The 65,899-nt window shown below is 43.8% G+C and overlaps 1 protein-coding gene across 3 annotated transcripts; it reads left to right on the forward strand.

Annotated features, from left to right (window-relative positions):
- Positions 1-19,906: 19,906 nt before the first annotated feature.
- ACO1 (aconitase 1) lies at positions 19,907-60,658 on the forward strand. Of its 3 annotated transcripts, none has more exons than XM_040417250.1 (21): positions 19,907-20,043; positions 41,508-41,624; positions 42,596-42,764; positions 44,303-44,440; positions 44,671-44,740; positions 44,855-45,038; positions 45,759-45,898; positions 46,571-46,742; positions 47,703-47,803; positions 47,902-48,018; positions 48,672-48,831; positions 49,017-49,152; positions 50,890-50,974; positions 51,532-51,688; positions 52,649-52,773; positions 55,232-55,336; positions 56,666-56,808; positions 58,405-58,552; positions 58,663-58,785; positions 59,298-59,489; positions 60,326-60,658. In XM_040417250.1, exons 2-21 carry the CDS (start codon positions 41,528-41,530, stop codon positions 60,443-60,445), a joined length of 2,682 nt encoding a protein of 893 aa, XP_040273184.1. In that variant the 5' UTR covers positions 19,907-20,043; positions 41,508-41,527; the 3' UTR covers positions 60,446-60,658. The 3 variants fall into 3 exon arrangements, with proteins under 3 accessions (XP_040273184.1, XP_040273186.1, XP_040273185.1); XM_040417252.1 differs by having other exon boundaries at positions 44,680-44,740; XM_040417251.1 differs by lacking the exon at positions 19,907-20,043 and adding an exon at positions 29,778-29,882.
- Positions 60,659-65,899: the final 5,241 nt, after the last annotated feature.

Consider the following 65,899-nt stretch of genomic DNA (forward strand, 5'->3'; position numbering starts at 1 on the left):
CCTCAAGGTATTCAAACCGATTTTACAAACTTTGTTAACCCTTTAGATGTTCCACAAGAATTGAAGGAAAATTTCAGAATTTCACTTTTTTGGCCGATTTTTCCATTTTAGTCCATTATTTTCCGGTAACAAAGCAAGGGTTAACAGCCAAACAAAACTCAATATTTATTGCCCTGATTCTGTAGTTTCCAAAAACACCCCATTTGCGATTGTAAACTGCTGTATGGGCACACAGCAGGGCACAGAAGAAAAGGAACCCCGTATGGTTTTTGGAGGGCAGATTTCAGTGGGATCATTTTAAGTTGCCATGTCACATTAGAAACTCCAAAAAAGCGACCCCCATTTTGGAAATTACGGGATAAGGTGGCAGTTTTGTTGGTACTATTTTAGGGTACATATGATTTTTGGTTTCTCTATATTACACTTTTTGTGAGGCAAGGTAACAAATCTGTTTTGGCACCATTTTTATTTTTTGATTTTTACAATGTTCATCTGACAGTTTTGATCATGTATTTTTAAAGAGCAGGTCGTTACGCACGAGACAATACCAAATATGACTACTTTTTTTGGTTGTTTGTTTTGGTTTTACATAATAAAGCATTTTTGAAAAAAAAGATTTTTTTAGTGTCTTCACAAATGACAGTAAGGCAGGCCCAGCATGCATGTGGAACCTACACTCGCTGAATTATATGGTAGCCGTCATGGCACATAACAGGTAGAATTTAGTGTTAGGAGATCGCCTTGACGTGCGGCAGACGGGCTCAAATAATTTTGTACAAAATGATTTGCCAAGCATCTCTAACTTATTAGTATAGCACTTGCAATTATTATGCAATTTTGTACTTTATTTGGTTTGCAGAGAGCTTGTCACAACCAGACAGTTGAGAAGCTCTGACAGGAGCTTTCCAGATCCTCCTCCTTGAGTTTCTTTGTTTTGGTTAAGTTCCTCATCTCGTTAGTCTATCTCAGCTGTCATGCAGTTGGACTGATTGCTTCCCTTTAAGTTCCTCCCCATGATGCATTAGGTTGCGGCTTATACAACTTCCTGGAGTGTGTGTGCATGCTGTTTCTATTCCTCAGTCCTCTGCAAGATAAGTGCTGTTGCTTTATTTGTGATTTTCTGTCTGCTGGATTTTCAGGTGACCCTGACTCCCTCCGTGTCTTGTGTAGGGAGCCGGTGGTCGTGTCCCCTCACTATTGTAGGGTCTTCCGGTATTAGATAGCCGAGGTACGTGGATATGCGCCCATCCACCTTTGGGGTGTTCGCATAGGCTGAGCAATTAGGGAGAGTGGCAGGTCTCATGTAGGGGTCTCCCTTTTGTTCCTTAGTTGTGGATCCAGTGAGTCATTAATTGTATTGCATTGTCTTGTTTCCTGTACACCATCCGTGACAGAGCTGTTGCATTGCATGTTTTGTTTTACAGAGTTGTTCTCAGCCATAGCAACGTGCCCCTGCGCTTTGGGATGTGCTGACTGACCCCCTTTTTCTTTGCAGTTTCCACATTCTGAAAGCCATATTTTTTTTTTTTTTTTTTTTGGGTGACGGTTTGATTAGTACTATGTTTGGGTGCTAATGACTTTTTGATCGCTTGGTATTACACTTTTTGTGATGTAAGGTTTTTATTTAATTTTTTTACGGTGTTCATCTGAGGGGTTAGGTCATGTGATATTTTAATAGACCTTGTTGTTACGGACGCGGTGATACCTAATATGTCTACTTTTTTATTACATTTTTTTCATTTTAACACAATAAAAGCATTTTTGAAACAAAAAAAATGTTTGTGTCTCCATATTCTGAGACCCATAGTTTTTTTTTTTTTTTGGGCGATTGTTTTATGTAGGGGCTCATTTTTTGCGGGATGAGGTGACTTTTTTTTTTTTTTTTTTTACAATTTTGTGTGTTTTATTTAGGGAAAGGGGCTACTTTTTTGTTTTGGCTACTTTCACACTAGTGTTTTTTGTGGATCTGTCATGGATCTGCAAAAACGCTTTCATTACAATAATACAACCGCCTGCATCCATCATGAATGGATCCAGTTGTATTATGTCTTATATAGCCATGACTGATCCGTCATGAACACCATTGAAAGTCAATGGGGGACGGATCCGTTTTTTGTTGTGTCAGAACGCTGCTTGCAGCGTTATTCTGTATGCGATGGGAGCGCAACAATGAATGGTGACAAAACTGAAGCGTTTTCTTCCACTATTGAGATCCTATGACAGATCTCAATAGCAGAATTGAAAATGCTAGTGTGAAACTTTATATATATTTTTTTATTATGAAAAACACTTCTTTTTACTTTTGTCCCACTCTGGGACTTCAACTTTTGGGGTCTGATCCCCTCGGCAATGCATTACAATACAACCTGTATTGTAATGCATTGGCTGTCAGCTTTTATGCTGACAGCCTGCCTGTGAGACCCAGCCTAAGCGGCTGGATCTCACAGGCTTCCGTAGAAGGCATTGGGCTGCCTTCTCTGCCATCAGGTCCCAGTCACTGTAGCGCGGGGACCCGATAGGCAAGCAGAGGGAACCCGTACCCTCCGCAAACCTTCTGCATGCCACGGTCATGCCAAGGGTACTACAAAATACCCCAGAATCACGCTGAACAGTAAAGCCCCCATCTCCCCCTCCCCTCATACACACACACTTAGCAGTGGAACTAGCACCATAGAGGATTCTTTTTAACAGTGGCAAAAAAAAAAAAATTCTATAGAGCACCTCAAGTGTGAAGGGACATTATGTCTCCCAAACAGGCAAAAAATAAAATTCCTATAAAAACAAAAACAGGAAATTATAAATAAAAAAAAACACGACAATGGCATAAAGATAAGTGAGTTAGTGCAACGGTATGGTTTCTCACAATCAACCATTTCTACAATTGTGAAGAAGAGAGACACACACTTTACCAGAGAAGAAGTTAGTCTTCCTGGACATAAGCCTATGAAAGACCGACTAAGGCTACTTTCCCACTTGCGGCAGAGTGATCCGGCTAGCAGTTCCGTCGCCGGCAATCTGCATGCAAACAGATAGCATTTGTAGACTGATCCGAATGCGGATACGTCTCTCAAATGCATTGCAAGAACGGATCAGTCTCTCCGTTTGTCATACGAAAAAACGGATCCGTTTCTATTTTTTTTTTAATCACATTCAGAATGCATGGGGAGATGCCTGATCAGTTCTTTTCCAGTATTGAGCCCCTAGGACGGAACTCGGTGCCGGAAAAGAAAACCGCTAGTGTGAAAGTACCCTAACCCTCCTGAGGGGTGCTGAATCAGGGGATTTTAAGCTAAAACCAATGTTGGTTTATCATTCTGATAACCCTAGAGTTTTCAAACAGAAGAAAGTCATTAAAGCCAATTTAGTGGTTCTGGTGCTGCAATAGGAAGGCCTGGGTGACTAGACAAGTGTTTAATGAATGGGCAACAGAAGTCTTTTGTCCTTCAGTGAAATTATACCTGGAAAAACAGACTGCCGCTAAAAGCTGCTGCTGTTAGACAACGCTCCTGGTCATGACCCAGCACTGGCAGAATCATTGGAGGCCCAATTTAATTTCATCACAATTAAATTTCTACCTCCAAACACCACTCCTCTTCTTCAACCTATGGATCAACAGGTCATCTCAAACTTCAAGAAACTCTACACCAAGAAGATGTTTGCGAAATGCTTTTGTTCGACTGAGGTAGACAAAAACTTGACATTGAAAGAATTTTGGAAAACAAGGTTTAACCCGTTCGCTACCAGCGCCGTACATGTACGGCGCTGGAGCGATGTGTAAACATGGCACCCACTCGCACGTGCAGCAGGCGCCATGGCCGGCAGGTCTCTGCTGTTTCATACAGCCGAGACCTGCGGCTAATTACCGTGAACAGCAATAATGTCGATCGCGGTAATTAAAGGCTTTAGATGCCGTGATCAAGTGATGCCCCGTGCGGCCAATGTGTGCATCGGTAGTTGCGCTGAACACTGTAAGCCTCGCTGACAAGGCTTTAAGTGTTCATGCTGCAATTCTTATTTTGGCCACCAGATGGCAGGCCAGGATAAGAAATGAGCAACTTCTAGTTTTACATGTCATTTAAAAAAATCCCTGATAGAACAAAATTAAAAAACATTATTTATAGGCTCATATATGAGAACAGAATTCACAGTAATGGTTTGATTAAGGAATGTTGTAGGAATATATATATACTGTTTCACTGGTTAATTATCCTACTAAAACTTAGCTTTTATAATTTTCAATTAAAAATAGGTCCCACATATATAATAATGTTAGACTGCGTATGATGCATCAGGCTGTAATAGACAGATACATATGGAGGGTACTATACACTGGGTGAGGATATAGTTGGGTTATTTCTATCTTTATAACTCACGGTTAGTTGAGTAAGAAATAAACGGTCCTTCTTTCCGGAGGTCCAGGCAAATATAGGGCTGTATACGGTCTCCAGAGGCGGCTTGGTGTGCTGGAAGGTAACATCAGTTGTTGTTAGGTACCATACACTCTGGGTCCCGGAACACTAGGACAGGAGGAATATCCCTATACAGCTAGTGTACCCTGCCTGAAAGCAGAGAGGTCTCCCGCCTAGATGCGAGGGAATCACCCCAGAAGGAGCGACCCCACTTATCGGTGGCTGTCCCTATTTTGCTCACCCTACAGAAAAATCCTCCAAATGTCAGCAGCCAGGTGTTGTTTTATCTTTAGATCCCGACGCGTTTCCTCTGACAGTAGATACCGTCAGATTCATCAGGGGTATATGGTCAGATGAGGTAACGGTTAGATAACCGTCAAGCACAATCACTTTTCTTAAATAGACCCACTGGATAGATGCAGTCCAGAACGAGTGTCTCGGACTGTCCCCTTAAATACCCTTAATATTAGCTTTAATTAGGTAGCGGTGAGTAGCTTACCGCTTGGTGTGGCGTGCGTTCCACCTGATGTATCCGGAAGCGGCAGTCCCTTAGGTGCGCATGCGCGGTGGTCCATGGTATCCGCTGTGGAACGCATGAAACGAGGTCATGCGCTCCAACCCGGCATATTCTCGATGCTGCGTCCGGAGGCGGAAGTGTTTGGTTCGCGCAGGCACATAGACCATAAAGGGCGGCAGGGGGAGGTTCGCAATGGACCGCATGATGGAAGATCTTGCGTTTCAAGCGGCGCATGACCGGAAGTACCACACTATTATCAAATATAGTAAGGAACTTCAGCCCGGTATTTCAAAGTGGCATAATAGGAACATGCGCAAAATATATGATACTTTTTGACCCCAGACGGGTCAGTCCCCCAGGATCAAGGGCTACCCATTAGTACAGGCTAATTGAAACCTATATCGAAAAGTTAGGGTATATTACATTTGGGGGTACAGTGGATTTTACATAGGTAGGACATAGTGAATATACATCATATAGGGAAATTACAGGAATATCTGGATAGACCCTAATGGGATATTGTCATTCACATAATGATATCAAGAAATATGGCCTTTCACGGTCAATATATTATGTTCCTGCCTGGCCCATTTTACTGGTATATGTATTCGTCAGTGATTTAAGAGTATTTTAAACACAACCAAATTTTAGATGAAGCATGCAAAAGACAACACTTCATTGAGGCCCAGTGGACTCAGAGTTTTTAACCTATGAGTCCACTCTGCCTCCTTCTGCAGGATTTTTTTTATTGAGGTCCCCACCTCTGACGGATGGGCGAATCACCTCAATTACACAGAATTTCAGTGACATGCTGTTCCCGTCATGAAAATTCTCTATATGTCTTGCTATAGGGGTGTCACGTTTATGTCGCACGTCACCCAGGTGATCCCCAATCCTCCTTCTGAGTTCCCTTTTGGTCTTACCCACGTACTGTAGGTTACATGAACAAGTGCATAGATATACTACCCCTGGGGTCTTGCAGTTTGCAAAGTCCCTGATGGTGTAAGTTTTCTTGGTGGTATAACTTGTAAATGTTTTTGTTTGGACAATATGTGGGCAGGCTATACAAGAACCACATATAGAACAAGACATATAGAGAATTTTCATGACGGGAACAGCATGTCACTGAAATTCTGTGTAATTGAGGTGATTCGCCCATCCGTCAGAGGTGGGGACCTCAATAAAAAAAATCCTGCAGAAGGAGGCAGAGTGGACTCATAGGTTAAAAACTCTGAGTCCACTGGGCCTCAATGAAGTGTTGTCTTTTGCATGCTTCATCTAAAATTTGGTTGTGTTTAAAATACTCTTAAATCACTGACGAATACATATACCAGTAAAATGGGCCAGGCAGGAACATAATATATTGACCGTGAAAGGCCATATTTCTTGATATCATTATGTGAATGACAATATCCCATTAGGGTCTATCCAGATATTCCTGTAATTTCCCTATATGATGTATATTCACTATGTCCTACCTATGTAAAATCCACTGTACCCCCAAATGTAATATACCCTAACTTTTCGATATAGGTTTCAATTAGCCTGTACTAATGGGTAGCCCTTGATCCTGGGGGACTGACCCGTCTGGGGTCAAAAAGTATCATATATTTTGCGCATGTTCCTATTATGCCACTTTGAAATACCGGGCTGAAGTTCCTTACTATATTTGATAATAGTGTGGTACTTCCGGTCATGCGCCGCTTGAAACGCAAGATCTTCCATCATGCGGTCCATTGCGAACCTCCCCCTGCCGCCCTTTATGGTCTATGTGCCTGCGCGAACCAAACACTTCCGCCTCCGGACGCAGCATCGAGAATATGCCGGGTTGGAGCGCATGACCTCGTTTCATGCGTTCCACAGCGGATACCATGGACCACCGCGCATGCGCACCTAAGGGACTGCCGCTTCCGGATACATCAGGTGGAACGCACGCCACACCAAGCGGTAAGCTACTCACCGCTACCTAATTAAAGCTAATATTAAGGGTATTTAAGGGGACAGTCCGAGACACTCGTTCTGGACTGCATCTATCCAGTGGGTCTATTTAAGAAAAGTGATTGTGCTTGACGGTTATCTAACCGTTACCTCATCTGACCATATACCCCTGATGAATCTGACGGTATCTACTGTCAGAGGAAACGCGTCGGGATCTAAAGATAAAACAACACCTGGCTGCTGACATTTGGAGGATTTTTCTGTAGGGTGAGCAAAATAGGGACAGCCACCGATAAGTGGGGTCGCTCCTTCTGGGGTGATTCTCTCGCATCTAGGCGGGAGACCTCTCTGCTTTCAGGCAGGGTACACTAGTTGTATAGGGATATTCCTCCTGTCCTAGTGTTCCGGGACCCAGAGTGTATGGTACCTAACAACTGATGTTACCTTCCAGCACACCAAGCCGCCTCTGGAGACCGTATACAGCCCTATATTTGCCTGGACCTCCGGAAAGAAGGACCGTTTATTTCTTACTCAACTAACCGTGAGTTATAAAGATAGAAATAACCCAACTATATCCTCACCCAGTGTATAGTACCCTCCATATGTATCTGTCTATTACAGCCTGATGCATCATACGCAGTCTAACATTATTATATATGTGGGACCTATTTTTAATTGAAAATTATAAAAGCTAAGTTTTAGTAGGATAATTAACCAGTGAAACAGCTCATAAATGAGCTTCAAAATCATCACAAAAGATAAAAAAATAAAAAATGTTAAATAAAAAAAATATATAAAAAAGTTTAAATCACCCCCCTTTCTGCATAATTAAAAAATAAATACCTAAATAACAATAAATATAAACATCATGGGTATCATCAAGACTGAAAACGCCCATACTTCTAAAATATAAATAAAAAAATTCAATACAGCGAATGGCGTAATGGAAAAAAGGGTCAAAATGGCCAATTTGCCATTTTTTCGCTGCTTCTCCAAGAAAATGTAATAAAATGTGATCAAAAAGTCACACACATTCCAAAATGGTATCAATAAAAACTACAGATTTTTCCACAAAATATGAGCCCCTAAACAGTTCAGTAGACATAAGTACAAAAAAGTTAAGGGGGTCAGAATATGGTGATATAAAAAATGTTTTTTTTAATCAAAGTTTAAATTTATTTTTACACTATTTAGACATAAAAAAAACTACACATATGGGGTATCTTTATAATCGAACTGACCAAGAGCATGAAGGGCATGGGTCAATTTTGCCGTAAACGAAACGCCGTGGGAATAAAACCCGTAAAACAGTGGAGGAATTGCGTTGTTTTTTTTCAATTCCAACCCATTTGGAATTGTTTTACCGCTACTTACTACATTTTATGCCATAATTTAATAAAGGCATTAGAAAGTACAACCTGTCCCGCAGAAATATAAAAAAAAATTATGGCTCAAGGAAAATTGGGGAAGAAAATGAAAACGCAAAAAAAAGAAAAAACCTCCGATAGCCTAACGGTTAACATCTTGTTAGAGCATAGAATGACGTTTCTATTCGTGTCCTTAATTCTGCTTGGAGACCTCTGTGGCCCTCTGTCGTGCATAAATCCACTGTTTCTGTGGTTCATACAGAAAATGAGATTGAGCAGGGGATTGTCAATTTAGCCTAGTCTATGGGTCTGGAAGCTGATAAAGATGATGTAGAAGTGCTCATTTAAGACCATGAGAGTGAACGGACTACAGAAGAGTTACTGTACTTGAGCTTGACAAGTCAGCAGAGCATGACAGTGGAGAAGAGGAGTGTTGTGAAGATGACCATGTTATCACAGCTCAAGAGATGAAGAATCGGTTTTCTTCCTGGGAAGTTGTGAAGAGTGTTGTCCGAAAACACCCAGACATCGCCCTTGCTGAGCTTAAAACCTGTGATTATGAAGACAAGGTGCTGAGCTACTTCAAGAATCTTCAGAAAAAACGCCAGAAACAAGTTACGTTGGACGTTTTTTTCAGCAATACCAAAAGGCCAAGAAAAGACCTTAAAGATGCTCCCATACATGTAGAGAGTGATCCAGAAGCTTCTTCTGACTGCTAAAAGGTAAGAATCTGCTTTATTTCTATTAATTCTGTGCTTAATGTGCCTCAATCCTCCCTTTTTTTCTTATTCCGGGTTGACATTTTTGAGGTTTGAAACCAATTACCCATTTTCTATTGTATAATATTGTATGTTAAGGAATCACCGTATATAGAGGGTATATAGTGTATAAAGAGGGAGGAGGGTATATATTCTATATAGAGGGAGGACTGGAGGAGGGGATATAGTGTATATAGAGGGAGGAGTGGAGGAGGGTATATAGTGTATATAGAGGGAGGACTGGAGGAGGGTATATAGTGTATATAGAGGGAGGAGTGGAGGAGGGTATATAGTGTATATAGAGGGAGGATGGTATATAGTGTATATAGAGGGAGGAGTGGAGAAGGGTATATAGTGTATATAGAGGGAGGAGTGGAGAAGGGTATATAGTGTATATAGAGGGAGGAGTGGAGGAGGGTATATAGTGTATATAGAGGGAGGAGTGGAGGAGGTATATAGTGTATATAGAGGGAGGAGTGGAGGAGGTATATAATGTATATAGAGGGAGGACTGGAGGAGGGTATATAGTGTATATAGAGGGAGGAGTGGAGGAGGGTATATAGTGTATATAGAGGGAGGAGTGGAGAAGGGAATATAGTGTATATAGAGGGAGGACTGGAGGAGGGTATATAGTGTATATAGAGGGAGGAGTGGAGGAGGGTATATAGTGTATATAGAGGGAGGAGTGGAGAAGGGAATATAGTGTATATAGAGGGAGGACTGGAGGAGGGTATATAGTGTATATAGAGGGAGGAGGGTATATAGTGTATATAGAGGGAGGAGTGGAGAAGGGTATATACTGTATATAGAGGGAGGAGTGGAGGATGGTATATAGTGTATATAGAGGGAGGAGGGTATGTAGTGTATATAGAGGGAGGAGTGGAGGAGGGTATATAGTGTATATAGAGGGAGGAGTGGAGGAGGGTATATAGTGTATATAGAGGGAGGACTGGAGGAGGGTATATAGTGTATATAGAGGGAGGACTGGAGGAGGGTATATAGTGTATATAGAGGGAGGACTGGAGGAGGGGATATAGTGTATATAGAGGGAGGAGTGGAGAAGGGTATATAGTGTATATAGAGGGAGGAGTGGAGGAGGGTATATAGTGTATATAGAGGGAGGAGGGTATATAGTGTATATAGAGGGAGGAGGGTATGTAGTGTATATAGAGGGAGGACTGGAGGAGGGTATATAGTGTATATAGAGGGAGGAGTGGAGGAGGTATATAGTGTACATAGAGGGGGGAGGAGTGGAGAAGGGTATATAGTGTATATAGAGGGAGGACTGGAGGAGGGTATATAGTGCATATATAGAGGGAGGACTGGAGGAGGGTATATAGTGTATATAGAGGGAGGACTGGAGGAGGGTATATAGTGTATATAGAGGGAGGAGTGTATATAATGTATATAGAGGGAGGAGGGTATATAGTGTATATAGAGGGAGGAGGGAATATAATGTATATAGAAGGGAGGACTGGAGGATGGTATATAATGTATATAGAAGGAGGACTAGAAGAGGGAATATAATGTATATAGAGGGAGGAGGGAATATAATGTATATAGAGGAAGGAGGGTATATAATGTATATAGAGGGAGGACTGGAGGATGGTATATAGTGTATATAGAGGGAGGACTGGAGGATGGTATATAGTGCATATATAGAGGGAGGAGTGGAGGAGGGTATATAGTGTATATAGAGGGAGGACTGGAGGAGGGTATATAGTGTATATAGAGGGAGGACTGGAGGAGGGTATATAGTGTATATAGAGGGAGGACTGGAGGATGGTATATAGTGTATATAGAGGGAGGACTGGAGGAGGGTATATAGTGTATATAGAGGGAGGACTGGAGGAGGGTATATAGTGTATATAGAGGGAGGACTGGAGGATGGTATATAATGTATATAGAGGGAGGACTGGAGGAGGGTATATAGTGTATATAGAGGGAGGACTGGAGGAGGGTATATAGTGTATATAGAGGGAGGACTGGAGGATGGTATATAGTGTATATAGAGGGAGGACTGGAGGGTGGTATATAGTGTATATAGAGGGAGGACTGGAGGATGGTATATAGTGTATATAGAGGGAGGATGGTATATAGTGCATATATAGAGGAAGGAGTGGAGGAGGGTATATAGAGGGAGGATGGTATATAGTGCATATATAGAGGAAGGAGTGGAGGAGGGTATATAGAGGGAGGGAGGAAGGTATATAATGTATATAGGAGTAGGGTATATAATGTATATAAAGGGAGGACGGTATATAGTGTACATAGAGGGAGGAGTGGAGGAGGGTATATAGTGTATATAGAGGGAGGAGTGGAGGAGGGTATATAGTGTATATAGAGGGAGGAGTGGAGGAGGGTATATAATGTATATAGAGGGAGGACTGGAGGAGGGTATATAATGTATATAGAGGGAGGAGTGGAGGAGGGTATATAGTGTATATAGAGGGAGGAGGGAATATAATGTATATAGAGGGAGGAGGGTATATATTAGATATAGAGGGAGGAGGGTATATATTAGATATAGAGGGAGGAGGGTATATATTAGATATAGAGGGAGGAGGGTATATAATGTATATAGAGGGAGGACTGGAGGAGGGTATATAGTGTATATAGAGGGAGGAGGGGATATAATGTATATAGAAGGGAGGACTGGAGGAGGGTATATAGTGTATATAGAGGGAGGAGTGGAGGAGGGTATATAGTGTATATAGAAGGGAGGACTGGAGGAGGGTATATAATGTATATAGAAGGGAGGACTGGAGGAGGTATATAGTGTATATAGAAGGGGGAGTGGAGGAGGGTATATAGTGTATATAGAGGGAGGACTGGAGAAGGGTATATAGTGTATATAGAGGGAGGACTGGAGGAGGGTATATAGTGTATATAGAGGGAGGAGTGGAGGAGGGTATATAGTGTATATAGAGGGGGGAGTGGAGGAGGTATATAGTGTATATAGAGGGAGGACTGGAGGAGGGTATATAATGTATATAGAGGGAGGACTGGAGGAGGGTATATAGTGTATATAGAGGGAGGACTGGAGAAGGGTATATAGTGTATATAGAGGGAGGAGTGGAGGAGGGTATATAGTGTATATAGAGGGAGGAGTGGAGGAGGGTATATAGTGTATATAGAGGGAGGAGTGGAGAAGGGTATATAATGTATATAGAGGGAGGAGTGGAGGAGGGTATATAGTGTATATAGAGGGAGGACTGGAGGAGGGTATATAATGTATATAGAGGGAGGACTGGAGGAGTGTATATAGAGGGAGGACTGGAGGAGGGTATATAGTGTATATAGAGGGAGGAGTGGAGGAGGGTATATAGTGTATATAGAGGGAGGACTGGAGGGTGGTATATAGTGCATATATAGAGGAAGGAGTGGAGGAGGGTATATAGAGGGAGGAGTGGAGGAGAGTATAGAGGGAGGAAGGTATATAATGTATATAGGAGTAGGGTATATAATGTATATAAAGGGAGGAGGGTATATAGTGTACATAGAGGGATGAGTGTATATCGTGTATATAGAGGGAGGACGGTATATAGTGTACATAGAGGGAGGAGTGGAGGAGGGTATATAGTGTATATAGAGGGAGGTGTGGAGGAGGGGATATAATGTATATAGAGGGAGGAGGGTATATAATGTATATAGAGGGAGGAGGGTATATAATGTATATAGAGGGAGGAGGGTATATAATGTACATAGAGGGAGGAGTGGAGGAGGGTATATAGTGTATATAGAGGGAGGTGTGGAGGAGGGGATATAATGTATATAGAAGGAGGAGTGGAGGAGGGTATATATAATGTATATAGAGGGAGGAGTGGAGGAGGGTATATAGTGTATATAGAGGGAGGAGGGTATATAGAGGGAGGAGTGGAGGAGGGTATATAGTGTATATAGAGGGAGGAGGGTATATAGAGGAAGGACGGGAGGAGGGTATATAATGTATATAGAGGGAGGACTGGAGGAGGGTATATAGAGGGAGGAGAGTATATAGAGGGAGGAAGGTATATAATGTATATAGAGGGAGGACTGGAGGAGGGTATATAGAGGGAGGAGAGTATATAGAGGGAGGAAGGTATATAATGTATATAGAGGGAGGAAGGTATATAATGTATATAGAGGGAGGACTGGAGGAGGGTATATAGAGGGAGGAGAGTATATAGAGGGAGGAAGGTATATAATGTATATAGAGGGAGGACTGGAGGAGGTTAAATAATGTATACAGAAGGAGTGAAGGAGGATATATAATGTATATAGAGGGAGGACTGGAGGAGGGTATATAATGTATATAGAAGGATGACTGGAGGAGGGTATATAATGTATACAGAGGGAGGACTGGAGAAGGGTATATAATGTATATAGAGGGAGGACGAGAGAAGGGTATATAGTGTATATAGAAGGAGGACTAGAAGAGGGTATATAATGTATATAGAGGGAGGACTGAGGACAGTAAATAGTTTTTATAGAGGGAGGAGAGTATATAGAGGGAGGAGGGTGTATAATTTATATAAAGGGAGGGTATATAATGTACAATCGTGCCCAAAAGTTTTGAGAATTACATAAATATTGGAAAAGTTGCTGCTTAAGTTTTTATAATAGCAATTTGCATATACTCCAGAATGTTATGAAGAGTGATCAGATGAATTGCATAGTCCTTCTTTGCCATGAAAATTAACTTAATCCCAAAAAAAACCTTTCCACTGCATTTCATTGCTGTCATTAAAGGACCTGCTGAGATAATTTCAGTAATCGTCTTGTTAATTCAGGTGAGAATGTTGACGAGAACAAGGCTGGAGATCATTATGTCAGGCTGATTGGGTTAAAATGGCAGACTTGACATGTTAAAAGGAGGGTGATGCTTGAAATCATTATTCTTCCATTGTTAACCATGGTGACCTGCAAAGAAACGCGTGCAGCCATCATTGCGTTGCATAAAAATGGCTTCACAGGCAAGGATATTGTGGCTACTAAGATTGCACCTCAATCAACAATTTATAGGATCATCAAGAACTTCAAGGAAAGAGGTTCAATTCTTGTTAAGAAGGCTTCAGGGCGTCCAAGAAAGTCCAGCAAGCGCCAGGATCGTCTCCTAAAGAGGATTCAGCTGCGGGATCGGAGTGCCACCAGTGCAGAGCTTGCTCAGGAATGGTAGCAGGCAGGTGTGAGCGCATCTGCACGCACAGTGAGGCGAAGACTTTTGGAAGATGTCCTGGTGTCAAGAAGGGCAGCAAAGAAGCCACTTCCCTCCAAAAAAAACATCAGGGACAGATTGATCTTCTGCAGAAAGTATGGTGAATGGACTGCTGAGGACTGGGGCAAAGTCATGTTCTCCGATAAAGCCTCTTTCCGATTGTTTGGGGCATCTGGAAAAAGGCTTGTCCGGAGAAGAAAAGGTGAGCGCTACCATCAGTCCTGTGTCATGCCAACAGTAAAGCATCCTGAGACCATTCATGTGTGGGGTTGCTTCTCATCCAAGGGAGTGGGCTCACTCACAATTTTGCCCAAAAACACAGCCATGAATAAAGAATGGTACCAAAACACCCTCCAACAGCAACTTCTTCCAACAATCCAACAACAGTTTGGTGAAAAACAATGCATTTTCCAGCACGATGGAGCACCGTGCCATAAGGCAAAAGTGATAACTAAGTGGCTCGGGGACCAAAACGTTGACATTTTGGGTCCATGGCCTGGAAACTCCCCAGATCTTAATCCCATTGAGAACTTGTGGTCAATCCTCAAGAGGCGGGTGGACAAACAAAAACCCACTAATTCTGACAAACTCCAAGAAGTGATTATGAAAGAATGGGTTGCTATCAGTCAGGAATTGGCCCAGAAGTTGATTGAGAGCATGCCCAGTCGAATTGCAGAGGTCCTGAAAAAGAAGGGCCAACACTGCAAATACTGACTTTTTGCATAAATGTCATGTAATTGTCGATAAAAGCCTTTGAAACGTATGAAGTGCGTGTAATTATATTTCACTACATCACAGAAACAACTGAAACAAATATCTAAAAGCAGTTTAGCAGCAAACTTTGTGAAAACTAATATTTGTGTCATTCTCAAAACTTTTGGCCACGACTGTACAGTGCATAGAGGAACAATTTGATATGTATCAGGAGGTACGGTATATCATATATACATGATTGCAGACATGATTGGAAACAAAAATTGATTGAAATATAATGCACATGATTTCAGAATGAAGATATGCTGATGGTGGACTTGTGTTTGCTTATTCGGTCTCTAATATGTTGCGTTGTTTCGCCAACATATGCGAGGCCGCATGGACACTTCAATAGATAGACTACAAAGCTAGAGTCACAAGTAAAAAATCCCTTAATCGGAAGGGTCTGTCCCGTACGTGGGTGTGTAGCATATTCTCCCTTGATTACACTTGAACATTGAGCGCAGTGTAGGCGGGGGTATGTACCCTGTCGACGACTGCGTTGGAATGACGGTTTAGACACCTTAGTGAAGCTACCAATGTCAGCCTTGACCAGTTTGTCTCTAATGTTGGATGATGTATAGCAGGTTAATGGCGGCTGGTGGAATTCTTTTACCTCAGGGTATGCTTTGGCCAATAGTGACCAATGTTTCCTAAGCAAACACAAGTCCGCCATCAGACTGGGCCAAACGCTACTGCCAATCCCAGATCACTTCTCTACAATGAAACGCCAGGTCTCCCAATTACGGTGCCAGATTCTGGAACAAGTGGATTTACCGAGAAGAGGAGGCAACCGTATACTCCTTCTAAAACAGAGGGAGGCCTTCTGGATCCACAAATTGGGAACTCTCTCACCGCACGGTCTCAATCGCGAATGTGGTTTTTTTTCATTAATGCTTCATTTATCTTGCATGGTTATACATGATATGTACAAGTACATGATCTAACACTGCCTTATTGTTCTTCCACAGACCCGCTAATTTTCTAGCCAGAACTATTGAGGGTGAGATAAGGCCCCCCCCCCCCCCCCCCCCCCCCGTCTTCCCATCCCTCCTTCCCTACCCCCCCTTTTTTCCCCTCCCACCTTGTTCCCTTTTACCCCCTTCTTCAGTAGCATATCTATATCCTTATTCCTATACCCACATACAGTATATAGGTTTTCCTATAAACAGTCTATTTTCCATATTTATTTGTATATTTGACTAGTGGACAGCATATATTACACTAAGGCCCCTTGCAGACTAGCGTGTCCGGATGCGTCCCGGTGCATTGCGGCAAACCCGCGTGAGTAGGAACGCAATTGCAGTCAGTTTTGACTGCGATTGCGTTCCGATGTTCAGTTTTTATTGCGCGGGTGCAATGTGTTTTGCACGCACGTGATAAAAAACTGACTGTGGTACCCAGACCCGAACTTCTTCACTGAAGTTCAGGTTTGGGTTAGTTGTAGTGTAGATTGTATTATTTTCCCTTATAACATGGTTAGAAGGGAAAATAATAGCATTCTGAATACAGAATGCATAGTACAGTAGGGCTGGAGGGGTTAAAAAAATATAATAATAATTTAACTCACCTTAATCCACTTGTTCGCACAGCCCGGTATCTCTTCTGTCTTGTTCTGTGAGGAATAGGACCTTTGATGACATCACTACTACGCTTATCACATGATCCATCACTATGGTGATAGATCATTTGATGAACATAGTGACGTCATCAAAGGTCCTATTCCTCAAAGAACAAGACAGAAGAGATGCCGGCTGCGCGAACAAGTGGATTAAGGTGAGTTAAATAATTTTTTCGTTTTTTTAACCCCTCCAGCCCTATTGTACTATGCATTCTGTATTCAGAATGCTATTATTTTCCCTTATAACCATGTTATAAGGGAAAATAATAATGATCGGGTCCTCATCCCGATCGTCACCTAGCAACCGTGCGTGGGGCCTGCGTTACGTGAAAAACGCACAAAGAGGAGCATGCTGCCATTTTCACGCAACGCACAAGTGATGCGTAAAAATCGCCGCTCGTGTGCACAGCCCCATAGAAATGAATGGGTCCGGATTCAGTGCAGGTGCAATGCGTTCAACTCACGCATTGCACCCGCGCGGAAATCTCGCCCGTGTGAAAGGGGCCTAAGAGTGATAATTTTCCTTAATATGATTAATCTGATGTAGCCGATATATGTACCCACAATGTCCACATGCGAATATCATCCCTGGTAAACAGGGTTCGCTGGTGGAACGCAAGCCCGGGCCACTTCCGCACACGTGACGTCCTCGTGGAACGCATCTTGGCGTCCCGGATGTCACGTGAGGCGCGATCACATGACCGGAACGATTTCCGGCCTACACACTCTAAAAAGCACCTCCCTGCCGATTACCCCACATGCCACACCGGTACCTAATCGCATGCCTTCTCTTCCAGGAACTTGCCATGCCTTTAAGTTATTGCCTGTATATCACATACTAGAGGAAGAGTCCGATATGATCATGGGAAATATACCTCCCGATACATATCACATTGTTCCTCTATGCACTGTATATAGTTTTTTCTTTTTTGTAAGGTCTATATTATGCATCGATTCTTTTATTTCTTTTTTCATTTTTCTATGCTTTTCATACCGGTTGTCAATGACGATATATCCTATGTACCTGTTGTTCACAGATAAGATAATTTATGACCGCTGAGGAAGGTCCGTTTGAGACCGAAACGTCCGGTCAGCTTTTTCTGTTTTCTGATTTCGGCATGAATTGGGCAACTGGAATATGAAAATAATGCATGAATAAAAAAAAAATCTTAAATGCAACAAAAACCTGAGTGCCTCAAATTTCTACTCCATGAATGTGGCTATTTTAGCCTTTGATTGGCACCGGGACTTTCAGAGTGCGGTTCTCCATTTTCTCTCAATTGAAATCAAATGCAGTCACCGGGAGCAGGCAGTTCCGAGAACAGCCGCCGGGGGCCTTCATCGGGCTGTTCTCGGAACTGCCTGCTCCCGGTTACCGCATTTGATTTCAGACCGGATCGCGGCACAGGTAAAGGCTTACCTGTGCATCGCCGGACGGGTGAGTCTACCTTACTAAAGATGGCAGCCCGCATGTGTTCGCTGGCCATGACTGATAGTGAGAACACACCTGACATGGAACATCTCCAGGCTGATAGCTACATGTGTAAAAGGCCAAATCCGGCAAATCTCCAGACCTGAAAATCCAGAAATATTCCAGAGTTTAGGTGTCGCCTCCTAGGGGCAGCAGCTATATCTAACGTAAAGCCTGTCTCCCCAAATGCAGGAACAGGCAATCAGATTGGTGGCGGTCTGACACCCCGGCGGTCAGCTACCGGTACCTATACAGTGGATGAAGTATCATTGGTGGCGGTCTGACACCCCGGCGGTCAGCTACCGGTACCTATACAGTGGATGAAGTATCATTGGTGGCGGTCTGACACCCCGGCGGTCAGCTACCAGTACCTATACAGTGGATGAAGTATCTGTCCACGGCATTGCAGCACAGATCCCCAACCACTGAACAGAAGCTGAGCTGCAGTACCCCGGAGCGGCCATTATACTGAGGATGGAGCCTTCCGCCTCTGATTGGTGGTGGTCCTGGGTGTCGGACCCCTCCCTGATCTGATGACTACACAGTGGATGAAACAAGAGGCAGAAGGTTCGATTCCCTGTACAGTGTCTGACACCAGTGGGAGAGCAGGGTGATACTGACCACCTACCAATACCTACGTCCTGGAAAACCCCTTTAATAAAATAACCCCTCCACCACATACATGTCCAGATGGGAATACCGCTTTAAAATCCTTTCCGAATACGACCACGTATCTTTCCACGCGGGAGTGAAATCCGTGCCAGGAAGAGACACGCCGCGGCTGATACAAATCCGAGGATCAATGTATCAGCCGCGGCAAATACACCCTGTATCCTGAGCTGTGTGAACACACCCATAGAGTTTCTTGCGACTTTTTTTTCTCCCAAATAGTGAAAGATCAAATGCAATACACACAGTGCGTTTAATTTGTGGCGTTTTTCCTGGGTGATCAAGATCTTAGATGCTCAGGGCTCTCATCATCCCTCTAAGGTGGCAGGTAATGGAGAACTACCAGCTCCGGGTGACTTACCTTCTCCACAGCTCCAGGGGCCACAGGATGCACTGGGCGACCAAGGCTCCGGGTGACTTACCTTCTCCACAGCTCCAGGGGCCACAGGCTGCACTGGGCGGCCAAGGCTCCGGGTGACTTACCTTCTCCACAGCTCCAGGGGCCACAGGCTGCACTGGGCGGCCAAGGCTCCGGGTGACTTACCGTCTCCACAGCTCCAGGGGCCACAGGCTGCACTGGTTGTTATTGTTCTCACTGATGACGTCCTCCAGGTTCCATGTCCCGCTGCAGCGACCGCCGGAACCATCTCCGGCCTGTGATTGGTGGAAGCAGTACTCCCGAGCGGTGGGAGCGATGTGATTGGTGCAAAGAAACAGCCGGATTCTACTCTCTGGAGGGACAGCCCGTTGCTATGGACAACATGGAAGACGCTACGGAAGCCGATGAAGGTAAAAAGTATGGCAGCGTAACTGCGTCCGCTGGAGACTTTCTAAAGCCACGTGATTCCGTGACAGTATAAAGGAATGGGAACAGAACACGGACATCTTATTATTTATTAAACTACATTATACACTACGTGCAACTGATCTGGAAACAGTGGAGCCGTCTATTGCAGTCTCACTGATGACCAGTAGGTGCCGCTCATAGGCCTCTTGTTGTACGTCCTGTAGACATACTACGGTCTGGGTAAAGAGATGAGGCTTGGTCATGCACAGGCTGAAAGGCATTACTACTGCGTGTCACGACTGTCAGGTTTCCACCAATCGGTGCGGAGTGGGCGTGGCGCGAAGTGGAACCCTCCAATAACAGACAAGAGGAGTGAACTTTGAACAAAAAAAACTTTATTAGATGTTTAAAATGTTCTTCCTTTGAAGAGTCTTGACTTGCCCCTCCTCCTCCTGCAGCTTTGATCCGGAGGGTTTCAGGTGAGGTGCGGGGTATTCTGCTGGTTTGTGACCCCCGTCTTCCTTCGTAGGAGGAGCAGTCACCGCTGTCAGGACAGGTGAGGGCATTGCTGGGGGGCACAGCTGTGTCTATGCCACTCACTTTGGGCTTTGAATACTTCATGTTCATTGTCTGCTGTATTCCCTGGGACTTCCTGGATCATTGTACAGTATGGGATGTGTCTTATGTATTGATCCACACATGTCTATTATTATCGCATTTTACTTATTTTGCACTAAAAAACATTTTTTTAATTGGTCTTTATTATCAATATTCAGCCATTTTTGGGATACAGGGATTAAAAATCAGTCAGTTTGCAGAGTATGACTTCTCAATGGCTCATGTGAAGCCTTCTCTCTGATATCCTGACCTTATAAACACGCATCCATATTGTCATCAGTTTGATAAGCGTTTATCTATGATGAGTGTTCAGGAGATCGGGCTTCACGTGAGCCGTCAGCTGGCGGGACTGAGAAGAGATACTCTGCAAACTGATTTTCAACCCCTGTAACTCAAAAATGGCTGAAATATTTTAATATAGCCCAGTCGACAACATTTTTAGCCCAAAATGAGATAAAAAATTTCTTGGCGTAATCTTCCTGGCATTGGTCGCTTTACGAGCCGAAGCCTTCTGATCATTTAGCGTGGTGGACGGAAGTTGAAATATTTTCATAGCCATGCTTTTGTCTTATAAACCTTTCAAGATTGTACATGTTAAAGTATTTCTAAACCAGGGTTCAACGACCTCCAGCACTCCAACTGTTGTGGAACTACAGCTCCCAGCATGCTCCATTTGCTTCTATGGGAGTTCCAAGAAAACCATGTAAGTGTGCATGCTGGGAGTCGTAGTTTGTCCACATTTGGCGTGCTGGTGGCAGCAGATCTCAGATATGTGGGGAAAAGGACATTCTAGCTATAAATATTTATCACTTAGTGTATGGGGGTCTCATTAATATCACTAGAACTCGTACCCTGGTCAGCTGCCCCTCTAGCAGCTAGAGATGCGCATGAAGTTGATGCTTTACACCAGTGGTTCTCAACCTTTTCACACCAAGTACCCGCTGAGTACCCCCCAAGGAAGCGATCAGTGATAAATGTTAGTAAAATAAGAGTATTCTCACACCACTAAAAGTACATCGCCACGTCTCAAACATCTCAAAGAAGTAAAGCATACTAATGATACAGGGACAAACGTAAGCTACGTAATCAGAACCGCGCCAGATACCTTCAATACAATACAGCAAATAAACCCAAGGAAGGTAACCCAAAGTTAATAGTAATATCAGATCCCGTCGAATAGTAACGTTATAAAATGTGTGCCTGCTATGTAAGAATTGTACCGGGGAAAAGAAAGTTCCTTCATTCATACCCTTCAGCATGCTGGATTGGTCAGTGACTCCAGCACAACACCTCGGGGCACGTTTCACCCTCTGGCTTCGGAAGTTAACCCATAATAATAGTAGTCCGGGCTTTTTCATATTGATGATCTATCCTCAGGATAAGTCATCAATATCAGATCAGCGATACCCAGCAACCCCGCCGTTCAGCTGTTTGAGGAGACTGTGCGCACGTGCCATCTCCCTTCCTGCCCGCTGCTGCTGTCCATGGTCTTTGCCATAGACAGCAGGAAGAGAGGAAGGAGACGGCGCGTGTGCACTGTGAGCGCCGTCTCCTCAGGCAGCTGATCGGCGGGGATGCCTAGTGTCGGACCCCCGTCGATCTGATATTGATGACCTGTCCTGAGGATAGGTCATCAGTAGTAAAAGCCTGGATAACCTCTTTAAATAGCAGAAATCTGCATGATCTACACTGCCGTGTGCATACACCCTTAGGCTGCCGGGAATGAAGAGCAGGCTGTGCTCGCTCATTTACTCTATGGAACCTCTGACAGTAGCCTAATATACTTACTTGGCTGTTTTTGGGAGACCCATAGCAGTGAATAGAGATAGCTACCTATGACGGGCGGCACCTTATTCTCATGTTTGGTAGGGACCCCTCAGCAGGAACCAAACTACTGAGACGTTCCAGCCAATCATGAGAACAAGGGTCGGGACATGGGGCCATTTGAGTACAGCAGAGGTAATGCATATCTGCTGCCAGACCATTCGACTTTATGGGGCTGTCAGAGATAGCGGAGGAATTATACCCGACACTCCTATAGAGTTGAGCGGAGCACACATGCGTGAGCTTTGCTCCCTTTAAACAGGGGGACATGGGGCCCATGATTGCCTGGGAGCCCATCAGACAGACGCTTATCCCCTAGGGCAGGGATGCTCAACCTGCGGCCCTCCAGCTATTGTAAAACTACAACTCCCATCATGATCTGCTGTAGGCTGATAACTGTAGACTGTCCAGGCATGCTAGGAGTTGTAGTTTTACAGCAGCTGGATGGCCGCAGGTTGAGCATCCCTGCCCTAGGCGATGGGTGTTTGTTGTGGGTCAACCACTTTTAAGGGGTTGTCTGGGATTTTTCTATTGTGACCACCACAGCCTCTTCATAGATCTGATATCACATCCATCAGTCACATGGCGTTTGTGCAGCTCAGTCTCATTCCAGGGAATGGGATTTAGGTGCAGTACCAAGCACGGCCACTATATATTGTACAGCGCTGTGCTTGGTGTAGTATGAAGAAGGCCGCAGCACTCATTAGAGCGCTGCAGTCCCTTCAAGCAGCTGATTGGGTGCTGGGAGTTGGACCCCCATTGATTAGATATTGAAATCCCAGTTAATCCCTTTTAATACAAACTAGGGGAAGCACATACATATTCATATAAAAGTTGAGAGCACTATTTTAAAGGTGCAGTCGTATAATATCCCAGAGTTGCATGTGTAATTTTACAAGCTTCGGAGCTGAAATCTCCAAGCTGCCATTGCTGATATAATAAATAGAAATAAGCTAGATGATTTCCATTTTGATAACTGCCCTCTTTACACCAGGATATATCTTGCAGTTGGTTGACAATTTTCAATGACAATCAGCAGAACTGTGATTTCAGCTCTGTAATTTCAGGCTGTAACTTGTAGTCAGGAGAATGCAGTTTATTTGCAGAGCTACCTTTTATGTTACTTTTTATATGTATACCTTTATGTTATATCTAAATGTAAACTGTGAACATTCTTTTTAATATTAGTAGACATTTGTTCTATTACTTTTTCAAGTACTTTGTGAAAATCTGAGAACCGATGTATTGACAAGACCCTCATGGTGACAGCGCCATTCATCCTGCACTAGGTGAAAACAATTGAATGTCTAATGGTCAGAGAGCAAAACCCAGTCACCAGAGCTGATCTTGTAGCTCCCCCCCCCCCCCGCCAACTAGTTTTATGTAGAGCCCTGCCATAGGTTTGTATCCATTAACCCTGTGAGCTATAGCGTCCATCCCAGAGATTGATTTCCAACATTCTACAGAAGATACTAAGAAGGGGAGTCGGGTGGAATTCGGCCCCAGTGTTGTCTTCACCCCGTTTTTCTGGCCAGGCTTTATGGTTTAAACATCATATGGCATATGTGTGGTAACCTTTGGTCTCTTTCACCAGCAGTAATCTCGTAGTTGGTCATTTAACAATTCACAGCGTCTAATTTTGTTTGCCCGGGTCTTAAATTGCTGTATAATCAGTTGCCTTTGTTAGCAAACACATTACTGAGAATTGATTAGTCAGCTTGTGACCATATTACTGGATGTTGTTGTTCTTGTTTTAGTGGACATTGGCAATTTAAAGGAATTTTCCATATTGAATAACCCCTTTAATATTTGACAAGGCCTTATTGAAATGAGCCTGTCACCATGAAAATGCAGTGCAATCTACAGGCTGCATGTTATAGAGCAGGAAGAGCGGAGAAGATTGACATACTTGTATGGGAAAAGATTCATCATACCTTGTATTTTATTCATTTAAAGAGGACCTTTCACCGCTCCTGACCTGCCTGCTTTAATAGCCCATATAATAACCATTCCAGAGCATCTATCCTTATGGCTCTATGTTGTGCCATTCCTTTATTATTTGCACTATAAATTATGAATAAATTGCCAGCAGTCTGCAGTAAGGGTACAGAGGGGAGGTACCTGTACAGTCTGACTCTATCCAATCAGTGCTGCCATTTTCAGACTGTGCAGGTACACCCCCAACTGGTTACCACCCTCTGTACCCTTACTGCAGACTGCTAGCAATTATTCATAACTTCTAGTAGAAATAATAGCACACACAGTAGCAGGCTACCCCCCCCCCTACATGTTTTAGGGGTTGCCCCCACTATAGGTGACCTAATACACATCTGGTGGGATTGTCCCAGAGTGAAGAGACCCCAAGGAAGCTTTTATTTAAGGCCTCATGCACACGGCCGTTGCCCAGCCCGCAAACAGTGGGTCCGCAATACACGGGCACCCATTCACTTAAATGAGTCCGCAATCCAGGACATGCGGTGCGGAACGGAGGCACAGATCGGAAGCACTACACGGCCCCGCGGTCAGTGCTTGTGCATTGCGGCCCACCGTTTTCGGCCTGCACGCGTTCGGGTGCATGAGGCCTAAGAAACAGATCCCGAGAATTGCTCCACACCCACAGCGATTGATCCGTTTTTTTTTTTTTCTTCCTGGCCACTAAGCAGACTATAGCGGCAGCCTGGAAAAAAACCTTCCCTGGATTTCTCCGTGGTCGAGTGCAATATGGATTTCTATATGATTAACGAGAAACTAACTTCGATTACTACTGATTGTCATGACCGGTTTTTGGAGATTTGGACTCCTTGGTCAGACTATTCTCATGGATCGTTCCCCATGGCACCTTCTCTCTATAGAAGATCCTATTTCTCAAGGGTTTGTGTGGCTTTCAGTCTGGGCTTTTCTCCACATCACACCCAGTGCCTGCTCTATCGACTCTTCGAGTCATGACCCCATGCCAGAGTATGGACCTTGTGTCTGCTGAACCTGCCGTCCTGCGAGAGCCCCAACCACCTTCCCTCTTCCCCGTTGCATTGCCTTTTTTTTTTGACTCAAATTTGTAACTTTTACGCATTGTTAAAAATTTCCTATAAAGACTGTAAAATGCGCGCAGCACACGAACCACATCCATATTTTTCTGATCCGCCATTTGCGGATATGTTTGTGGGCATGGGGCCTCATACTATGCTGACATTGGGATTTCTTTTCTATTGCACAGTAATGTATTGTTATCAGTTATTTCATACTGATTGTAATAGGATTAGGCTAAAGTCACACATATGGTCCTCATTTCTCAAAACTGTCTTAGTTGCCCATAGCAACCAATCAGAGCTCACCTTATTTTTTCTTAGTGTTCTGAAAAAAAATTAAAAGGCAAGCTCTGATTTGGTTGCTATGAACAACAAAGACATTTTTCCTGTTAGGCAGTTTTGGTAAATGAGGCCCATAGATTTTAGTGAGATTACGTCATTTTCCTATGGTTTGCACATACAGGTTTTGAAGTGGCAAAAAACTTCTAAAATACAACAGGTTACATAAAAAATATTAGAGATATTCAAAGACCGCCTTTTTAAGTCTGTCTTTATTTCCCCTTTGCACTGGCGGAGGATGCATATAACTTATCATGAGGTGTACCCCTGGCAGTCTGTGCACCAGGCCTAAATACTATTCCAGCCCCTGACTGGAGATGGTTTTTCACCAACATTTAAGCCTTATTCACACGTCTGTGTCCGTGCTCAAATCCGTGAGCAGGTGGTCAGTGATGCATCAGTGAAGGATCCGTGTTGGATCTGTGTGTCCTTTTTTGCTGTCCGTGTTGCATCCGTGCAAGGTTGGCGTCAGCACCCAGCATACCCGGGCAAGTACTGGGACCCACAGCTCCTGCGGGGGCCTAGAGAACAGTTGCCAGAGGCCAGAAGCAATGAGCACTTCCATCAATACAGATGGAAGCGCTCCTTGCTGGAGCACTGGGAGCTGCAGTCCTGTCACTCACCGCTCAGCTCCCCGCGCTCCTCCCCTCCTTCAGGCCAGCCACTCTCCGAATGGTGAAGCAGGAAGACTTCTCCCCGCTCCACCATTCAGCCTGCAGGCACAGATCGTACTGACGGCCTGCGTGGGTGGAGCTTGCAGTCCGGTAATTGCATAATCCCTGCCCACACAGTGCTGCAGGGAAGAGAGGACTGTGAGCATCAGGAACGGGACAAGGTGAGTAGTTACTGTGTTTTTTTGTATTTATTACTATGGAGGGGGCACAGAGAGCTTTATTATTGTGGAGGGAGCACAGGGGGCATTATTATTGTGGAGGGAGCACAGGGGGCATTATTATTGTGGAGGGGGGCACAGGGGGCATTATTACTGTGGAGGGGGGCACAGGGGGCATTATTACTGTGGAGGGGGGCACAGGGGGCATTATTACTGTGGAGGGGGGCACAGGGGGCATTATTACTGTGGAGGGGGGCACAGGGGGCATTATTACTGTGGAGGGGGGCACAAGGGGCATTATTACTGTGGAGGGGGGCACAGGGGGCATTATTACTGTGGAGGGGGGCACAGGGGGCATTATTACTGTGGAGGGGGGCATTATTACTGTGGAGGGGGGCACAGGGGGGCATTATTACTGTGGAGGGGGGCATTATTACTGTGGAGGGGGGCATTATTACTGTGGAGGGGGGCATTATTACTGTGAAGGCGCACAGGGGGCATTATTACTGTGGAGGGGGGCACACATCTGTACAAAACTACTGTGAAGGTTGTACAATGAGGGTAATACTACTGTGAGGGGGTACAATTCTTTTTTAAGTATTGGGGGGGGGGGGGGGGGGCCAAGGAAAGGACCCGCCCCGGGTACCAAACACCGTAGGCGCCCACTGAAGCAGGGAACTATTTGCTCTCCGCTCCACCATTGAGCCGCCAGCGCTCCACAGCAGCAGCACGATGTCCTCACACATCGTCCTGCTGATCTGTGTAGGAGAGGAGGAGGAGTGGGGCAGGCTGGGAATCAGCCTCTGCTCTTCCTACACAGCAGCGCGATGTGTCACAGTATCCTGCTGCTGCTGATGGGGAGCGCAGATCATGGGAGGAGCCAGGTGATTGAGGCGAGGAGTATTTATTGTTAGTTTTTTTCACTTCCTGTGAAGGGGGCACATCTGGGCATAACCACTGTGAAGGGGGCACTGGGCACATATCTTGGCATATCTACTGTGAAGGGGCACATATCTTGGCATATCTACTGTGAAGGGGCACATATCTTGGCATATCTACTGTGAAGGGGCACATATTTAGGCATATCTACTGTGAAGGGGGCACATATTTTGGCATATCTACTGTGAAGGGGGCACATATCTTGGCATAGCTTCTGTGAGGGGGCTCATATTTTGGGATATCTACTGTGAAGGGGGCATATCTACTGTGAAGGGGGCATATCTACTGTGAAGGGGGCATATCTACTGTGAAGGGGGCATATCTACTGTGAAGGGGGCATATCTACTGTGAAGGGGGCATATCTACTGTGAAGGGAGCATATCTACTGTGAGGGGCACATATCTGAGTAGACCTGAGGGACTGAAACACTGAGTAGAAAATAAAAGTAAGCACATAAGGACTGATTCACATATATCCGCTCTGTAGCATGCTCTGTGTAAGGTATTTAATCTATAATACATGTAGTTTCATTGCTGTAAGCGCCGTGCAAAATGCCACAAGGGGGCCCACTGAGACTTTATCGCCCAAGGGCCCACATGAACCTGGAGCCAGCCCTGCATCCGTGTTTCACTGACACTGAACAGCTGAAAAATAATTTTCAAAGCATCTGTTCCTAATGATCCATGAAATGCGGATGCAGCACGGATGGCATCTGTGTTGCATCCGTGGTTTTCACGTACCCATAGACTATAATGGATGTGATGGATAAATAGAGCATGCATCCGTGCTAAAAACACGGACCCACAGATCTTGCTAAAACACTGATGTCTGAATACACACATTTAAATGAATGGGAACGTGTGCTGTCCGTGGAGAACATGTACAGCGCACGTCCGTGAAACACTGGCTTTAGGCCTCGTTCCTGTTTCCAGGTGTAAATGTTGGTAAATTTGTTGGGGCTGTGTCGAGCGTGGCACAAAAACACCTGTGCAACACATTATCTTCACACAGGCAAAAAGGGCCATTGCAACTACACCAAAAACGGGCGTAGAGCTGTTCGAAAAATGACCCCCGTTCTGTCTCTACGATAACGATTTAATTGCAGTCTAGAAGATTGTTTATAAGGCCTCTTGCACACGAACGTTTTTATTTTCAGTTTTTTTGCATTCTGTATACGGAACCATTAATTTCAATGGATACGCAAAAAAAACAGAAGGTGCTCCGTATGCCTTCCGTTCTGTATTTCCATTCCGTTCAAAGATAGAACATGTCCTATTATTGTCCGCATAACTGACAAGGATAGTACTGTTCTATCAGGGGCCAGCTGTTCTGTTCTGCAAAAAACGCAATGCACACGGACGTCATCTGTATTTTTTGCGGATCAGTTTTTTTGCAGACCGCAAAATACTGAAAAAGCCATACTGTCGTGTGCAAGAGGCCTAACTATTAGGCTTCTTTCACACGACCGTATGGCTTTTTCAGTATTTTGCGGTCCATTTTTCACGGATCCGTTGTTCCGTTTTTTGTTTCTGTTGTGTTTCCATTTCTGTTCTGTTTTTCCGTTACGTTTTTTTCTGTATGGCATATACAGTAATTACATAGGAAAAAGTGGGCTGGGCATAAAATTTTTCAATAGATGGTTCCGCAAAAACAGAACGGATACGGAAGACATACGGATGCATTTTTGTATGTGTTCCATTTTTTTTTTTTTGCTGACCCATTGACTTGAATGGAGCCACAGAACGTGATTTGCGGGCAATAATAGGACATGTTCTATCTTTCAACGGAGCATAAATACAGAAATGGAATGCATACGGAGTACATTACGTTTTTTTTTTTTTTTTTTTGTGGAACCATTGAAATGAATAGTTACGTATACGGAGCGCAAAAAACGGCCCGTAAACGGGGAAAAAAATACGGTTGTGTGAAAGAGGCCTTATTAGCTGCTTTTATATATACTTGTAGTGGTTTTGTGCTTTCAGTATAGTGTTGCCCTAACTAAGGCTACTTTCACACTTGCGTTAGGAGCGGATCCGTCTGGTGTCTGCACAGACGGATCCGCTCCTATAATGCAAACGCTTGCATCCGTTCAGAACGGATCCGTTTGCATAACCATGAACAAAAAAAAAAAAAATTTTTTTTTTTGTTCATGATAATGCAAACGGATCCGTTTTGACTTTACATTGAAAGTCAATGGGGGACGGATCCGTTTGAAAATTGAGCCATATAGTGTCATCTTCAAACGGATCCGTCCCCATTGACTTCTATTGTAAGTCTGGACGGATCCGCTTGCCTCCGCACGGCCAGGCGGACACCCGAACGCTGCAAGCTGCGTTCAGGTTTCCGCCTGCTGAGCGGAGCGGAGGCTGAACGCTGCCAGACTGATGCATTCTGAGCGGATCCGCATCCACTCAGAATGCATTAGGGCTGGACGGATCCGTTCGGGGCCGCTTGTGAGAGCCTTCAAACGGAACTCACAAGCGGAGCCCCGAACGCTAGTGTGAAAGTAGTAGCCTAAGCTGTCATTTCCCTTTTTTTTCCCGGCACAAGTGAAATGATATTTCTGCTATATACTGCATTTCGTGGTGCCAGGTTCTCCTTAACACTATGGACGTTACACGTGGGAGGACCCTGGCATGCCCAGTGGATAAGCAGCTTCTCCCCTTACTATAGAGCCAGTCATGTTTAACCTAGCTGCATTATGTATGGAGAGGCGTGTGCGTGGGGGGAGTTGACTGTCGTGTGACTTGTCATAGTCTTCACACTGATACAGTAGCCTGTATGTAGCTGCTGACGCTGTCCGGCTAGGTCTGCACCGTGAGTACTTGTGTCTTTCTGCTAGTCTTGAGGGGGGTCTGTGTGAACTGAGGCCCAGATGTGACACTTCGCAGTAGATTTAGGAAGCAAAATATGTTAAAAGTCTGTCACAAATTGTACCGACATGATCTGGGAGATTTCTAAAAAAAAGAATATGTCTTTGTTGCCTATAGCAACCCATCACAGTGCAGCTTTCATGTTCTATTCTGTGCTGCGATTGGGCAACAAAGAGTTTTTTTGTTTTTATTTTCCCCCCAGTGTGATTTACCATACAAATACTAGGAAACGGTTAAATGTGCACTTTGCTTTCGGTACAGGACATGTCTGTAAGGCCTCATGCACACGGCCGTTGTTTTGGCGGCTCATATGCGGACCCATTCACTTCAGTAGGGCCGCAAAAGATGCGAACAGCCCTCCGTGTGCTGTCCACATCCGTTGCTCTGTTCCGTGGGCAGTTATATTAAAGGCAGTTATATAGGCAGTTATATTAAAGGCTGTCCGTGCCATTCCGCAAATTGCGGAACTCACACGGACACCATCCATGTTTTGCGGATCCGCGATTTGCGTACCGCAAAACGGACAACGGTCATGTGCATGGAGCCTAAGGCTCCATTCACACGTCCGTGGTGTGTTGTGGACCCGCAACACACCCGCCCGGCACCCCTATAGAAATGCCTATTCTTGTCCGCAAGCTGCGGACAAGAACAGGACATGTTCTATCTTTTGCGGAGCTGCGGACCCAAAGATCGGGGCTGTTCTCCGCAAATGCGGCTGCAGACAGCACACTGTGTGCTGTCCGCATCCATTCCGTCCCCATAGAGAATGAATGGGTCCGCACCCGTTCCGCAAAAATGCAGACCCATTTGCGGACCTGTGAATGTAGCCTAAATCTAGCAAAAGGCCCAGAGATCTTTCAAAAAACTGGTGACTAGTTTAGTGAGATAGCGGTTTTTTATCTTCTGATATGAGGCGTCTATACAGGAATGGAGGTTTCTGCATGGAGATATTTTACAGTGTGCAGTAGGCAGTATTCAGATGTGAATGTGCTTCTGGGGTACATTAATTTACCAAAGCGGTATATTACTTTGTAGGACGTGCTGCATTTATTTATTTTTTACGCTATATTACCTATTCCACTATATGCTATATTACCTATTGTGGTTTTCTCGTGGCTTTGTTGCTGTTTTCCTCCCTCACTTCATTACAAAGAAAAAACTAAATATTAGGGGTCAGTTACAAACATTTTTACACCAGATTTTGTAGTAGAAATAGTCGCAAGACCCCTTTTTTGCGACTTTTGAAACTTTGTCACATTGGCGTTTTTACGTCATCCTCGCCACTTGGGAGTAGCAAAGGCCGGTACATCAGACCCAGCAAATTTACTTAAGATCTACACCTGCAAACAGGCATAAAAGTAGTTTTTATTTCAGGTCACAACCACTGTTTTATGGGTTTCGTTTTAACGGCGTTCCCTATGCTGTAAAGATGACCTGTTATAACTTTATTCTCTGGGTCAGTAAGATTACAGCGATGCCACATTTTCTTGTCGTTTTTCTTGTGTTTTAGCACTTAAATAAAAACTTTAGAAAAATTTTTATTATTTTTCTTTGCAGCTCCACATTTTGACCCCCATAACTTTTTTTATATTAAGTTATCCGGAGCTCTGTAAGTACTTGTTTTTTTGCAGGGCAAACTAAACTATACTTTTTATTGATCCGATTTTAGACTGTGTATGACCTTTGGTCACTTTTTTCCTTTTTTTTTTTTTTTTTTGTGAAGAGGTGAAGCAATGAAAAAAACTGTGAATCAGCCATTTTTGATTTCTTTGTGACTTATTTTTATATTTTCATAGTACGGTGGTTCTGGTGCTTAGCAATGCTAATGATCTTCTTTTTTTTTATTTTTTTATATAATATATATATATATATATATATATATATATATATATATATATATATTTTTTTTACATTTCTTTTTTCTTTCTACTTTCAAGGGGTATTCCAGGTATAGAAAGTTATCCTATATTCCTAGATCCACAGGATAGGAGATGACTATCAGATCGGTGGGATTCCTACCGCTGGGACCCCCACAGTCACTATAGAGCAGATGCCCCACCAATTAGAAAAAAAAAAACATTAGGCAAAACCGCTTGTGCCCCCTTTATTTAATATATATCCCATGGACTTTTAGCTGCTGGTTTCTCCTGCCAAAAATGCTATGGTTTTTGTCTGGCCTAAAAACGGCACTTATGCCCAAAAGTGGCTGGATACCTGCCGGATCCCATTAGTCAATGAGGTCCGGCGGTGAGCGGCAATATCCGGGTAGGCCGGATCAGTCAAATGGAGGTGTGAACCTAACCTTACAGTGGCAGTCAACGGCTGATGAATTAACCCCTTCATTTCTGTGGGGCCATGCACACATTTAAGATCTGTGTGGACATTTCCTGTTCTGGTCCTCATAGCAGATGAAAATAGCCATTTCTGTTGATGCGAGTGAGAAAAATATGGACATGGCTGTGTGCATGAGGCCTTCATCTCCATTACAATCATTTATATAGAATTTGAATCCAATTAAAGGGGTTAGTATACCCTGCGGCACCGCTGTTTAGGATTGATTTTACTGAGACCTTAAAGGGGTTGTCCCCTCTCAACATTTACGGCCTAGGATATGCCACCAATGTCAGATAGCTGCTTGTCCCACCTCTGGCACCTGCTCCTATTTCCATAACGCGGCCTCCAAAGTGAAGGGACAGTAGGTGCGCATGTGTGGCCACCCTCCATTCATTGCAATGGAAGTTCTCGGCTATTTCCGACATTTCTATCAATACTCTGGCTGTGTGCGTTGCGCAAAATGCGGTAGCCATGTTTGCGGACCGCAAAACAATTACTGTCGTGTGAATGGACCCTTATGCAGATTTTCAACCTGGATTTTCATGCAGTCTTCACTACTTTTGCACACCAAATTCTTCACGTGTTACTTGTGGATTTTGCCACGGATTTGCCCCAGATCTCCGCTTTTTAATTGAAATCTCCTCTGAAAATGTCTGCACGTGTACAGGTTTTTAAAATCACATCTACTTAGCTGGTACTGGCTGTGGATTTTCCACATCGTGTGTGTATATACCCTGAAGGGTACGGTCAGATGAATCGGGTATGTTGCAGATTTTCTGAATTGCAAACGCGTACGAACCTATCCATTAATGATCAGTAACCCAAATCTGTGCATTAGGTCTTATTCACACGGCCGTAGTGCTCCTGTTGCCGTATTGCGACCCGCATACAGCGGGTCTGCAATGCACGGGGCACCGGCAGTGTGCAAATCCGGAGATACAGAACAGAAGTGCGGAACGGAACCCCACGGAGGCACTACGGGGTTCCGTGCTTCCGTTGCGCAAAAACATAGAACTTGTTCTATCTTTTTGCGGAATGGATGGATCACAGACCCCATTCAAGTGAATGGGTCCACGATCTGCATGTGGCTGCCCCACGGTCGGTGCCCGTGCATTGCGGGCCACAATTTGCGGTCCCGTGCACGGGCAGCACGCGGTCATGTGAACAAGCCCTTAGGAAGGTGACTCTTTACTTTTGCCATCAAGGTACTGTAGCTCAGTGGTTTCAGTGAATTATTCCGCTGGTCGTTAGAAGGTGTCCAGTAAACGACGTTGATGGAGCTTAAAGGTTGTCTTGCTTCTGTAAATTACATTTATCATGTAGAGAAAGTTAATACAAGGCACTTACTAATGTATTGTTATTATCCATAATGCTTCCTTCACTGGCTGGAATAATTTTCACATTATACGCTTATCGTTTCCATGTTACGACCACCCTACAATCCATCAGTGGTGGTCGTGCTTGCACACTATAGCAAAAAGCATCGGCCTCTCTGGCGAGTGGGACCGCACATAGGCTAGCGCTTTTTCATATAGTGTGTAAGCACGACCACCACTGATGGATTGCAGGGTGGTCTGTAACTATGGAAACGAGCAGTGTATAATGTGATGGAAAATTGAATCCAGCCAGCAAAGGAAGCAATATGGATAATAACAGTATATTAGTAAGTGCCTTGTATTAACTTTCTCTACATAATAAATGCAATTTACTAAAGTGACAAAACAGCTTAACACGGCTGGTCCATAGAAAATCCTATATGGACATGCATTTGCTGGTTAGGCCATGTTTACACAGTCAGGATTTCAATACGGATTCAGCACCTACTGTAAATCCTGACAGTCTTAGTGTTTTGTAGTTAATGCAAGTGACTGGTATTTTATGCCCAGTTCTCATGTAGTGTCAGGGCCTGGCAAGATGACTATGCAGGAGGGAGGAGCTGGCAGGGGAAGTGGGAGGAGCAAGAGTGCACAGAGTGACTTGGGCCCACCCTCTGTGCACTTATATCATTGTATCATTACATTATCCCTACAAGACATTGTGAATTTCCTAGTGACAGACTCCAGGAAAAGATATTTATGTCATCAGTATCAGATCTGCAGAGGTATGACATCCGGGACCCCCGCCAATCAGCTTCAAGTCAATGGGACTGAGCTGCAGTACCAGGTACTGCCACTATATGATGTATGGTGCTGTCCTTGGAAAGCTGCCGGGAGCCGGCTATGCTCGCCAGAGCTCCGGTGAGTGCTGTGGCTCCATGAAACAGCTGATCGGTGCGGGTACCGAGCCTTGGACCCCCGCTGATGTGATAAGGATATCCTATCCTGAGGATAAGTCGTCGTCATCTTTTCCAGGATACCCCCTGTAAGGCTATGTTTACACTGTGTATTTTTGCTATGGATTTTAGCAGGGATTCTGCACGGAAAACCTCTCGGCATCCGTGCTGACACCACCTGTTTTCAATGAGAGTCTGCACTGCCCTTCATAGGGCCGCAGATTATTTATGTGCAGTATTCCAGACTGCTACCGGGAAGTCTTCTCACGGTTTAGCGCTATTCAATGGGGGCTAAACTGGGAGCAGGTCCACAACAGTGAAATGTAAAAACCAAGGCAGAAACTGTGTCAAAATCCACCTTGCGAATATAGTCTTAAAGGGAACCTGTCGCCGTGAAACTGCAAAGTAAGCAGCAGCGTGTTATAGAGCAGGAGGAGCTGAGCAGACTGATATATAGTTTTATGGTAAAAGGATTCAGTATATTGTAATTTATATATTTAAATTCCTGCTCATTCTGGGCTTTGAAGTCCAGGAGACGGTCCTATCAATGACTGACAGCTTGCTCTCTATTACTGTGAATACAGAGCTGTCAATCACTTATAGGATCTTCCCACTATGACTGTGTATACAGAGATGGCTGTCAGTCACTGATAGGACCTTCCCTCTATGACTGTGTATACAGAGATAGCTGTCAGTCACTGATAGGACCTTCCCTCTATGGCTGTGTATACAGAGATGGCTGTCAGTCACTGATAGGACCTTCCCTCTATGGCTGTGTATACAGAGATAGCTGTCAGTCACTGATAGGACCTTCCCTCTATCACTGTGTATACAGAGATGGCTGTCAGTCACTGATAGAACCTTCCCTCTATGGCTGTGTATACAGAGATAGCTGTCAGTCACTGATAGGACCTTCCCTCTATGACTGTGTATACAGAGATAGCTGTCAGTCACTGATAGGACCTTCCCTCTATCACTGTGTATACAGAGATGGCTGTCAGTCACTGATAGAACCTTCCCTCTATGGCTGTGTATACAGAGATAGCTGTCAGTCACTGATAGGACCTTCCCTCTATGACTGTGTATACAGAGATAGCTGTCAGTCACTGATAGGACCTTCCCTCTATGACTGTGTATACAGAGATAGCTGTCAGTCACTGATAGGACCTTCCCTCTATCACTGTGTATACAGAGAGAGCTGTCAGTCACTGATAGGACCTTCCCTCTATCACTGTGTATACAGAGAGAGCTGTCAGTCACTGATAGGACCTTCCCTCTATGACTGTGTATACAGAGAGAGCTGTCAGTCACTGATAGGACCTTCCCTCTATGACTGTGTATACAGAGAGAGCTGTCAGTCACTGATAGGACCTTCCCTCTATGACTGTGTATACAGAGAGAGCTGTCAGTCACTGATAGGACCTTCCCCCTATGACTGTGTATACAGAGAGAGCTGTCAGTCACTGATAGGACCTTCCCCCTATGACTGTGTATACAGAGAGAGCTGTCAGTCACTGATAGGACCTTCCCTCTATGACTGTGTATACAGAGATAGCTGTCAGTCACTGATAGGACCTTCCCTCTATGACTGTGTATACAGAGATAGCTGTCAGTCACTGATAGGACCGCCTGCTTGACTACAAAGCCCAGAATGAGCAGAAATTTAAATGTATAAAATATAAGTTATACTGAATCCTTTTACCCTAAAACTATATATCAGTCTGCTCAGCTCCTCCTGCGCTATAAACCCCATGGTCAATGTGACGGGTTCCTTTAAGGTCCACAGTGGGGATAATCCACGTGTGGCTCCGCTGGCACATCCATTGCAGAGAGTTTTAGTCATGGATTGTGTGCCACGTCTGCTGCTGTGGTAAATCCAGTATGTGTTGATGATGTTATTGGGTTTACATGTGACCAGCTAGGAGCTGCCCTTCAGCACAGTTTCATATCTCCTCTGGCATTGGTTTTTATGAGAATGTACCGTATTTGGAGGCTGAGACCTCACCCTTGATACTGTAGGGTTGTTGCGGGGCTGGCTCTGTGGCTGTGGAGGAGGGGGATGGGCACGTCTTCTGACAGTGCCAGGGTTTTCTGCTGAGTCACCGGACAAGTTTTTCTTTGTTATTTGTTGTTTTTCGGCCATAATACATGTGGTTATATCATTACAGAGAATGCACGCTCCTTCCTCTGTAACCACTGTAGTGACTGCCACTTTTCACTGCCCAGTTACAGCATGCTTAAAGGGCATCTGTCCGCAGATTTCTACCTATCACACTGGCTGACCTGTTGCAGGTGCGCTTGACAGCTGAAGACATCGTGCTGGTCCTATGTTCATATGTGCCTGCATTGCTGAGAAAAATGAAGTTTTAATGTATGCAAATGAGCCTCTAGGAGCAACGGGGGCGTTGCCATTACACCGAGAGGCTCTGCTCTCTCTGCAACTGCAGCACCCTCTGCTTTTTGATCGACAGGGCCAGGCAGGTGTGATGATGTTTTCACTGCCTGGCCCTGCCATTTAAAGTACAGAGAGAGCAGAGCCTCTCGGTGTAACGGCAACGCCCCGGTTGCTCCTAGATCCTCATTTGCATATATTAAAACATAATGTTTCTCAGCAATGTGGGCACATATGCAGATCGGACCGACACAGATGCCTTCAGCTGCCAAGTGCACATGTAACGGGCCAGCCAGTTTCATAGGGGCACATCTGCTGACAGATCCCCTTTTAAGGGGTTTTCCACCTATCCTCGGCACAGTTCATCGATATCAGATCAGCGGGGGTCCTACACCCTGTACCCCTACCACTCAGCTGTTTGGGAGTAGCTTTGGTGTCGGAAACGCAAAGCTCTGTTCTGTTTGAACGGGAGCAGCGCTGCAGTAACCACTAAACAATGGTTGGAGCGGGGTAGTCCTGGCGCCAAAGCTGATCGGTGGGGGTGCAGAGTGACGCTCACTGGACCATCAATCTGAAAATACTGGAGAACCCCTTTCACACAGGGAATTCCTTGTTGGCTAAAGCAGGGAGTCGTGTCCAGTACTGCTAAAACTACTACACACAGTTTATGGCATGGGCATCTGTTAAATATCCAACCCCTATAATACCCCCCAGCCCCTCACACAGGTTATATTTACCTTGCTCCCCAGCACCCGTGTCGCTTCTGATGCATGCACGGCCACCTGGGTCACCCGCGATGCCAGGGAGGCTAGTCTCAGACACCAGATGTTTTAATCCGCACACAGGGAGAAGCGGCAGTGGCAGTACAGGGACCGGGAGCGACGCGGGGAGCCAGGTAAGTATATTCATTGTGAGGGGCCCGGGCGTATGGGAGGCATTCAATAGTCTTGAATAACCCCTTTAAAACAAACGCCTCAGGACAGGTCCTCTTTAAATGGCACCTGTCAGCAGGATCAACCCTATCAAACCAACCATTGTGTCTGGTAAGGCTGAGTCAGCTGATTAAAACCATACCTTCTTCTGACACGTGGTGGCATTTAGAAAAAATCAGTATTTTTAAATTTAAGAATATTAAAATTAGGGCTTAAGTGCACAAAGGAGAGGTTATGGCTACTCAGTGCACTTTAGCTCCTCTGTTCTGCTCTGCAAGACACTCCCGCTTCCACTTGATTCATCAGCATGCCGTACAGTACACCCTGGAGCATGCGCAGTAGTCTTTGCAGTGTGGATAGTACAATAAAATGTATTGTTCAGGCGCCAAGGATAATTACTGAACTGCTCAGACGTGGGATGATGGGGCCTGGCGAGCTGACCAATTGGATGTCTGGCCATGCCAATCAAGTGGAGGGGGAGGGTCTTCAGAAGAAGCTAGAGTTCACCGATTGGCTAGGGCCTACCCTTGGTGCCCTAATTGGCATACAGGTTAAAACAAAGAGGGACAAAGCTATAGTGTTAATGAGCCGGATCAGGCCTGCCGGGCTCTATGCCTGGGTTGATACGGATGGTCCTGTTTCAGAGCAGGAGGTGCTGAGCAGAGCAGTATAAAGTTTTATAGGAAAAGATGTATCGTAACCATTACTTATTGATTGAAACCTGCTCATTCTGGGCTTAGGAGTCCAGTGGGCGGTCCTACCTGGAGACGGACAGCGTTCCCTCTATGGCTGTCCATCAGTGATTAGGACCGCCCACTGGAGACGGCGTTGTATAGCGGTAACGTAGTGAGCGATCCTGTTACTGAGAAGTAAAATGAGCTAAAGGTACTTTCACACTAGTGTTTTTCTTTTCCGGCACTGAGTTCCGTCATAGGGGCTCAATACCGGAAAAGAACTGATCAGTTTTATCCCCATGCATTCTGAATGGAGAGCATTCCGTTCCGTATGCATCAGTATGCATCAGTTCAGTCCCTCTTATGTTTTTTGGCCGGAGAAAATACCGCAGCATGCTGCGTTTTTCTCTCCGGCCCAAAATCCTGAACACTTGCCGGAATGCCGTATCCGGCATTAATTTACATTGAAGTGTATTAGTGACGGATCCGGCATTAAGTGTTCCGACACAATGGATCCAGCTTTCCGGTCTGCGCATGCGCAGACCTTTAAAAATGCGGAAAAAAAATAAAAAATGATACCGGATCTATTTTTCCGGATGACACCGGAGAGACGGATCCGATATTTCAATGCATTTGTCAGATGGATCCGCATCCGGATCCGTCTGACAAATGCCATCCGTTTGCGTCCGGATTGCCGGATCTGCCTGCTGGAATCCTCTGCCGCAAGTGTGAAAGTACCCTAAAAAAAAAAAACAACACTTTCCTGTATATCCTCTTATTACGTATAAATAATGGACATAGCTTTGTAAGGTTCATATAGTCACGTCCCACCGTAACAGCAATATATATTCATATCATTAGGCTATAGAAATATATATATATATATTTCTATTTCTATATTTCTGTCTGGTTTTACAAAGCTTTGTGTTAAAAGCTATCTAGTAAAATTGAAATTCTCCAGGAAACCTCTTCACTATATTGGGGCTCATGTTTTAGTCCCACACTCCTCTGAAGCAGAGAAGATTGCGGCCATGAACTTTGTCCTGGTTTTAAGTCCAACGTGTGGAAAGCTGAAATAGAGAAACTGGAGTTTTGCTGAGCAAGCTTTCTTGTTTAACCCTCTTCATTCCAGAACTAGGCTATGTTACTTGTGGGTTGGAGATTCTCTCCTTTCCCTGTTACATATATACTTGGGTTGGGTCTTGAGAAGCTATCTTAGAAGTTCTCCACGTCATAGCGATAGTGTAAAACCAAGATAAGGAGTTGAAATGAGTTTTACTTGTGGTATCTAGCCACCGCATTGGGATGTGCAGCACAGCCATTCCTGCCCCAAATAATGCTCTTGAACACTCGGCAATCCGCCATATTTAGCCTATAGAATGAATATGCCAGCAGTAAACCTTTACCAGTGGTCCAGCAGTAGAGCAGTGCACTTCATCAACTCTGATCAGCAGGGGTGATAAGGATAGGTCATCAATAAGTAAAACTCTGACAACCCCTTTAAAGGGGATGTCATCTCAGACTTTCATGGTATAAAACTAGGATATGCCATCAGTCAGGTCCCACCTCTGGGATCTGCACCCATCTCTGGAACGGGCCCCTGAAAGTGAAGGACAGCACACCACGCGTGCTCGATGTGCTCCCCATTCATGGGAGCAGGCTAAGCTATTTTTGGAAGTCCCATAGAAATCAATGGAGAGTGCACTGTGCAAGCGCAGCCACTAGCAGGGCAGTGCCATAAGATGAATGAAGGTTGGCCGCGCATGCACAGTTGCTCTCCGCTCGCTTCGGGGGTTGTCTTGTAAAGATAGGTGCGGGTCCCATATTCTAGCATCAATGTCTAAGAAAAGACAACCCCTTTAAGGGCCAAGCCATTTGTGGCCTGAGACCACTCAAACGTTTTAGATTTTATTTTCTTGTCTTGCTTAGATCACCAACCATAGGATCTACCTGCCTTGTAGCAAACCTTTTAAAAAGTTTTTTTTCAGTGGTCGTCAGGTAATACTGTATTTCCCCCCTCCATCCACATGCCTTCCAGGGCCTCTACAGATTTAACCCCGAGCCTTCCTTTTGAATCGCTGCTGCTCTACCCCCAGGCATTCAGTGTTGAAGTGGTGGTCTTACAATAATGTATTCTTGTGTTAGTATTATTAGTAAGGAGATATTTAAAAAGAAAAATGAAACCGATGTATTGTCTGTAAATGTCACCTTCCATTCTGCTGGTCATCTTGTGTTGTGTGGTCTCGCAGGATCTGCCATGGAGAGTGCTGCCTTGGGGTCTCACCTGTGTTAGAGGTTGGGTCATCTTAGAGCGCTATGATAAACAGGTGTGGGTTCCACCTATGGGACCCACTTCATTCTCCAGAATGGGGCCCCCGGAAGTGAATGGAGGGCAGCTGTGCTGTTCATACGCGTTTGGCAGGCCCTATTCTGGAGATGGGACATTGATGGCAGACCCTAACAATATGCCATCAGTGTCTGAGATGAGCCATCCACTTTCAAGGGGCTGTCCATTACTTTTTATCTAATGCCCGCAGCCTGCCTCCTGAAACAGAAGATTCATACTTAACTGCTCCCCGGCGCTCCGGTCCCCGCAGTGTTGACATAAGGTGCTCCACTGCAGCCATTGACGGGGTTTAGCAGTGATGTGGCCACAATTGGCACATCACCATTGGCTGCAGCAGAGCATGTGGCTGTGCCCATACGGCGCCAGATGCCAACCCTGTACGAATCTTCTGTTTCAGGAGGCAGGGTGTGGGCATTCAATAAAAAGTCATTTCAGTTTCTTTTTGATTGGAGTGGTTTAATGGTAGACCATGTCCCCAGCCAAACTATATTTGTCACCACTGCAGCCAAGTTCTCATTTTTACAGTCAATTTTATGTTGGTTTACCAAGCAAGGCCGGACATGTTTGCTACAAAAAAAGAATGATGAATGTATCTGATAACTGCCCATGTTTTCTTAGGTCTGCTTGAAAGAAGAATTATGAGTAACCCCTTTCAGCACTTGGTGGAGCCACTCAACCCTGCGGAGCCCAAGAAGACCTTTTTCAGTCTCCATAAGTTGAACGATGCAAGATACGGTATGTGATACATTTTGTAGATAAGTGTGACGCTGAGGGTTAGAGCGGGTCAGTCGCAGGAGGACAACTTTAAAGGGTTGCATAACTATGAACGGCATGTATCGCCTCTCCACAGGATAAGTGGTATGATAGCAGGGAGTCAACCTTTCAAGTCATAGGAGAAGATACTTATTATGAACTACAAGTTTACCTCTCCGTTAATGTGTTGTTCGGATCTGTGAGCTATCATCCGCATTAGAATGAAGGGACGAGCAGGGGTCTTCCAACTTCTTCTGTGCCTTTTTAGGCTACTTTCACAGTAGCGTTTTGGCTTTCGGTTTGTGAGATCTGTTCAGCCTTTTGCTGTCCGCCTGACGAAGCGGAGCCAAACTGATCCGTTCTGACACACAATGTAAGTCAATGGGGACGGATCTGTTTTCTATGACACAATAGAAAACTGATCCGCCCCCATTGACTTTAAATGGTGTTCAAGACGGATCCGTCATGGCTATATAAGACATAATACAACCGGATCCGTTCATGACGGATGCATGGGGTTGTATTATTGTAACGGAAGCATTTTTGCAGATCCATGACTGATCCGCAAAAAAAACGCTAATGTGAAAGTAGCCTTAATCGTTTACCTTGGAGACTCCAGTTTACCAACCAGTATTCAAACTAATGGGACTGTAGAGCCATCCCTCAATGCCGTGTCAGAAGACTTTAGCTAACAGAAGCCTTCATAAACTGTTCTCCGGACTCCTTTTTAACCTTCTATTTTGTATCCACAAAAATTGGTTCCTTCACAAACCCCTTTTGTTTTGGTGGTGGAGACTTCTCAGATGTACACCATATATGACCTGTCAGAACATAATTTTCACTGAGTTTCCCCTTTTAGGTTTTCTAATTTCATACTCTACTCTACTCTACTATTTCTACTACTCCTTTTTTTGCAATGGCTGTTAAAGCTCTAATAACCTATTTCTTTTCAGCCCGTTTACCCTTCTCCATTCGAGTCCTTCTTGAGTCAGCCATCAGGAACTGTGATGAATTTCTGGTGAAAAGCAAAGATGTTGATAACATCTTGAACTGGAAAGTCACTCAGTATGAGAATGTGGAGGTCCCGTTCCGTCCAGCAAGGGTTATTCTGCAGGATTTCACGTAATTCCAGTACTTTATTACTATTCATGCTTTCTTTTATGTGTCAGTAAGTCAATGGTCACGTGTGGGAAAGGGGCCTGGCATTTTGGTTCATCAATGGTCATGGGGTTGAAAGGGTCTGGACAGCATACTACAGAGGTGGGTGGGAGGCTGGGGGGAAATGGAGATGGTGGGAAAAGAGGAGAATGTGAGACTAGTGACGCGCCATCACTTCTGGCAGGGGGAGGCAAAAGGATTAAACTTCCTGGATCATGTGACCACTCATCCTCCACATTAGAGCCTGTACTGTTCACATAGAGGGAGATTTATCAAGACTGGCGTTCCCATACCCTGCGCATCGGAGTGAGAAGCCCATCTTATACCAGTTGCTTGAATAAGTTATAGTAAAACCGGTGTGCTATGTTTCTGCCTCAAAATCGGCTCCAAAAAAACGCCTCAAAGCAGCCTCCCAATAATTTCTATGGGAAGTAGCACTTGCTTTTTTCCACGCATAAAAAAAAAAAAAAGCATGTCCTATCTTGTGGCAGAATCTGTGCTGATGAATGGGAAGCATAAAAAACAGCTCCATGTAAGTCCATGCGTTTTTTGTTAGTTTTTCTGCCCTTTTTTGGCACAGATCCTCTTCAAAAACCTCAGGCTGAAAATGCAGCTTTGTACTAGAGTGAACACCCATTGATTAAAGAAAAAAAAAAACACATTAAAAACCGCATGAGAAAACGTTTTTTTAATTTTGTGCTTAAAATCAGAACAGAATCCGCATGGTTTTTTATTTATTTATTTTTTGTGTTTTTCAACATCAGTCGTGCGAATCTAGCCCTTTAACTGTTCTGGGCACAACAGAATATTAATATCAGGCAAACACAGTTTTACATCTATAGCATACAAGCCTGTACAAACAGGCGCCACCTGAAGCTATGAGCAGGGAATACCACTCATTTTACACTGTATTGCAGAAAGCCCCACGTGGCCATACATATTCAAGAACTGTCAGCACAACGGTCATTCCGGTCATTCCGCCGACAGCTATCTTTCAATGGGGAGAGAAGAGAGAGCTGCTGCCAGACACTTCTGGGGGCTTATCTCTGGCCATGATCTGTCTGGAGAGTCAGGAGCTGCACACACACACATTAGACTGTCATCCAAACCTGATGTTCTCAGTAGGCTCGTCTGACAATGGGTTCAGCAGATGAAACTGTCTGACCTGTTACATGTGCACTTGGCAGCTGAAGGCATCTGTGTTGGTCCCATGTTCATATGTGGCCCCATTGCTGAGAAACATGACGTTTTAATACATGCAACAGGGGCATTGTCGTTACACCTAGAGGCTCTGCTCTCTCTGCAACTGCTGCGTCCTCTGCACAGTGATGGGGCCAGACAGTAAAAACGCCATCAGACTTGGCCGTGTCAAACAAAGTGCAGAGGACACGGCAGTTGCAGAGAGAAACTACTTTCCCCATCAGTCAGTTTATGTATTGTAGTTAATACATAGAGACCTAGTGATTCTTTGTCTGTGTCTTATATGTGCTTTTTGTTTTCAGCGGTGTCCCTGCCGTGGTGGATTTTGCAGCAATGCGGGATGCAGTAAAGCGATTGGGAGGAGATCCAGAAAAAATCAACCCAGTTTGCCCGGCAGACTTGGTGATTGATCATTCCATACAAGTTGATTTCAACAGGAGGTGAGACGGTTCCTGAGCAGTCTGTCTTTTGCATGTGAAATCTGTGCATGGGTTTAATGCATGCCTCACTCTAGGAGCTTGATACCTTTACACCCTCACTGATGGGTATCATTTATCGGGAGGTATCTATAGATGTCACCTTCTGCATGCCTAGCCAATGTGTTTAATTTCAGAAAAATAAATGTCCCCTTTATCTGCCCGTCTCCTCCTTCTTATGTCATGTGTTTTAGGGAAGACAGCTTACAAAAGAATCAGGAATTGGAATTCGAAAGGAACAGAGAACGATTTGAGTTTCTGAAAGTGAGTTTGTAACAAAGCATTGGAACGGTATTACTATTGGACTGTTGTACGGTCAGGTGTTGAATGTAATACTCTAGATTATTGTTGACATGGTTGTGCTCATTTTAATTCCAGTGGGGATCACAGGCCTTTCAGAACATGAGAATCATCCCGCCAGGTTCTGGCATCATTCATCAGGTCAACCTGGAGTATCTGGCCAGGGTAGTCTTTGACCAGGATGGCCTCTACTATCCTGATAGCCTTGTTGGGACAGATTCGCACACCACAATGATCGATGGGCTTGGAGTTCTTGGCTGGGGTAAGTTTAGTGTTGCTGTAAGTTAACACAACAAAGGTATGTAGGAACCACTTTCATGGTGCATCTGATAGATAAATAGTCCAGTAGTGAGGAAGCTAAGGCTATGAACTGCTGGGATATTCTGAAGATCATGGAGTCAGACACTGTTTAACCAAACAACCATTTTTTATTTTTTTTTTTTGTTTTTTTTTGTTTTTTGCGTGTGAGCTACCAGGTATACGCATAGGTTAAAATAGGCCAACTTGGTGTCTCCTGATAACAGTCAAGACTGTAATATAATTGATGGGGTGCAAACCCTATGACAGGACTGTCCACTTCTTTATTATTGTTGGCCTGTCCTCAGGATAGGCCTATAATATCTGATTGGTGGGGGTCCCCCACCAATCATCTGTTTAAGACTAGCTCTGTTGCCGGGACTACACTGCCCTGTGTTGAGGATGGAGCTGGTTAGTCCAGTTCTGCTCCCGTTGAAGTTGAGAGGAGCAGCACTGCAGTTACAAGCATGATGGACAGAGCCCTGGAGTTCCTGCACCAGAGCAACAACTGATCGGCCATCAGTAGGAAAGGAGCGGATGACCCCTTTAAAGAGCGAATCTAGATATTAGCCCTTTGTGAACTTTTTTTATTTTATTTTTTTGTAGGTCCATTTTGCAGGCTTATTTGTTTGCTGTGTCTTGGCATTTGTTAATCCCTGTTATGTATTTGTGGTTGTTTAATCAGGTGTCGGAGGTATTGAAGCTGAAGCAGTCATGCTTGGCCAGCCAATCAGTATGGTGCTACCTGAAGTCATTGGATATAAATTGTTGGGGAGCCCTCACCATTTAGTGACCTCTACAGACATTGTGCTTACAGTGACTAAGGTAGCCCTTTTGTTCTTATCTGGTTCATTTGCTCACAAAAATTCTTACTGGTGACTTCTCCGTTACCAGTGAATCTGCTTGTTTTTAGTCTTTTCTTACCTTCGAGCTGCATACTTACCAGTAAGGCCTCATGCACACAACCGTAATGTATTTTGCAGTCTGCAGATCTGCAAAATACAGATACCATCCGTGTTGCATCTGCGTTTTTTTACAGACCCATTGGCTTCAGTGGGTCCTTGGTCCCATCATCCATGTGCTTTCTGCATCTGTATGTCCGTTCCACAAAACGATAGAACATGTCCGCAAAATGCCGACTAAAGACTCATTGAAGTCGACGGGTCCGCAAAAAATACGGAGGTAATGGGTACATACGGTCATGTGCATAAGGCCTAAGAGGAATGTCCTGCATCCCTGAGCGATGCCAGTGTCTGAGCTTTCCACCTAATGACTTATAATACATAATAATACAGACATATATAGCAGGTCATGAATGTAGAGAGATGGCTCTATCCAGCCTTACACAACTGTGAAAGTAGAAAATTCATTGCACCCTTTCAATTATTCTTCATTTTTTTTAATGCAGCTTTATGCCCTTAAAATGCCCATAGTTGGAAACACTTCTTGTAGAAATAAAGCCATGTCATATGATTTTTTGTTTTTGTTTTTTTGCAGCACCTCCGTCAAGTTGGGGTCGTGGGTAAATTTGTAGAGTTTTTTGGCCCTGGTGTGGCACAACTCTCCATTGCTGATCGTGCCACTATTGCCAACATGTGTCCTGAGTATGGAGCCACTGCAGCATTCTTCCCCGTTGATCTAGTCAGCATTCAGTATCTACAGCAAACCGGTAAGAGCGACCCTTTACCGTGGTAAAAGAAAAGTGTAACGTGTGGTTTAGGAGCAGAGAAGCAATATATCCGGATTTTTGGCTGTGTGCCTTCCTTTGTGGGAAAAGCTGTGCCTCTACTAATCCTACAAATCAAATGTTTTACACCCTTTGGTTATTTGTCCCTGCTTACCATGTCTGGTATGCTGTGGTGTGAGGAAATGGCATTCTTACTGGTATTTGTTAGTGGAGTACAGTTTTTTTTTTTTTTTTTTCCTTATGCAGTTATTAATTGGGGATTAAATTAAAAATCTTGAAAGGAGTGGATAAGACTTTGTGAGCTTTGAATGCAAGATGTAAAGCCCATATATTGTTAAGCGCTTAAAGCAGGCCTGGACAAATCTCAGCCAAGTCTAGGAGTCGGCTTTAAAAGATAAGACCCAGACAGCCTGGTTGGGGAGCACTTGGTGCACGTTAAAAAAAGGTTACTTGTGGTCCCCCCTCCCCATAGTCAGAGTGAGTTCCCCTGATATTTAGAGCTCTAGTACTAAAAATGGTGTTCCATATTCCCCTAGTTCTCGCTGTAATCACAGCAGGCCCACCAGAGGATCCTCCAGTGGGCCCAAGCTCTGACAATAATGGACCCCTAGTCAAACAGGGTTCTTAAAGTCCTATATACACAGAGGGCGGGCCCTCAGAATCATTTCACCCAGCCCAGCGGACTGCAGTCTGCCGCTGATTCCCCATCGAGTCGTAGCAGCCTATCCACTAATGGTCACAGCAAGCCCACCTCACACTTTCAGCAGGCCACTCATTAGTCACAGCAGGACTACCCCCAGCACCACTGCATCTACAAAGACGAAAACTTCCATCCAACCAAACATTCCTCTAGGTATGCCCCTTTCTGAGCTAGATTATGTGCCATTCACGGCTTGTGGAGAATGGGCTTCTAAATGAGAGTGCTGTATATCCATGGCACAGGTCGTGAAGAGAATAAAGTGAAGTACATTCAGAAGTATTTGGAGGCCGCTGGGCTATTCAGGGACTTCAGTAACACTGAACAGGACCCTGACTTCACTCAGGTAATATTGGAAACGTTATTTCTAATGAATGAATAATCTAGGCAGGTGTCCTATATAGTATGGATGTCTTTAGCGATTTGTTCTGAATGATCACACAGGTGTTTGAGCTGGATCTGAATACGGTGGTACCTTGTTGTAGTGGACCCAAGAGGCCTCAGGATAAAGTAGTGGTGTCTGACATGAAAACGGACTTTGAGAGCTGCCTAGGAGCCAAGGTAAGAAATTACAGTTTATATAGCAGATTTGCTTGAGCTTTTTATATTGATGACTGATCCTAAGGATAGGCCACCAGTATCCGACCGGCAAAGGTCAGACTCCTGGTATCCCCACCAATCATCTGTTTGGATAAGTGCCGAATGGGGCTGACCTGTAATACCAAGCATAGCTGCTATCAGCTTGATGGTGCTGTACTTGGTAATTTGACTTTAAACAGCTGATGCCAGGCAGTGCCAGCTGTCGGAACCCCGCCAATCTGATAATAATGACGTATCCTGGGGATCGGTCATCGATATTAGAATCTCGGAAAACCCCTTTAATTTATTTTCGTTACATTAAAAATGGGAAAACCATTTTTAATACCATTTATTTACCGATTTAATTGCTTGATGTTACAGGCTGAAAACCTGAGGCTCGACTACTAGAAAACCTATTAACATGTCTGTTTGCTTGGCTTCATATCCTGTTAGGCTGGAGGCATTGTGTTTGGTAATTTGCCACACCAGGTCCCCATAGGAACACCGTTGGAGGAGGATATGTTGTTGGAATCATTCAGTAGTGCAGCCTCAGGCTTTGGACCTGAAACGTCATATATTTTTAGACCGTTTTGATGTACTGTAAAATGCCTTTTCTTATTTCTTGTATTCCACAGCAAGGGTTTAAAGGCTTCCATATTCCTCAGGGACACCATAATGATAAAGTGAAATTCTCCTATAATGATGCAGATTATGAGCTGGCTCATGGCTCGGTGGTCATAGCTGCTATTACCAGCTGCACCAACACTAGTAACCCTTCTGTCATGCTGGGCGCGGGTGAGCACCTCTCCTCCTTTTATGTTTATATCGCTTCTTTCTTTCTGGTTTTTGCTTAATTTGACCCGGACATGTCGGTATTTATCATCTTTCCTTGTTTAGCCACATTTTGGTAAGATGGCAGATTTCAGATTAGTTTTTCTGTCTGTTCTTTTTAGCTTTAAAAGTTTTGTTCCATTTGTTAGGTTTGTTGGCCAAAAATGCTGTGGAAGCTGGACTAACAGTGAAGCCTTATATCAAGACAAGCCTGTCTCCTGGCAGTGGGGTGGTGACGTATTATCTCAGGGACAGTGGCGTCATGCCGTACCTTTCCCAACTTGGGTATGTGTCCATAAAAAATCTTGTCTATTACAGCCTTCTACATATTAGGCACACTTTCCAAAAATGATTAAAGGAGTTTTCTATACTTGGCAAGTGATAGCATAGTTCAACCCCCACCACTGCTGCACTTCCACTCTCTCAGCCAGTCACTGTGCAGGCATCGCAACTCTGTCCATTGGGAAATCTATGCCACTTGATAGGAGTGGCTTCATCCAGAGAAAATGCCAAATGGACCATGGAACGGCCTGCAATTGGATCCCCACCAGTCAGCAAATGGTGCCTTGTTCTAGTGATGTCATTGCTTGCTAAAACTGGACTAAAAGTCCCTTTTGGCAGTTTCAGGACACCACCTTGATGGGACGTCCATGTCGTCTGTTTCTCTTTTCCTTCCCGCAATCATTGGTGCTGCAAAGTTGAAGCAAGAAGCATTAAGATACAGTAGACACATTTTCAAAAATGCCACCGATTTTGATGCCATAAAATTCTGTTGCCCGTACTTTCCAGCTAATAGTGGTCTCCCTTGTTAGAAAGGGCCTTTGTCTAAACTAGTGATTAGAGATCAGCGACTCCCCTGCATAACGGAAACAGGACGGATCCATTTTGCAGCCCATAGACTTCTATTATAGCGGAATGAATAACGGAATGCCTCTAAAAGCATTCAGTTACGCATTCCGTCATAGAATTGCGTTATGCTCCATGGTAACGGAATCCATAACGCAATTCACCTTTTACCACCAAACTAAGTGTGAACGAATTTCAAAATATTAAATTCGCTCATCTCTACTAGTGATCTTCAGCCTGTGGCTTTCCAGCTGCTGCAAAACTACATGGTGGGAGTTGTAATTTCACAGTTGCTTCAGATCCACAGGTTGTAGACCATTGGAATAAACCATCCTTGCCGAAAATATATTTATGTTGGGATGTTGGTAATATACAGTATCCAACTGTTGCTATACTTAGAGAGTGTCAGCTATCAGTTTTGATGGTGCTAAACTGCTGACAGCACTAGGTAGGGGCTGGGGAGAGCAATACAAACATGCTTTTTGTAGAGTTTTATTATCCAGAGTAGTGTAAATATGAACTTTTATTCTGCCAGGTTCTGCTCCTGCCAGTACTCAGAAGGTGGTGCTTTACTGTGCTGTGCTCTCTACTTCACTGCCCCTTCCCACTGCTCTGACTGACAGATGAAGCGTCCAGTCAGGAGACCACTAGATAGAGGAGCTGTGAAGCAACCCAGTATAGAGAGCACTTCACAGTGACGCACCACCTCATGGGCCTTTCCAGTAGCATAACCAGGCAGAATAAGGGTCCATTCACACGTCCGCAAAATGGGTTCACATCCGTTCCGCAATTTTACGGAACAGGTGCGAACCCATTTATTTTCAATGGGGCCGGAATGTGCTGTCTGCATCCGCATTTGCGGATCCGTACTTCCGTTCCACCAAAAAATAGAACATGTCCTATTCTTGTCTGCAATTGCGGCAAAGAAAAGGCATTTTCTATGAGAGTGCTGGTGACGTGTGTAACGCACATTGCCGGATCCGCAAAACACATTACGGACGTGTGAATGGACCCTAAAGGTGCATATTCACACTACTACATTGCATAGTCAAACTCCCTTTAATTTGCAATCTGGCACCAATACAATGGGCAACACTGGGGTGGTTCACCTGCCAGAAACAAACCTCTTTATTGTTTGCATTGCAAGTATGTATATTAAGTCCTTCTTTTTCTCAGCTTTGATGTTGTAGGATATGGTTGCATGACATGCATTGGAAACAGTGGACCTTTGCCTGAATCTGTTGTGGAAGCCATTACTCAGGTACAGCTTGGCATTAATTGGACACCTCACTGGTCAGGTCAAGGTTTTTATACCACTGTAATAATTTGACCTTTTGGAGAGTTGCACAAAGGCCAGTTTTGCGGGGGCTTCTTTTAGGCACATTTTTGCACCGGTATTATCCCAGTGTTCCAGCCTGATCACGGTCTCCTGATCACAGACTCCTCTGCTGCTGTGAGCTTCTGTCGGTACACCCGTGGCTGACTTGAACACTCTGCCATACTATCAGTGTAAAAAATGTGCCCATAATACACTCATTCAAAATGCAAAACTGGTCTACAAAATAAGCTTAATGCATGTGTAGTACCTCTAATTTCTGCAGGCAGTGACCTCAAGAACTTTCATCTGACCATCCTTCAGGACCAGACAGTGTGTCCTCTATGCTGTTTTGTCTTCAGTCCAATCTCTCTAAATTCCTCCAGATTAATTATCTATATTTTTAATTTAAAAAATATGGATTTTTTTAAAATTGTTATAGAACAAGGCAAATATTGTGTCCCGACCGCTGCTATTTCCCTTCTATTCTCTTGTATCTGCAGGGAGACCTAGTGGCTGTAGGTGTGTTATCTGGCAATAGAAATTTTGAAGGCCGTGTTCATCCAAATACACGTGCAAACTACTTGGCCTCACCACCTCTCGTCATTGCCTATGCCATAGCTGGAACCATCAGGATTGACTTTGAGACCGAGCCTCTGGGTAAGCTCTTCTACACTGGCATCTACTTGGAATCAGTATTAATGTGATAAGCGGCACTGATTAGTTTAGACCTTCGATTACTTAGAATTGATGATGACCGAGTTAAGTACTTCATATCCTGGGTGTTGTATTTCTGGGGAGTTTCATAAAATAATTGTGAATATAATGTCAAAAGCTGAATTGGTGTATTTTTTTTTACATCTGTTCCTGCCCGGTCTTTTTATAAGAAAATGTCTCTAGGCTGCCTTATAAATGTGGCATTAGTTTACACCTCAGTAAGCCATGGTGCCTTTTCCTACCAGTCAAGATATTTCTGCTGCAACAGCCTTCAAGCCAGTGGTGTACCTTCCACGGAGACTAAATGACTGCCACAGGGGCCTACGTGGAAGGGGGGCCTGGCACAGAACTGCTTCCTGTTCTATCTAAATGAATGTCCTGCAGCCCTACTCACAGGTTTTTACACCTGCTGTTGAGTTCTATTGTAGCTGTATAAATTCATATGTAGTGAGCTCCCCCTAGTGGTGCCTGCAGGCATCCATAGCTTTATTATTTACAATGGGATATAGAGTGAGATTAATCAGTGTATTTATGGCAGTTTTATAGCATAAATCTAACATTTGGGGAAAACTCCACATTTTTTCTTAAAGATAGCAGCAACCAGATGTTCAGTAGGGAATTGTTGTTATTTTTTTAGCTGCTATTCTTTTCCAAAATGCAGCATGTGCTAGGTGTGGCAAAAAAAAAAAAAACTCCAGAAAAAAACTGTGAAGAAAGCCTGAGACGGGTCAAACTTTGCCCATTAACAGACATTATTCAGGGGGGTGGGGGCATTTTACAATTTTTGAAGAGGCTTTATCGTATACACTTTTTAAATTTCATTTGACAACATTCTTCAGGTGGCAGATGCTTTACGAGACTCTTTCCTTGTCCGTTACTGTCCCTGTCTTACAATTTTCCTAGGTATCAATGCTGATGGCAAGCCAGTATTCTTAAGGGATATCTGGCCCACAAGAGATGAAATTCAGGCTGTGGAACGCAAATATGTCATCCCTGGAATGTTCAAAGAGGTGTATGAAAAGATCGAGGTATTGAGCCAGCTTTAATTGTATTGTACAGAACCCTGAGGAGGTGGCTGCAGTGATGCTAATGTTAAACTGGCCATACACATGTAATGGCTGTCGCCCGTCCCGCTCTTACACATGCACTTTTGGTTCATATGAACATGTATGTGCGTTCTATGGGGAGAGAGGGAAAAAAAACACTTATCCACTGGTAGAACATAAGGATCAGGCGAAAAATGTATGTAGCCCAAACTTTATCTTCAACACCATCATCAGTTTGAGAGGATCCTGCTGAGAAAGGTGGGTTTCCCTGACCATACACTGTGTATGGGGGGCTTTTAGGTTTTGTAGCTCAGCTCCATGCATTTTAAAACAAAGCACCTTCATGGCATATGAGATAGCAGTCAGACTATCAACCCTGAGAACAGCCCATTCCTTTATGTATGGAGGTAGGAGTGTGACACACAAAAACAGGCATGTCTTCCACAGAAATTGTGACTTGGCTCTTCCTTTCTTGTAATTGGTGGATGTCCCATTGATGGCACATTTATGGTATATTTAGCTGAACACCCTTTCTCTGACTTAAAGGGGCTGCTGTTTATATATATATATATATATATATATATATATATATATATATATTAGTTTTTTTTAGGGTTTAGAATGTATTATTTTTTTAATGTATAAAATAACACACTAGCTAATGATTTCAAAGGAAATATAGTATTGACAAAAAGCTTACCCCTCTGACAAATCTGGAATGGGTGCTCTAGTCTCAGTTGATTCACTCAATCGAACAAGAAGAAATTATTTATAATGTAATTTGAGACTGGCACTCCCACGTCAGAGTTAAATGTCAATCGTAGCAGTATTATCTGGATTATTCACAATATTTATTATATCACATGAAATAAAAACATATAATAAAACCAATCACAATAGAAGGCTTAATAGTTGCTGCAGCAAATATATACGGTGTTAAAATAAATAAGAATATATAAAAAGTCCAATAAAAAATATCCAAAAAAAGGGGAAAACAAAATTCCCTGGATAGGGAATAAAGGAACAGTTCTGAACAGATCCACCAAAGCTGTGATGCGGTATTCCCAATCTGTACACTCCTTATGTCTGTGTCATTCTATTTGACTGTATATTGGGCTGGTTCTCTTATAGATAGTAATAGCAGATGGTTCTCCAGTATTAAATGGGTATAAATATAAAGAAGAGAATCCAGTTTTTACTCACGGTAACTTTACTTCATCCGCGGTTAAATTGTTCGGCGTCTTACCTTGCTCGTGCGCTGCCTCGATTGTTGTGCTGAAATCTCGGGTCTGGTCATGTGACCTAGGCTTGTACTCGCAAGAAGTGGACTTATACTGACCGAGTTTAGGTGGCCGATCTTCCGAACTTTTCTTTCTGTTCTTCTGGAGCGCTCCAATTTTTGTATATATCGGAATATTGGCGCACGGGCTTCCAGTGAGGATGTCCTGTTGGGAATATACTAAGTAGAACCAAACGTGTTTCGAAAGAGATCCCCGAAACAAGTTTGGTTCTACTAATTATCCAGGGATTTTTGTTTTCCCCTTTTTTTGGATATTTTTTATTGGACTTTTTATATATTCTTATTTATTTTAACACCGTATATATTTGCTGCAGCAACTATTAAGCCTTCCATTGTGATTGGTTTTATTATATGTTTTTATTTCATGTGATCTAATAAATATTGTGAATAATCCATATATTACTGCTATGATTGACATTTAACTCTGATGTGGGAGTGCCAGTCTCAAATTACATTATAAATAGCTACTGATTTCCCCCCTTTTTCTCCGCACTCTTGTTCGGACAGTTCCCAATTCCCCACCAGTCTGTACTGTACTGGTTCCTCTTGACAGTAACTAACCCACTCTGGCACCGCTGCACACGGTGATTAGGTGTGCACACACATTTGCTGTGTAGAGATGAACTAGGACGTGCCTGTTGCACTTTAGGATCCATACTCTCATACAGAGCCATGAATGGGAGTACAAACTCCCCTGCAGCTGCACTGAGCTCTGTATAGGCTAAGCAGGGATGGCCAACCTGAGGCTCTCCAGCTCTTGCAAAACTACAACTCCCAGCATGCCCACACTGCCTACAGCTATCAACCTACAGCAGGGCATGGTGGGAGTTGTAGTTTTGCAACAGCTGGAGAGCCACAGGTTGTCCATCCCTGGGCTAGAGTATTGCTGCCCCTGCCTGTAGCTGCACTAGTCTTTTGCAGCCATTAGGTGGTTACTTTCTCTCCTTGGGGAGAGAGCGCCTTAGTCGGCCATACATGCTCCTCTGGAATTCTGGGAAGAAAGGGATGCAAATGAGCTCTTAACAGGCTCTGTCCCTATGCCACCAGCTGTAAGGCAGCTAGATTAACAGAGCAGAACGAGCCGGGATTGATTTACATTTTTCATATTCTCGAGTCATCTGAAAGTATTCTGTCTTGCAGAAAGTCAATGAGAGCTGGAATAACTTGAAGGCACCTACTGATCAGTTATATCCTTGGGATCCAAAATCAACATATATCAAATCTCCACCGTTCTTCGACAGCTTGGTATGTGTAAACTTTAGGACAGACACTGCTTATTATCATTGCATAATTATTATTTCATTTAAAGTGCAAACTTTGAGGATTTAAAGAGTGTGTAGAAACATGACCTGTTTAAATCATGTTTTTATGTTAAACATATTTTCTTAGAATATTTCCTAATTTTTTAATTGTGCCTGTCGCTAACTATATTTAGGAAAAATCGTAAAATTGTGCAGTTTTCACACTGACAACTACAGCTGAAATATGTTAAGATGTCCTGTTCCGTACAGGTAACTTTTCAGAAACCATCACATGCACATGCAGAATTACTATGACCTCCGTAGACATAACGCAGGATCCACCATTGATAATAGATGATATCACAGCTTATCTACACCCTCCTGACCTCTGCACAGGTCACAGAGCATGGCTAGAAAAATCTCCCATAGAAGTCATTTCCAGTCTGTTGTGTCAGTGGACTATGTGGCTCCTGTCAAAGAACAGGACGTCTTGACATATTTTAGGCAGATTTTTTATTTATTTTTTTAAGCTGCAAAATGGAGGTATGTGAGAGGAAAACCTAAATAAGGGGAAAAAATGCCAGACCTAGAGCATCCTGTGATTAAAAAAAAAAAATATATATATATATATATATATAATATACATTGACCCAAAAAATCCACCTCAAGGGTGAACAAACGCTGCTAGAATAAATGTTTGTCCTGAGTTTAATATTTCCATGCATAATCTGGAACGGCATAAAAACGTGTCAAAAAACACCTACAAATACCGTAATCACAAGAAACTGCAGAATGCAAAAAGAAACTATGTGCAACACCAGCCTAAAGTTGCTCCCCTAAAACCCATCAAGGATGTAATCTTCATTTACTACACAATCTATAACCAACGGAAGTCTGGCCAAGAAGGTTTATATGAAAAAACTGGGATCAGTCAACTGGATTTTACATATGGCTAATACGATATTGAGGGATTGCTTAAACCTAATTCCCCAATAGTCTAACACCGTAAAGTCGGAATACAGATAGAAGGAATTATTTTTGAAGTTAGAGGAGATCCAATATTCGCACAGGGAACAGTGGCGATGGTGATCAGATCGATCACGTACAAGAAATCTTACTAGATCTTTTTTGCTTAGGTGTATATCTTGACACAATGTGGTTGACACCCTGAACAGTCATTTCTTCTGAGTGGACCTAAATGTTAGAATAATCTTCTCTTCAATGCTTATGTTCAAAGATGTCAGGTTGAAATTGATTTGTAGAATTGCCTAATCAGAAAGGTAATGTATGTTTTTGCCACTTCCTCACTGACAGATAATATTGTTTTCACTAGACAATGGAACTTGTACCTTCCAAACCAATCACTGATGCTTATGTCCTCCTAAACCTTGGTGACTCTGTAACTACTGACCACATTTCTCCTGCCGGAAACATTGCAAGAAACAGCCCTGCAGCCCGATACCTAACTAACAAAGGGTAAGCAGGATAACCTTTAGCACGCAAAGTCTGAATGTTCTTTGTTTTATGTTAATCTATGTCTTTTTAGGCTGGAAACACGTTTGCTGTTTAAACAGATTGTTCGATAGGTGTGGGTCCCACTTCTTGGACCCGTTCCTATCTTGAGAAGGTAGTCCCATCTTATGCTGCCGGGAATGAAGAAGTGGCTTTCTCGATTCACTTCTGTGGGACCTCTGTAAATGACCAAGCAAGCACACCTATCGGACATTTATGGCATATGCCATAAATGTCCAGGTGGTAGAATCCCTTTAATGCAATTTTGTGAACCAAGAAGAATGGGAAATATAAAGGAAGAGCTTACACTCCTTCTGACTGTGGGTCTCAAAACAGCATCAAAAACAGAATTGTGTATTTTCAGCATAATAATTATTTTACAGTCTCCTGTAAGGACTGAAATGTAATAACTTTATAATCCATATAGGGGTGACTTACCCAGTTATATCACTGCTATGATCGTTAAATAGTTTGACAGGCTCAGATAGCCTTTATACATATACTTTATTAAAGGGGTTTTACCATCACATACAATGGTGGCATATCACTAGGATATTCTGCCATTGTCTGACAGGTGCGGGTCCCGGAGGGGGGAGATGAATGGAGGGCGCACTGCACATGTGCAGCCACCCTCCATTAATTTCTTTGGGGCCGCCGAAAATAGCGGAGCGCTGGCTAGGCTATTTTCGTCTGCCCCATAGAAATGAATGGAAGCGGGGGCTGCGCATGCGCGGTGCGCTCCCATTCACTTGTATGGGAGCAGTGGGGAGAAGCGCTTGGTGGTGGACGGACCCTGTGAAACCCGCTCCGTTCTCCTTGTAGGTGCAGGTCCCAGAGGTGGGACACGCACCTATTAGACAATGGGGGCATATCCTAGAGATATGCCCCCATTGTATGTAATGGGAATACTCCTTTAAGGATATGGATTAAATAGTGGGAACCCATGAGTGACTCTATCCTGGAAGACCAGGTACACATGGGTTTTATTTAGCATCTTATGCAAAGAGGTATCTACCAAGAAACAGAACTATCTTGCCAGCGCCACTTATTGAAAGTTGCCCCTTTCTTGGGAGATACCTCTTTGCATATTCATTTCCCATAGAGCATTGCCAATAAGTCTCCATATCATGGAGTACTTCCAGTAAGTCTATATACAGGAGTGGCCTTCATCTACCCTGCCTGAAGACTCATTGACTATTTACCTCTGTGATGACAGCTGATCTTAAATTGGAACAGGTGCCCAAATTGCACAAATCTTTCAATTTATAAATATAGTTCAGTAGTACACCGCCAGGTAAGCTAATTTTGATGGGGTCTGGTGATCCACCAAACATCTCATTAGGGTCACAAGGTTAAAATCCAACATATCTTATCCCATTGCTTCCTTTAGATAAACCGCATACATCGACCTACGTATCTTTTAACTCCCCTACTTTGAAATGCCTGTGAATAGAATATTTGTCAGTGACCTTTTCTCGTCTATGGCCACCTTTACAGCACTGACATAGTTTCTTGCTTTACACCATTTACAGTTGAACACTGTATCTGTCTTTTCCACAGCTTAACGCCAAGGGAGTTCAATTCCTATGGATCCCGCAGAGGTAATGATGCAGTAATGGCACGAGGAACCTTTGCCAACATTCGTTTGTTCAACAAGTTCATCAGCAAGCAGGCCCCATTAACCATCCACTTACCATCCAATGAAACAGTAAGTGGAGGCTCTTCACACTCTGTACACCTTGCCCTTTTGGTTCATGCAGAATCTCTAGCCTTGGTGTTATGTGAACGTTTCTTGATCATATTTGCATTTTTTTCTAGCTTGATATTTTTGATGCAGCTGAAAGGTACATAGAGGCTGGACAGAATCTAATCCTTCTTACTGGCAAGGAGTATGGATCTGGAAGCTCCAGAGACTGGGCAGCCAAAGGGCCCTTCTTACTGGTATGTCTGATCTAGGTAGTCTTGTTACCAGTGGATATTTGTGGCTTTCCTAATCTTGGGAACATTGGATTAATATGCTGTCATTAAACGTCGCCCGCCCTTTCTTATGCTCATTTCCTTCATTGCAATGAACCCTTCAGGCCAGACACACACCAGTGAGTTCAATGTGAGAAACTCGTAGCGTGTGTCAGTTCTGACCTCTGCTCCTCTGATAGGATCGCATAGCTTTATAACGATTTATAAGGCTGTGTCCCTGTGAGATCTGAAATCTATTGTATTACACTGACATAATGCTTTCAGCATAATTCAGGGTCACACATCATTTTAAATCAGTATAATGCTGTGTGATCCTGTCAGAAAAGCAGAGGTCAGAACAGGACCTCACACTGACACGCTGCGAGTTTCTCACATTGAACTCATTGGTGTGTGTCTGGTTTTACAGCCTGCCCTTTTAGCCTTGGCCACAGATCGTGTTTTATTCACTTTATAAAGCACTTTGCTCTTTCCTACAGGGAATTAAGGCTGTCCTGGCTGAAAGCTATGAACGTATCCATCGTAGTAACCTTGTAGGAATGGGAATTATACCTCTGCAGTATTTACCAGGAGAAAATGCAGAAGCATTGGGACTTGGCGGACAAGAGCTTTACACCATTCTCATTCCTGAAGATAAAGACCTCCGACCAGGCATGAATGTAGAGATCAAGGTAAAATCTGTGGATTAAAGCCATTTCTGCCTTTCCCCAGAGGCACTGATGTCTATTAAGTAGTGCTCACAATGAGACAAGTATAGACTTTGAATGTCTTAAAACAGGCATGTTCAACCTGCGGCCCTTCAGCTGTTGCAAAACTACAACTCCCAGCATCCCTGAACAGCCTACAGCAGGGCATGGTGGAAGTTGTAGTTTTACAACAGCTGGAGGGCCACAGGTTGAGCCCTGTCTTAAAAAATCTGTCAGTTGCTCCTTAGCAACAGACTATAAACGCATCATTTCTTTGTAATACATACTAAGAAGCAGTAGTTTGCGGAGTCCCCCTTGTGAATTTCTAAATGAAGTCATATCGTGTGAAGCCGGGGACCATTTGTTCCACCTTTCTGCATAATATGATAGCCCACTGCGCCAGGCATCAGATGACAATGCCTGATATCATGTGGTCACTGAGTGACCCCTGAATGTTACATCTAGCTATTGGTCTTGGCTCCCTCACCTCGGAGATATGACTTGGGATACCAATATGATTTCTACAAGCCATATGGCGGCATGAAGCTGGATTATAATAGTCAAATGCTTGGGTTAGGTTGAATTATTTTGAATAGAACATTATGATGTCTGTTAAGAAGCCATTGCGCTACCAGAGTATTTTCTTAACCTTCGGTGGCCTGCTAGTCCTTCTAGTACCCTTGCTGAGAGCTTCAAGTCATTATTGTCTCCCCGCTGCATGCAGTTGATAACTTGCCTGCCAGAATGATGGCTCGCTGAAGATTAACAAGACAGAGAAGTTTAGAAATCTATTTTAAAAAAAGTCTTTCTTTTTTTTGCAGCTGAATACAGGGAAGACTTTTGAAGCCATCATGAGATTTGACACAGATGTGGAACTTACCTATTACCGCAACGGAGGCATCTTGAACTACATGATCCGTAAAATGGCCAATTCTAGTTAGGAGCGAGATCTGGAATATGTACAATGACTGAGAAGGGGGCACATAAAACTGTTATCTGTGTCTTACATTAAAATGCAGAGCATATGATGAATGTCAGTATAAAGCAGGAGAAAGATATCCATATGATGCCATATTTCTGCAGGCTAGTGACTTGACAAAACTCAGGAATATGTTTTTTGTGACCTAATCCGGCCTAACTAGTTTCTACAGCTACTGAGACTGATGTTTTTAGTTGAAGGATGATCTTCATGATGTTCTGCTGTCCTCATAAATATTCAAACAGTTCCTGTCGCAGAGCTTCGCACATATGCCACCTTATGATGCTGGCACAAGCAATAAAGTGGTGGCGCTAAATCTGCTCAGATACTTACTATTTACCGGTTTCCCTGCATCACTGTAGTCAACAGATCTTCACAACATTTTCTACACTGACTTCTCAAACTGTCACTTAGCGCACAAACCAATTAAAGAAAATCTGACGTCGCCATGAAATGCAGTGCAATCTGCAGGCAACATGTAACAGCAGATTGATATATAATTTATGGGAAAAGAGTCATTGCAGCTTGTAATTTTATACATTTAAATCCTACACGATTGACAGCATTCTCTGTGTAAGGCTACATGCACACGAATGTATTTTGTTTCTGTGTCTGGTCCATTTTTTTTGTTTTTTGTGGATTGGATGAGGACCCATTCATTTCAATGGGTCTGCAAAAAAAATGGGGACAGCCCTGCAAAAAATATAGAGCATGTCCTATTTTTGTCCATTTTGCGGACAAGGATAGGCATTGTTACAATGAATCCACACAAAACGGATGCACAGATGTCAAACGTATTTTTTTGCGGACAGCAAAATACATGCGGTCGTGTGAATGTGGCTTGTGTGTATACATAGATGTCAGTCACCACCCCACGAACAATGAAATCAGAACTAGCAGATATAAATACATAAATTACAGGTTTTGCTGTTTTGTTTTTTACCCCAAAATTCCCCCATTGTCTGATAGAATCGGGTCTCACCTGTGGGACCCACACACCTACAAGGAAAACAGAGCGGGGAGAGCTGTGGCTGGAGTACCCCGGATTTCCCAGGGTCTGTCCAACACAAAGCGCTGCTCCCATAGAAGTGAATGGGAGCGCATTGCGCACGCTCGGCCCCTGCTCCCATTCATTTCTATGGGGCAGATTTTCAGTGGCCCCATAGAAATGAATGAATGGAGGGAGGGTGCGCCCTCCGTTCATTTCCCGCACCTATCAGACAATGGGGGTATATCCTAGTGATATGTCCCCATTGTCTGTGATGGGAATACCCCTTAATCTGCTCAGATTCCCCTGCTCTATAACACGCAGACTGCAATACATTCTATGGTGGCAGGTTCTCTTTAAAGGGCTTGCTGTCAAAATAAGAAGTAGACCTATTACAGTAGATATACTCTCACGACGGTGAAAAAAACCCCAGCAGTTAAAAAAAATCCACTTCAATTGTATGGGGGCTGTCTGTGAAAACATATCTTATTATTGACAGCTGTTATCTACAGTCCATTTTTTAACGGCCATGTGAATAATCCTATAGACTACCAATGTTCTTAAAACATTGTGTGACTGTAGCCTTAGGGCTGTTTCACACGAGCGGATGCCGTGCGTGTCATCCGCAGTGTGAATTTCAGCCAAGCCCCGTTCCGGACAGCAGAGACACGGAGCAGTAACATGATTGATAATGCTCTGTGCCTCTCTGTGATCTTTTTATTACAAAATCACAGTGAGATAAAGTTGTCACCGTGATTTTGTAGTAAAAAGATCACAGAAAGGCAAAGAGCATTATCAATCATGTTACTTCTCCGTGTGTCTGCTGTCCGGAGCGGGGCTTGGCTGAAATTCACGCTGCGGGTGACACGCACTGCATCCGCTCGTGTGAAACAACGCTTACAAAAACGGTCTCCCTTTTTTCTCCTCATATCCCCGGAGTCTTTTCTATGCGATGTCTCTCATATTGCTGCTCATCCACATTCACGTCAATAGGGCAGAGATGCAATACCAGACACAGCCCTTTCTAATATTTTGCTTTATACGTTTTCTCCATCAAGCCTCTGCTGTTCGTGTGGAACCTGACCGCAACCAACATTGTGGAGTTATTCTCAAATTAAATGCTAGAAATCAATAAAGCCTACTTGACATTGTATAACATTACTCGTTTGCAGATCCTAGCAGTTCCTATTCTCTTCCATTTCTGCTCCTTTTCTTCTTTATATTCACAAAGGCTTTATTAAAAAAAAATTATCAATGGAAATAAATCTATTTTTAAAGCCGTAGATCTTTTGTACATACTTTCTCCGCTCCTATGATGCATCCTCAATGCAGTGCTAGTGTAGACGAGCAGCTCTTCCACCAGTGATGGTGCACAAGATGTCTGTATGCAGGCTATGGCGAGCTGATTCTCAGGTTTGTGCATGTTCCTTCCAGAGTCAAATCTCTATGCCTTTTGGATCTACCACGAAGGTAATGTCAACCTGCACCTTGGGAACTGCCAATGCTAACTTCCTTTCAAGGTTGCCATAAATTCAGGGGAAAGAACAGTCAGCCAGAATCCTATTAAGACTATCTTCACATCTGCATCAGAGACTATTAAAATGACTGAAACGGCACTCTGTTAGGCTACAGCATGCACATGACCGTTGTGTGTTCTGCGGTCCGCAAACACGGATGGCGTCCGTCTGCGTTCCGCAATTTGCGGAATGGCACGGACGGCTTTTAATATAACTGCCTATTCTTGTCCGCAAAGCGTGGACAAGAATAGGACAGGTTATATATTTTTTTGCGGACCACAGAACGGAGCAACGGATGTGGACAGCACACGGAGTGCTGTCCGCATCTTTTGCGGCCCCATTGAAGTGAATGCTGACCAACAGCCGTGTGCATGAGGCCTTACTTTCACTGTTCTGCTCCTATTATGTAGTACTATAAGGCCTCATGCACACAAACGGATCTGTTTTGCGGTCTGCAAATTGCAGATCTGTAAAATACAGATATCGTCCATATTGCATCCTGCAGACTAGTTTTGGACATGTTCTTTTTGCGGAACGGACATACCGATTGAGGAAAGCACACGGATCATGTGCTTTGTGCATCCGTAAATCTGTTCTGCAAAAATATAGAATATTAACGTAAAATGCGGATAGCTTGCAGATTACATCTGTATTTTGCGGATCACAAAACGGATAGTGTCCTGTGCATGAGGCCTAATGGTAAATGCACACTACCAGGATTGCGTGTGAATTTTCCGCACTGAAAATCCGCACTGTAGGTCATGCACATTGTATTCTATGAGAATTTGAAATTCTCATGCACACGATACAGATTTTTCCGTGCAGATACTAAAATCTCATGTAAATTTATTTTATTTTTCCTGACCAGATTTTCTCCATTCCCTTCAATAAAGGAGAGGAAAATCTGCAACATTTGATGCGGATTGACTGCACGGATTTCATTGCATATTCCGCACATACGGTAAATTCTGAACGTGTGCATTTACACTAATGGAAATCAAAAGCAGCACTCTGGGCATGCAATTACTCTGCTGCCCATAGCAAGGAGTTTGTAGGACCTTTATCCAGCTCAAGAACACAGTTGTTTCTGAATGACATATTTTCGGTGGTGAACTATTTAAATTCTACAATATTATTTAGAGAAATATCTGTGAAATAACCACATTTTCAGTATTTTTTTTTTCTTCTCTGTGAAAAGTGTGTGCAAAATAAACTAAAATCATGTTTTAATACCTTTTTTTTAATGCATAAATGAAAGGAGAAAAAAAATCACCCATTGTTTATTGCCTTAACACACCACAGAGGATGCAGGTAGATAAAATACAATATCACAGACACACAATCCGTTACTTCTTTAATGCATATACAGCATCAGGCTTGCTGCATTAAATAAAGCGTAATACTATTTGGGCTGAGGCCGCTATTACACTGCATTCTATACAGGTTTTCATCAAAATGGATGCTCATTCCTTCTTTGTTAGGGTGCTGTCATACTTAGTGGCCGAACAGCACTTCTTTCATTAGTAATCCACATGGCCCCGCTGCTGTAGCCATATCACAGCCGTGCAGCGGCCGCTACATCTGACAGCACCCTAAGGTAACTGGGCATGTGACAATTTCTCAGTAAGTGATATTTAATAGTTCTTTTTATACAGGTTTCATACATTTAAGGGCCTATACACACAACGATATTCTCCTTCAGTGTGCCATCCACATATTTTGCGGATAGCGCACTGACCCGCTCATTTCTGTGGGGACCTGCACACAACAGTAATTTTTGTGGATCTCTATAATCTGCAAATTACAGAGCAGGTCCTATTCTTGTCTGTAATCATGGATGAAAATGGCCCTTTCTGTTAATGGCTGTGAGAAAAATAGAGACCTGTCTCACCGACATACAGACACGACCACATGCATATGCCTTTAGGAGGATGTATACAAAATTAAAGGGGTTGTACCATCTTATGAAGTTGCATTCCTTATGCCAGACTGACCAACTTACCCTATTCACGTATCACACTAGCGTTAGAGGAATCCGGCAGGCAGTTCCATTGCCAAAAATGCCTGCCGGATCCGGAAAGCCGTGTGCAAACGGATAGCATTTGTTTCCGGATGTGGATCCGTCTGACATGCGTTGAAATACCGGATCCGTCTCTCCGGTGTCATCTGGAAAAACAGATCCAGTATTTATTTATTTTCATATTTTTAAAGGTCTGCGCAGACCGGGAAACTGGATCCGTTTTTCCGGAACACTTGGTATTGGATCCGGCATTAATACATTTTAATGGAAATTACGGCAAGTGTTCCGGAATTTTGGCAGGAGAAAATACCGCAGCAATGAACTGAAGACATCCTGATGCATATTGAACGGATTGCTTTCCATTCAGAATGCATTAGGACAAAACTGAAGCTTTTTTTTCTAGTATTGAGCCTCTAGGACGGAACTCAATACCGGAAAACTTTAACGCCTAGTGTGAAAGTACCCTAATTATCAATTTCTTCTCCTTCGTCCCTATTTGTTATTTTTTCCATAGCTGTATTTACAGCTTGCTGTCTTTGGTTACCGCCACTGCAGCAGTGGCCGAGCTTGCGCAGTGTCTTTCCCTCATTTCTTCTGGCTTGGCTGGCCGGGAGAGCGCATATTCGCGCATGCGCGGCCTCTTCTGTTTCGTCCTCTCTCTGCAGCCCTATGAACAGCCACTGGGCATGCGCAATAGCTCAGAAGCTGTTCAATACAGCGATACTTATGTGAAGTTCATCTGATGTAAACAGGGACCCTTCGTTGAGATCAAACATCTATCCAGCCCGATTTTATTATCTGGGCTCGGCTATCACACCTGCACGGACATACTGTTCGGTGCTGGTGTACAAATAACAGTGTGCAGTACAAGGATTCAGCATAACAGCACTT

The sequence above is a fragment of the Bufo bufo genome, chromosome 2 (assembly GCF_905171765.1).
Source record: "Bufo bufo chromosome 2, aBufBuf1.1, whole genome shotgun sequence".
Taxonomy (NCBI): Eukaryota; Metazoa; Chordata; class Amphibia; order Anura; family Bufonidae; genus Bufo; species Bufo bufo.

What these genes read in the sequence shown, in the direction of transcription:
- ACO1 (XM_040417250.1), top strand. Translation starts at nt 41,528, where the DNA reads ATGAGTAACCCCTTTCAGCACTTGGTGGAGCCACTCAACCCTGCGGAG. An exon ending in GTTGAACGATGCAAGATACG is followed by an intron (nt 41,625 to 42,595) that starts GTATGTGATACA and finishes ATTTCTTTTCAG; the next exon opens with CCCGTTTACCCTTCTCCATT. An exon ending in GCTTGGAGTTCTTGGCTGGG is followed by an intron (nt 45,039 to 45,758) that starts GTAAGTTTAGTG and finishes TTGTTTAATCAG; the next exon opens with GTGTCGGAGGTATTGAAGCT.